The sequence below is a fragment of the Medicago sativa genome, chromosome 2 (assembly GCF_051527215.1).
Source record: "Medicago sativa cultivar Bolivia chromosome 2, Bolivia_mono, whole genome shotgun sequence".
Classification (NCBI taxonomy): domain Eukaryota; kingdom Viridiplantae; phylum Streptophyta; class Magnoliopsida; order Fabales; family Fabaceae; genus Medicago; species Medicago sativa.
This window is the reverse complement of record NC_140750.1, coordinates 12,765,252-12,834,779: the sequence shown is the minus strand read 5'-3', so window position 1 is coordinate 12,834,779 and position 69,528 is coordinate 12,765,252. Positions and strand designations below refer to the sequence as shown.

At 32.1% G+C, this 69,528-nt stretch overlaps 5 protein-coding genes across 5 annotated transcripts; 2 read left to right on the top strand and 3 right to left on the bottom strand.

The window, feature by feature from the left end:
* The first annotated feature begins 11,119 nt into the window (after positions 1–11,119).
* Positions 11,120–18,900, top strand: LOC146944661 (P-loop containing nucleoside triphosphate hydrolases superfamily protein). Its single transcript, XM_085743016.1, has 13 exons — positions 11,120–11,417; positions 11,507–11,784; positions 13,197–13,327; positions 13,422–13,566; positions 13,687–13,955; positions 14,747–14,871; positions 15,425–15,468; positions 16,407–16,538; positions 16,640–16,717; positions 17,717–17,799; positions 17,898–18,020; positions 18,309–18,369; positions 18,462–18,900. The coding sequence occupies exons 1-13, from the start codon at positions 11,297–11,299 to the stop codon at positions 18,618–18,620; spliced, it is 1,749 nt and encodes a 582-aa protein (XP_085599142.1). The 5' UTR covers positions 11,120–11,296; the 3' UTR covers positions 18,621–18,900.
* A 1,040-nt stretch (positions 18,901–19,940) lies between these two features.
* LOC146944660 (auxin response factor 17-like) lies at positions 19,941–22,586 on the bottom strand. Its single transcript, XM_085743017.1, has 2 exons — positions 21,509–22,586; positions 19,941–20,722 (listed from the first exon to the last, which is right to left on the bottom strand). Exons 1-2 carry the CDS (start codon positions 22,463–22,465, stop codon positions 20,141–20,143), a joined length of 1,539 nt encoding a protein of 512 aa, XP_085599143.1. The 5' UTR covers positions 22,466–22,586; the 3' UTR covers positions 19,941–20,140.
* Positions 22,587–24,769: 2,183 nt separating this feature from the next.
* PUX4 (plant UBX domain containing protein 4) lies at positions 24,770–29,154 on the bottom strand. Its single transcript, XM_085743015.1, has 4 exons — positions 28,958–29,154; positions 26,223–26,514; positions 25,778–25,873; positions 24,770–25,394 (listed from the first exon to the last, which is right to left on the bottom strand). Exons 1-4 carry the CDS (start codon positions 29,095–29,097, stop codon positions 25,011–25,013), a joined length of 912 nt encoding a protein of 303 aa, XP_085599141.1. The 5' UTR covers positions 29,098–29,154; the 3' UTR covers positions 24,770–25,010.
* Positions 29,155–53,178: 24,024 nt separating this feature from the next.
* STM (KNOX/ELK homeobox transcription factor) lies at positions 53,179–59,569 on the top strand. The gene is made up of 4 exons (XM_085743014.1): positions 53,179–53,966; positions 54,242–54,497; positions 58,054–58,301; positions 59,094–59,569. The coding sequence occupies exons 1-4, from the start codon at positions 53,538–53,540 to the stop codon at positions 59,295–59,297; spliced, it is 1,137 nt and encodes a 378-aa protein (XP_085599140.1). The 5' UTR covers positions 53,179–53,537; the 3' UTR covers positions 59,298–59,569.
* Positions 59,570–65,781: 6,212 nt separating this feature from the next.
* Positions 65,782–68,042, bottom strand: LOC146944657 (uncharacterized). Its single transcript, XM_085743009.1, has 4 exons — positions 67,464–68,042; positions 67,078–67,235; positions 66,834–66,950; positions 65,782–66,557 (listed from the first exon to the last, which is right to left on the bottom strand). The coding sequence occupies exons 1-4, from the start codon at positions 68,040–68,042 to the stop codon at positions 65,957–65,959; spliced, it is 1,455 nt and encodes a 484-aa protein (XP_085599135.1). The 3' UTR covers positions 65,782–65,956.
* Between the last annotated feature and the right edge of the window lie 1,486 nt (positions 68,043–69,528).

Here is a 69,528-nt window from a genome sequence, read left to right as displayed (position 1 = left end):
ACGAAATCTTATGATAGAAGACACCTTTTGTGAAGGTGTCTTTTATCAAGTTACTCTATGAGCATTTGCGAAAAGACACCAACTTACTTTTATGAAGGTGTCTTTTAGCAAAGTTATAACTAAAAAGTTAAAATCACACCTTAAGGTGTGACTTGATAAAAGACACCACCAAAGGGTGGCTTGTAACATAACCCTATATATATATATATATATATATATATATATATATATATATATATATATATATATATATATATATATATATATATATGAGTTATGATAGAAGACACCTTTTATGAAGGTGTCTTTTATCAAGTTACTCTATGAGCATTTGCGAAAAGACACCAACTTACTTTTAGGAAGGTGTCTTTTATCAAAGTTATAACTAAAAAGTGAAAATCACACCTTAAGGTGTGACTTGATAAAAGACATCACCAAAGGGTGGCTTGTAACATAACCCTATATATATACACACACATATACATATATATATATATATATATATATATATATATATATAGGGGTTTGCTAGGATACACCCACTAGTTTTTATTAAGGTGTGTTTTAGCAAAGATATAACTAAAAAGTTGTTAAATACACCTTAAGGTGAATGTTGCTAAAACACACCTTCTAAAAAATAAGTGGGTGTATGTTAGCAACTCCCATAGGCATTTGCTAGGATACACCCACTTATTTTTTAGAAGGTGTGTTTTAGCAAGTTATAACTAAAAAGTAGTTAAATACACCTTAAGGTGTAGCTTGCTAAAACACTCCCACATAAAAACTAGTGGGTGTGTTCTAGCAAATCCCATATATATATATATATATAGGACGATTTTTTTATACCACATGTTTCTTTCATATATATTCATAATAACTTTTGTTTCAGTTGAGATTCGATTAAAGGAATAATAAATAATGGTTAAAGGAAGACACTCATGACCTGCATAACATAACATATATTACCTATCAAATCACAACGAACATTTGCATTTGACATTGCACTCATATACGAATATATTGCCAGTTGCGAGGTGTTATACATGCATCTATATTTATGGCTTGGATTTTTAAAAAATATTAATATCTCACTCGAACAAAAATGTAATATCTAATTATTGATAAGGGAGTAGTTGATTTTGATTGTGACTATAAAAATAAGTGAAACATTATTTGGTATAAGGAGAAAAAACTGAATGGACACATAATTCATAATTATTAAACACAACTATTCATTCTACTCTTTCTCAAAACAAAAACTTACTCATTCTTCTTATCAACGTTCATCTACGGACGAAGCTACCATCCCATATCTTCTATCTTCTCCTTTGTGATTTCTTCTTTTTCTTCTAACATGTATATCTTTATTTTGGCCTGGTGGTATTCGCATGGGACCTGGGAGTACGCTCCTCCTCAAGATCTCATATTCGATTCTCATCAGCGCCAATTTAGATGGGTTAATTTAGCCTCTTCAAAAAAAAAGTATATCTTTATGTTTCTAATTTCATTATTACTTCTCATTGTCGTTCGTCTAAACTTTCTTGAACGATATCATACTTTGTCATGCACATAAACTCATAGGTGAGGATATTCTCTTAAACTAGGTACCCTTCTCTACATTCAACAACAATTCACAACGGTGCAACAATGCACTTTTTATGTGGGAACATTAGAGGGGTTTGTTTTGATGGGAAAACCTTTCAATTGAAAGAACTTTATCGTAAAACTCAACCTTGTATCATTGGCTTGGTAGAAACCAAACACACCGACTTCTCAGAGACATTGCTCTCTTAATGGTGGAAAGAAAAAGACATGTTATTTATGACATACAAAGAAATTCCAGCGAAAGCATAGAGTGGTGGGATGGTTTTCAGTTGGGATAACCGTTACTTTACGCACGAAAACACTGAAAAGGATACTGATGGCAATAGATGGATGATGATTCAAGATAAATTACACAAATAAGGTAATTATGTTGGCGTCTCATTTATTCTTGTTTATGCTTCTCTTAAACCCGATGAAAGAAAGAAATTATATGAAAATATTTTGAAACTTGGGTCAAAAAATTTATATCCTTTGAAGGTATTTGGAGTACTTAATCAAATTCTAGAACTCAACCACAGAAGAAAAAAAAAGTGTCTACTCGTGGTGATAGTGGGATGGCAGATATAAAAGAATGGAGGGATAATTTGAATCTTAACGAACTTCATTTCTTAAACACGAAATATACTGTTTATTCCAATGCAAATGCAAGTTGGTTAGATAGGGTATTTCATCAACAAGGATGGAACAAATATTTAGATAAAATACATATGGAGGCAATACCGACTGGTCGCTCGGATCATCGCCCTCTACTAATTGGGTGTGATTCCAAGTATGGGGACTCCAATAATGACGATGATGATGAGGCTTCTACTCTGCAATTCCAAATTAGCGCGATAAATGAAAATCGTGTGCATATAGTTATAGTTTATTGGAGAAATATTATTCTAATATATTTTAGTTATAGTATTAGTCGTATAAATGCAACCAGATGTTGATGAAAAACTCATAACCATCAGATGCCATGATGGAAGGGAAAATTCAAATGTTGTAGTATGTATTTTTCCAAATAGTTTTTATCCACTCTAATAAATATATCCATGTTAATATTGTTGCAAATGTGAGATGAGTTATAAGTTCCACATTTGATGAAAAAATAAGTCTTTATAAATATTTAAGCGAGAGAACTCATAAACTTAGGGCTTGTTTGATTTAGTTTTTAAAAACTGCTTTGTAGTTTTTAAAAATTAAAAACTTTAAAACTTGTTTGGATGTATGATATTGTAAAACTGTTTTTGAAAACTATTCTCCATTTTCCTGTTTTTAAAAGTAAAAAAATCAAAATAGCAAATATGAGTTTTGCTTTTCACTTTTCAGTTTCCAAAAACAGAAAACAATGGAGAATTTGACATTTTCTCATTAATGGCAAAAATGTAATATAAATCAACTTTGACTTTTCTAAAAGATGCACATGATGGACAAACAAGTTTTTAAGTTTTTCATCCCTAAAACGGTTTTTAAATCTAAGAGTGCCAAACAGATTTTTTTTTATTTTTTTTCTTAAAAATTGTTTTTAAAAATTGATTTGTAAAGGAGTATTTAAAAACTAAAAAGCAAAACTAAATCAAACAGACCCTTAATGTTTTAAGGTCTTGGGGGTTAAAATTTAGTGTCCAACTCACTTGTGTGGATGCATTGATTACTAATATGTGTGTTTGTGTGGGTGTGTGATGAAGAGACTACGTGTTGTTTGTTTTTCGACAAACCTTTATTATGGTGGATTATTTTAACAAATTAACATTTTTTTTAAACATCATAATATTTTAAGACGTTTATTGTTGTTCATGTCTAAATTTGATTAAAACTTTCAAGGTGAAATTTGTAAATTGTTGAAATCTCATACGGGTGCTATAGTTACAATATTTTTAATCAAAATATATGATATATGTTACTACTCTTACTCATTTAAATTGTTTTTTTACCTTAATTTATTTATCATCTAGTTGTTTAAGATTAATCATGCATGTTACTTATTATTAGTTTGTTATTACATTTACACGTTAAGAACCAATACACTTAACATCCATTTTGCAACAAAAAAAAATTAATCCACAAGCTTTTAGGAAATAAAAACCTTACTATATGTGTGTGTACTTTTGATTGATTGGTTTCAAAAATAAAAAATTATACATAGTGTACAATACAACAACATAATCATTAAATTCTCTCTCCGACTGAATTTGAAGTGGTCTAAAATATATTCTCAATAAATATAAAAGTGACACGTGATATAAAATACTTTACTGGCTAAATAACTAATAATCACACACACTCACTATTGATTGACATAATAAATTGAAAATAATACATAGTCTACAATACAACAACATAATCATTGTGTTCTCTCTCCGAGTGAATATGAACTGAACTAAAAACTATTATGAACAAATATTAAAGCAATACAAGACAAAAAAATCTTAATATATACAGACACACGCACACACACATGATGGACGTTCGGTAAGTGTATCAGATGTGTTGTCAAATAATAATATTTATAAAGATCCGTCTCCACAAAATTGTTGTTTCTGGTCAACAATTTAACCAAACTTAACGGTTAATTGAGAGGTTTTTAAGAGTTGGTTGCAATTGAAAATAAAAAACTTTGAATCATAATGATGACGAATGATTACGATTTCTTAAATCCTCTTTACATCCTTGTTTGTAATACCAACACCTTATTCAATAACAATTTTAGATTTATGTTCACGACGTTTAACAAAGTAGTTATATCCTAGTAACGACGCAAGATATTGTTTATCTAACATGTCGTTAACAACTCAATAAATATCTTTTCTTTAAATGATTTGAAGCAACCTGTACGATGATGATTCTTATTCTGCGAACATATTTTGAAATCATTGGTAACATTTACTTTAAATCATTTTAATTGATCATAGACTATTTTAGTTTTTATTTTAAATTTAAATTTTTTTACAATTAATTATACATGGTAAAGATATTGTTGTTGTCTTACTTCAATACAATCATTTATTTTGTCACATAATCAATTCACAAATGTCTCTTACAATTTAATTTGATTCATATAAGAAACACAATCTTGAAATTAACTTGCAAGTCTAATGTTTTTCTCAATTGTATATGACTTAATATGTTTCAAGTGATTGCTTATAAATTTACTTTTTTTTTTTTTAATTTCATTATCAAATAATAATACACTACAAATAGTTATAGTTCATTGGAGAAATATTTTTCTAATATATTTTAGTTATGGTTTTAGCCGTACCAATGCAAACAGATGTTGATGAAAAAACTCATAACCATCAGATATCATGATGAAGGTGAAAATTCAAATGTTGTAGTATATGTTTTTCTAAATAGTTTTTTTATCAAGTCTAGAATAAATATATTCATGTTAATATTGTTGCAAGTGTGAGATGAGTTATAAGTCCAACTTTCGATGGGAAAAAAGAGTCTTTAGCAATATTTAAACGAGAGAACTCATATACTTAATGTTTTAAGGTTTTGGGGGTTAAAATTCAACAATACAATCATTGAGATATCTTTTTTATCGAATTTGAACTGAATTAAACTAAAATATTATGAAAGCGACATATGACATAAAAAAATCCGTATATATATATATATATAGAATGTATGGATTTTTTTTATGTCATATGTATATTACTTCAAATGATCATTGTGTTCTCTCTCATACTTAATTTGAATTGAATTGATATGCCGCCTTACTTCAATACAATCTTTTATTTTGTCACATATTCAATTTACAAATGTCTCCTAGGTACTCTTTTCTACATTCAACAATAATTCATAATGTTGCACTTTTTATGTTGAAACATTAGAGGGATTTGTTCTGATGGAAAAACAATTCAGCTGAAAGAACTTTATTGTAAAACTCAACCCTGAATTATTGTCTTGGAAGAAACTAAACACACCAACTTCTCAAAGACATTGCTCTCTAAATGGTGGAAAGAAAAATATATGTCATTTGTGACATACGAAGAAATTCCAGCAAAAGCAAAGAGTGGTGGAATGGTTTTTGGTTGGGATAACCATTGCTTTACGGACAAAAACACTGAAAATGATACTGATGGCAATAGATGGATGATGATACAAGGTAAATTACACATAAAGTAATGTAGAATTTCAGAGAATAAATTTCTGTATTCTCATTGATTGATTGAGAAAATATATTACAATGGTATAAATAGAGGAAGTAGCATCTCAGCCATCCTAATCTTATGAACCAAAAAAGGAAACTAATTAATCCTAATGATGACAAAAATAAAACCTAATGATGACAGAAATAAAACAGGTCAATGATGAGAGATGGTAACATAACTACCAAATCCCTCTTAGTCAAACCAAATATGCCAAATAAGTATACTTTATTCTGCTAGATTTCTACAGGTAATTTTGTCGGCGTCTCATTTATTCTTGTTTATGTTTCTCTTAAACCCGATGAAAGAAAGAAATTATATGAATTTTTTTGAAACTTGGATCAAAATTTATATCCATTGATGGTATTTGGGGATTTTAATCAAATTTTAGAACTCAACCTTTAGAAGAAAAAAAAAGTTGTTACTTGTGGTGATAGGGGGATGGCGGATATAAAAGAATGGAGGGATAATTTGAATCTTAATGAACTTCCTTTTTTGAACACGAAATATACATTTTATTCCAATGCAAATGCAAGTTGTTTAATTAGAGTATTACATCAAATATGATGGAACAAATATTTTTATAAAATACGCATGGAGGCATTATCGACTGGCGCTCGGATCATCGCCCTCTACTAATTGGGTGTGATTCCAAGTATGTGGACTCCAAAAACGATGATGATGTGACTTCTCTTTAATTCCAAATTAGCGCGATAAATGAAAATCGCGTGCAAATAGTTATAGTTTATTGAAGAAATATTTTTGTAATATATTTTAGTTATAGTTTTAGTCATATAAATGCAAATAGATGTTGATGAAAAACTTATAACCATCAGATATCATGATGGAGGAGAAAATTCAAATGTTGTAGTATGTGTTTTTCTAAATAGTTTTTATCTACTCTATATAAATATATTCATGTTAATATTGTTGCAAGTGTGAGATGAGTTATAAGTCCCCCATTTGATGGAAAAATGAGATTTTAGAAATATTTAAGCAAGAGAACTCATAAACTTAATGTTTTACGGTCTTGGCGGTTAAAATTTAGTGTCCACCTCACTTATGTGGATGCATTGATTACTAATATGTGTGTTTATGTGTGTGTGTGTGTAATGAAGAGACTACGTGTTGTTTGTTTTTCAACATTCCTTTATTATGGTGGATTATTTTAACAAATTAACATTTTTTTAAACATCTTACTTTTTTAAGACGTCTATTAAACTTGCTCATGTTTAAATTTGATTAAAACTTTCAAGGTGGAATTTGTAAGTTGTTGAAATCTTAATATATATAGACATACACACATGATGGACGTTCGGTAAGTGTATCATATGTGTCGTCAAATAATAATATTTATAAAGACTCGTCTCCACAAAAATTGTTGTTTTTACTCAACAATTTAACCAAACTTAACAGTAAATTGGGAGGTTTTTAAGAGTTGGTTGTAATTGAAAATAAATTTTTTTGAATCATAATGATGACGAATGATTGCAATTTCTTAAAGCTCCATTACATCTTCGTTTGTAATACCAACTCCTTATTCAATAACAATTTTAGATTTATGTTCACGACATTTAACAAAGTAACGACGCAAGATCTTGTTTATCTAACATGTCGGTAACAACTCACTAAATATCTTTTCTTTAAATGATTTGGAGCTACTTGTTCGATGATGATTCTTATTCTGCGAACATATTTAAAATCATTGGTAACATTTACTTTAAATCATTTTAATTGATCATAGATTATTTTGGTTTTTATTTTAAATTTAAATTTTTTTACAATTAATTATACATGGTACATATATTGTTGCTTCCTTAATTTAATACAATCATTTATTTTGTCACATAATCAATTCACAAATGTCTCTTACAATTTAATTTGATTCTTGTAAGAAACACAATCTTGAAATTAACTTGCAATTCTAATGCTTTTTTCAATTGTATACGACTTAATATGTTTCAAGTGATTGCTTATAAATTTACTTTTTTTAATTTCTTCATCAAATGATAATACACTACAAATAGTTATAGTTTATTTGAGAAATGTTTTTCTAATATATTTTAGTTATGGTTTTAGTCATACCAATGCAAACAGATGGTGATGAAAAACATAACCATCAGATACCATGATGGAGGGGAAAAATCAAATGTTATAGTATATGTTTTATTAAATAGTTTTTATCCACCCTAGAATAAATATATTCATGTTAATATTGTTGCAAGTGTGAGATGAGTTATAAGTCCAACGTTTTGATGGGAAAAATGAGCCTTTATCAATATTTAAGCGAGAGAACTCATATACTTAATGTTTTAAGGTCTTGGGGGTTAAAATTTAGTGTCCAACTCACTTGTTTGGATTCATTGGTTACTAATATGTGTGTGTGTGTGTGATGAAAAGATTATGTTTTGTTTGTTTTTCGACAAACTTTTATTATGGTGGATTATTTTAACAAATTAATGATTTTTTTTAAACATCTTACTTTTTTAAGACGTCTATCACTTAAACTTGTTGATGTCTAAATTTGATTAAAACTTTTAAGGTGGAATTTGTAAGAAGTTGAAATCTCATGCGGATGCTATACTTACAATATTTTTAATCAAAATACATGATATATGTTGCACTATCTTAATCATTTAAATTGCTTTTTTTTAGCCCTAATTTATTTATCATCTAGTTGTTTAAGATTAATCATGAATGTTACTTATTATTAGATTGTTATCACATTTAGACTTTAAGAACCGATGTAACACCCTTGAATCCCACAAGCAATAATTAATGCAAATAAATCATTTAATCAAAAGAGTTCAAGATGTTACGCCATCATTTTCTCAAAACCTTCATAATTTGGTTTTCACAAAACTCGCAGCGGAATAACAACATCATAATTATCTCAGCAACGTGTAACCAATCTCATAATACATGGATCTCAGTAAATTGGGAGGTTTTTAAGAGTTGGTTACAATTGAAAATAAAATACTTGAATCATTAATGATGACGAATGATTATGATTTCCTAAATCCCCCTTTACATCCTTGTTTGTAATACCAGCTCCTTATTCAATAACAATTTTAGATTTATGTTCACGACTACTTTAACAAAGTAGTTATATTCTTTTTTTTTTGGGTACAAAGTAGTTATATTCTAATAACGACTTAAGATCTTAGTTTAGTTGGTAAGGACAATGCATAATATGTGCAAGATCCGGGGTTCAAACCTCGGCCACCACAAAAAAAACTCATAATATCAAAAGAATTAAAGAAAGTTAAACTAAGCCACACTAGCTGATTTTCTTTTTCTAGCCCAATTACTTGAGTTAATAATATACCTAGATCAAGTTAAAAAACTTAGTGTTAACAGAGAGTCAGTGGCGGATCTCTTTGGTGGCCGGCGGGTGCCATGGTATCCCCCAGGATTTCCTTATATAGTATAATAGATGTATGATATCAATTAGTTTTTGCTGCTGCAGTGGAAAGGGGGTGCCATAAATTGCCTAAGGTCGTGGGTTCAACACTTCCCACTCTTCCCACTTCCCACTCCTGCCATAAATTGCAGGAGAACACATTTTTTTTATGTTCTCTTACTACTGCTTTCAAACAATTAATACCACTAGGCCAGTTATAAATTATTGTTAATTTTTGAAACCATTTAATATATATTCCATAGAAGTTTGGCACCCCCAACAATTTAACTCAAGATCCGCCACTGCAGAGAGCCATAATCTAGACTCAATTTAAAGTTGATCAGAAATTGAAAAGTATTAAGAACAAGATATTTTGAATAAACATAGATCAAGGTTAAAAAACTTAGTGTTAATAGAAATCCATAACCTAGAATCGATTCAAAGTTGATGATAAATTGAAAAGCATCAAGAAAAAGATATTTTGAATAAAAATAAGGCTAAAATATGGTTTTGGTCCTTGCAAATATGACTCGTTTTGGTTTTAGTCCCTGTAATTTTTTTGTTGTTGTAGTTTTTGGTCCCTGCAAATATGCCTCGTTTTGGTTTTGGTCCTTGGCCCCACTTTGGTGATGATTTGCACACGTGACACATGATGACTGAACCTATTTTGCAGAAAAATAGTCTCTGCAAAATATTTTGATTTTTAAAAAGGTCCCTGCAAAATATATTGTTTTTGAAATTAGTCCCTCCCTGAAATTAGTCCCTCCCTACAGCAGGGAATAATTTCAAAAACAATATATTTTGCAGTGACCAAAAACTATAATTTTTTTTACAGGGACTAAAAGCAAAACGAGACATATTTGTAAAGACTAAAACCATATTTTAGCCTAAAAATAATTCAATTTGCGTTAAAAGAGGACATCATATACTATGCGGTTTAAACAATTTTATAAAGGTTCATCATTCAATCATAATCTAAGGAATTTAATTACTCATGGTAAATAAATACATCATCAAAGAAAATAAAGATTAAACTTACACAACTTGTTGAGATTGAGCTTCAATCTTGTTTCTAAGGTTGAAAAATGCCACATCTGGTTGCTTTGGTTGCACCTTCATGCCTTTGTGCTGCCGGGAATCATAATTCTTCTTTCTGGGGGAAAAGCCAAATATAGAGGCAAAATCTCGCATTCGAACGCGCGCCATGTTGGCATACGCGCACCACACGTGTTCTGGATACGTGTGCAAATCATCACCAAAGTGTGGACCTAAGACCAAAATCACTTGTTTTCTCCACTCTTCATAGATTTTCATCTTTGACATGTTTATGGGACTGGTGACATAATTTTCCTATGGACAAAATCTTCATTGTGTTTAGTTATCATGCTTCTGTAACTTCTAAGAGGTGTCTTTTGATCTAATCAACTTGATGGCCTATACAAAATAAAACCCTATCATGTCGTCTGGTTGGAAAATTATTAAACACACAACGATTCAATTTAAAACATTACAAACTCTTTTCCAAAACGATGAGTAACTCACACTAAATCATATTTTTTTTTTCAAACCATATATATATTTTTTCTCACATACATAAAGAGATATTTTTAATAGCGTTGAAAATAATAAAAAATCTACCATACTTTTTAAATATAAAAACATTTAAATAGCAAGTTTAATTTATACTCCCTCCGTCTTAATTTATCTGAGCCCTTGACTCATTTCACACAGATTAAGAAAAATGTATAAATAAAAGGGAAAGTGGAATATATTGTATTGGGAATGATAAAAGTGGTATTATTTAGTGTTATATTGTATTGGGAATGATGAAAGTTGTATTGAAAATTGAAATAACTCAGTTATTTTGGGACACTTCTTTTAGAAAATGGGTCAGATATTCCGGGACGGAGGGAATAGAAGTTAAGGAGTCTTTGATTTGGTGATAAACCCAGTAGTATCTGTAAATTAACTTAAACCTGTAATGTACCCTGGCGTTCAACACTTGTTGCCTTGTTGAGCAGGAAAGCTAGAGCAATAAACTATCTCTCCGTTTCAGTTGACTGCACCGCGCGTTCTTCTTCTTATATTCTCAATAACATAACACCGACGGACGTGTCACAATATCAGCCCTTCATCTCTTCACTCTCCAATGGAGCATCTTCTTAGATCACTTCGATCATCGCGTTTTCGTTTTCGTTCTCGTTCACTTCCTTCTTCTCAAACCCTAACTTCTCACTTCTCTCGCCGTCTTCATTCTTCTATCTCTCCCAGTAACTACTTTCTCTCTCTAACACTTCAATTTTCTCAATGATTCATTTTCATTATTATTATTGTAATTGATTGTTGAATTTCTGTTTAGGAGTAGAATCTGCAACTGCTCGATCATCATCTTCATCGGTTTCCCATGTTTCGAGGGTTTTACGAGGGGATTTGGGACAGTATTCAATGCTACCTGCTGTTTTGGCTGGTTTATTTGGAATTGGATTAGTGGAAACTGCTTATGCGGAAGAACAAGCTAATGAGGATGTGCAAGAAATTGCTGTGAAAGAGCGTCAGAGAATTCATGACTTGCTTACAACTAAAGGAATTCGTCCAAGTTCTGTTCCTCGTTTCAATGTCGCTGTTAAAGGCCAAAAGGTTATATTGTTATTGCATGTTGTTATTATGTGATTTGCATAATTATCTTTGAAGGAATTGTTAATGAGTAAGTCACCAATTCGCAAATGAGGATTATGTAGAGCAAAAAAGACTGCAATTTTGCAATTTTGAATTATGTCGAGGAACTTGGTCCTTTTGCAAACTTTTTTCTTATTTATTATGGAATTAGTCCATGAATTATATCACATACTAGCAAATTAGTGTCCGTTTGGATTGACTTATTTTTTAGCTTATCAAAAATAGCTTATTCATAAGTTTTCACTAACGAAAATTGTATCTTTCTAAGCTGTTTTTTCATAAACTATCTTGAAAAGCTTCTGAATAATACATAAAAGCTTATTTATTTGTTTAAGCTGTTTTTCATAGCTAAAAAATAAGCCAGTCCAAACGGGTCCAGTATCTGAATTATGTCACTTATTGTTAAACTAGTCATTACAAGTTAACAGAATGACCAAGTTGTTTGGTGTCATTTAAAATCGGGGTCTTTTTTGCCTATTCAATAATCTTAGGGGTGAATGTCAGACCCCTACAATTTCAGAGGGAAAATTGACAGTATACTCAATAATGAATATTTCGTACATGGTAGGTTCTTGTTCTGTTTTGTCCTACCATTGGCTAACTTCCTTCAAGTATCTCAAAAAGAATTTCACATATGATGAGTTGAGATATAATATTATGAAAAAGAGTTTTTATTTTTGATGAAAAAGAGTTTAATTTTGATATAATTAAACAAACGATGGCCGGTCATATGTGTGACTTTAGAAGTAATTATGATTAACTCAGACGGTTTTTATGATATGACGATTATGGTTGACTGGTAGTGTAAACTGTAAAAAGTCTTTGTACTGACTGTGTATATGAATTAAATCCCTATGTAATTAAAGTGACATAATTTGACACAAGCTAGTATTCCAAGAGTGACAGATAAATTTAAACGGATTTACGATTTCTGTTTTGTAAAGTTATTCATGTAAACCAGAAAGTGAGGCTTAGCTGAAATAGAACAAGATTTCCACACTTCCACTCCCTTTCGTTTTTTAACGTGTAATAAAATAAGCAAACAGATTTTACCTTTTCTTAACATTTCAGTACTGCTTCGACCTTCTTCACTGGTAACTAATCTTTCAATGTCCTTTTTCTATATGATATCCAATACTGTTTTAAATTCAACCTAGATCATCCTCTTCGTATATTTGTTTTTAACTTCATGGGTGACATGATTTGATTCCAACCTCTCCTTTTCTTTAATGCCGTTGACTTGACCACATTCTACTACTTATTTTTCCTTAAATCGAAAGACATGATTTTCAATTACTGTGCTAGTTTGATGATGTGATGGTATTACTGCAATGGAAGTCACACTATATCTGATGGAGGAATTACAATTATAGGTGAGTATAAAGTTTCAAGTTCCTCCTGGCTGTGAAGTTTCACAAGTTATTGCAAATCTTACTGCACATCTTGGACTGAAATCTGAAGGCCATGGCGGTGGTTCAGATATGATTCTGCGTGCATGGGACAGGTACTTCATTTTTCGACTTCTGTGTTCTAAGGAATGTCAGTGCACTTGTTTATTCCTTACTCAAAATTCTGAATGTTTCTTGTCATCTATCCAGCACGGTTGCTTGGCAACTAACCCTGACTCATCCATCAAAGCAAAAACATATTCAACAGAATGATCCGTCTTTAACAGATACAATTGCACATGATAGAGATCTATGCATACTTATATTTCATTCTCTCATTGGCACAGATAAAGTTGTAAGCCTTTAATTTTTCATTTTTCTTGATTTGATGTTCACAATTTTGTGCTTTGGTGGGTGCACTGAAAATAGTGGCAATCAGTCATTAAGAAATTATCTTCTTCGGCCATCATTGCAGGAAATTGAATTTATGAAGCAAGGGAACTTGAGCCCTGAAGAGCTCGATGCTTTCATATCTGTTTTACAATTAGCTGGTAACAAGTTGGTAGAAAGAAATCCTCTGGAAAGAAAGCGAAGGGAAGAGACTGAACAGCCGCAATCTGTAGATAAATCTATTTCTAGTCTTGAGGCGATGGGAGTAAAAGTATATGGGCTCAATGAACCCATAGGTATATCAAACAGTGAGATATCATGGGACATCATCGCTGGGTACGAGGATCAAAAACGGTATGTGAATATATGTAAATTTGGAAATTCAGTCTCTACTTTGCAGTTAGCTCAGTGTTCTATTGCATGCAGAAAGAAAATGTTGTTCACAAAGATTTTAAATTTTTGTTATTTGATACCTGGGATGCAAGTGGACCTGGTAGGAATTGGTTCTATATACAAAACAAAATAATGTTTATTGATAAAAAACTATTAAATTTCAGGTATTTGTGAGACCTAGTTCACTCTCACTCTTGGTTCCTTTCCAAAAGCAACTAAGGGCGTTACCTGTCAATACTCCTCCTCCCCCCTCTCAATATTCACACTGTCCTCAAGTTGAATATATTGTAGTTGTTGAAATTAAAAGTTCCACTGGGGTCTCACTGTCTGTAGCCTCGGACTTTACTCGTGTTGACTTGACAATCAACCATCGGTATCATGTAAACTCCACTAGGATAAAAAAAATTCCTTAGACATAGACTCCCTGGCCGTCTCCCTGCAAAAAAATTCTTCCTATTGTGAACGCTATCAGCTTCTAGTCTGTACACAGAATCCTTTCACAGCCAACGACCCACCTCGTACACTATACCCATTGCCAACAAGGCAACAGCTAATCTAACTTGTGAAACAGTTCACGGGCTCTAAGATGGCTACTTTCCCTCGGTACTCAATCTCCTTAGCGAATTGGGCTTGGACCATTAATTTCAGAAACTTATTTTGATCTCCCACATCCTAATCTTTATTTCTGTTGACATGTGCTCTCAGCTATGTAATTCAATTTGTTTACATAATCTTTAATTAAACATTTGCAGGGTAATAGAAGATACAGTACTATTGGCTTTGCGCAGTCCTGAAGTATATGATGATATTGCTCGAGGGACTCGGCATAAGTTTGAGTCTAACAGACCTCGAGCCGTGCTGTTTGAAGGTCCACCAGGTTTGTTGTCACTATAGCTACTTTTATATGTTTGCTGTATAATTGAATAATTTGAAACATTTAGGGTAGGAGTAGATATTATATGTTATGTTTTTATTCAACTTCATGGTAAATGTTTGTTCGTACATCCTTCTCTTTCAATTATTAGTTTTAAAATTGACAGACTTCTTTAATCGTGGAAAATTGGGGTACAATTTGGTAACTATAATTTTTTTATGAAATTTTTTATCTTACTATTTAATGTTTATAGAGCTCTTCTTAAATGGTTTGGACATAAATACAACAGGAAATTATTATTTTTATTTAGTTTTTGGCACATCAATTGTACCTATGATCTTCAAACTGCTATTATTTCTATTGGATTATGAGTATTGAGTACATACATTGTGACGTTGTTTTGATAAGAAATTATATTGGTTGAAATGTTCTTCTATAAAGTTGGAATCTCAATTAGTGAAACAAAGTAACTTTGATGATCGAACAATATTTGATTTTCTTTCTTCTAACTTCGAATGCATAAATAATGTTTGAGTGGCATATTTTATGGTTTCAGGTACAGGGAAAACCTCTTGTGCCCGTGTTATTGCCAATCAAGCGGTAAGCTGCTTTTAACTCTTTTACTGCTGTACCCGTAAGCTTTATTGTTTCACTGGTTCCTGAATACCTTCCCTTGCCCTTAATTTAGGAGAAAAAAATAAAACAATAAATTAAAGCTGTCCTGGAAATGTTTTTTGCAAGGGGCTCGTGTAAGATATGAAGTTATTAGGTATACACGGGACATGTTGAAGTTGCATGTTACTACTTTTGTTGTTCATATATCACTTATGAGGAAGTAGGATCTTCTATTTTTCACGAGGAAACTGGATCATGTACTAATTGGTGATTGCTTTGTATTTTACTTTTGCCCCACATAAATGTTTGACTTTATATCTTCTAAAGCTACCCTCTAGGAATGTTATCTTGGTCACCATACACATGTAAAGAAGTTTAGGTGCTTCAAGAACTGACTCCTGGTTTGTCTTTGAAAGACTAACAATGGAGGGGAAGTTTATAATTTCAATTGTCTTTTGCAAGGGGAAGGAAATGGTGGGAAGGTGTTTCCAAACTGGTGATATCATCCTATCATAATCACATTTTGCAATAGGTTTAAAGTACAATTTCCTTTTTTTGGGGGGCCATAATAGGGGGAGATGGCTTGCCAGCTTGTTTTCTTGGGCAGGGAAAGGAGGTTGCAATCAAATCTCATACTTCCTCCTTTAGTGGGATGGGGAATACATGATCTAGAACACAAAATCTGTTCAATAGTGATGCTTATGGTTTTGACTTTGGTTCAATATAGTGTTTTAGTAATGCCTTCTATATACTAAATTATGCAGAATTTTGTATTTTACCATTGATCTTGGTTCCACAGTGTTCCTTGTAGTTGTATGCCTCTTCTATATAATAGGAAATATGTGGAGTGAATTATGTAGAATTTTGTATTTTGAGTTTGAGTACGTAGTGAACTCAAATTCGTGTTCAACTTGATTTGGCAGGGCGTCCCTTTGCTTTATGTGCCACTTGAGGTAGTGATGTCTGAATTCTACGGTAAAAGTGAACGCCTCCTCGGGAAAGTGTTTTCACTAGCAAACAATCTTCCCAATGGTGCTATTATATTTTTGGACGAGGTAATCAAGTGATAAATGCTATTGAGGAATTGATATTTGCCTCTTATTGATTTTCCAATTTGATCTCCCTATGTGTTGTTTGCTTTTTTCTTGACATACAGATTGATTCTCTTGCTGCTTCTCGTGATAATGATATGCATGAAGCTACACGTAGAATGTTGTCAGTATTATTGCGACAGGTTAATATTATTACTTACTGCTTTATGCGGCATAATGACATTTTATATCTCTTTATGGACCTGCTTGTTTTAGATTTAGAAAAAAATATTTTCATGTTTTAGTTATGTTTGTGTGTAAGTTTTCTTTCAAAGATCATTTTGTTAAAAAATGATTCATGCTGAAAATGAAATAAGCTATTTTGACACGCATAGTTTTTCCACTTGAATGCTTTTTTAACCATAGTTTATGATTTTCTTAAAAATCTGAAAAGAATTCTCCAAATTAATTATATGGAAATCACTTTTATTTTGATATATAACGAACAGGTCTATATCTTTACATTGGAAGTTGTTGGACTTGATTTCAACTTGTAAATTTTAGCATCAAAAGTAGCCATCGACATCAGGATTATTTTGTATTGGAATTTGAAATAATTTAGTTTTTGATAGAGCTCAGTTCAGCAGTGTTGATTAATTTAGTAACCACCTTCATCCAGTAAGAAGTCTTGATATTTGTTATTTGAATTAATGTACAATGATATTCATATATTTGTTTTACTGGGACTTATTTTCTTAATACTGTAATCATCTTGAGAACTAAGAAGTACATAATAAATTCGTTGGGCCCATTGTCCAAAAAAAAAAGTTGGGCGCAGATCTCATATTTATTCTAGAAAAGAGAGAGAGAGAGAGAGAGAGAGAGAGAGAGAGAGAGAGAGAGAGAGAGAGAGAGAGAGAGAGAGAGAGAGAGAGAGAGAGAGAGAGAGAGAGAGTCGGGTGATAGATAGATAATGAGCCGAAAGATGAACAGAATAAGGTGTATGCAGGATCAGAAAAGAAAAGAAAATAGGGAATCCTAACAGAATAGAAGCCGAGTGATAAAGAGAATCATAGGTCTTATCTAAATCCTTGTTGTTTAAACTCATATATCAAACTATCAACAGATCAACCGAAGTATATCAACGCGCTGAAAGATTTGATTTTGTGGAATTTGACTTAAGAATGAAACAAACTTTGCAGATAGATGGCTTTGAGCAGGATAAGAAAGTGGTTGTCATTGCTGCCACAAATAGAAAGGAGGACCTTGATCCTGCATTAATTAGGTGAGCTTAAGAAAAATTGCTATATAGCTTACAAATTTACATAATTGTTCATGCAGGAGCCAAGAATATTAACCTGCTGTCTTTTTTTCTTCTTGTAGTCGGTTTGATACTATGATCGCTTTTGGTTTACCTGATCAACAAACTCGTCAGGAAATAGCATCTAAATATGCAAAGCACCTGTCTAAAGCCGAACTTGATGAACTTGCAAGAGTTGCAGAAGAGTAAGTTTGACTAACTATTGAGTTTCCCACCAGAGTTATTCGTGAGTAGAATATGCAGAATGTATATAAATAGACGTGTTCATATTATTTACCTCTACCAACCAATGCACATTCTTAATCTTGATATTGAATATTAGTAACAAGACCTTAGCCATTTTTTTTAACTTTACTGCGCCAATCCCTTTTAAGAAGAAAAAAAACACTGCGCTCAAGTTACAGTTATCTAAATTGTTATGCACGCTTCTTTTTTTGTGTTCTTTTCATGTTCATTGGTTGTTATTGTTTCAGTATGGCTGGAAGAGATATTAGAGATGTTTGTCTGCAAGCGGAACGATCCTGGGCATCAAAGGTAAGAAGAGAAAAAATTCAATTTCCAGTTTGTTACAGTATTCTGAGGTACTTCTATTATTTAAATAAAAGCATTTCTTCATGGTTGAACAGATTATCCGGGGACAAGTGTCTAAAGACGGTGAACAAGCGAACCTTCCACCTTTGCAAGAATATATAGCATGTGCTACAAATCGACGGGAAGCGCTGCTTAGTGCTGCTGCAAATAGGAAGATTCGAAGTTCTTCCCACCAAAGGATGCTAAATGAATAGGTGTATGGTTAGAAAATACCAAATCATAGGATCAAATAATATTGGACCAGAGCTACACATTGGAGTTTCTAAAAGTCGCGGTGAGAGCTCTGAACTCACAAGCTGTGGTTGACAACCACTCAACTAAACACACTCTAAGACTTGACCTCATTTGACAGGGCTCAAAGGCTTGGTTATTTTCTTTATTTTAATATATTAGTTTATTTATATAAGAATACTCTAATTTGACTTTTTTGTAATGGTTAATTTCGTTAAATATTGGCCTGTAAGATTTACCAAATACTCCCTCTGTCCCAAATTATAAGCAAAAAAAAAAAATCACACTTATTAAGAAAACTAAAACATAAGAATTTGGAGCATAGTTTTTTGTGTTTTCTTTGAAAAAAGTTTCATAGGAAGATGTAAAATCAATTTTCATTGGCTATTGGTTATGGAAAAAATAAAAGAGGGAGAAAATTGAATGTAATTTGCATTTAATTTTATGAGAATAAACAAAAGTTTTTCTTGAAAAAGGGATTTTTTAGAAAAACAAGATTAAATAGAATAAAAGTGTGTTTTTTTTGCTTATATTTTGGGACAAAGAAAGTGAGTTTTTTTTGCTTATATCATGGGACGGAGGGGGTAACATAAATGAACTGGAATTAACATTTTTTGCGTTGTTCCAGTCAACAAAAGAAAAGCATTTTTGGTGTTACAAGGCCCTAGAAAACCAAATATCAAAAGTTTGTTTTATAAGCAACACATTCCTGCCATGTCAAGATCCTCACCATTTACGATTTTAAGTCCAATCTCACTTGTTGAAGAGGATCGTAATAAAGCAACATTAAGAGTTTGGAGCAATAAAGATCATGAATAAGATAGAAATCCCTATCCACGATTTTCCCAACTTACATTGCAACAAGTGAATGGAATTATGATCTTGATTGGATGCATCCAATTCTTTTATTTTGTTGGTAGATGAAGTGACAAACACCATTATAAATTCACACTCACACACAAACAATATCGATGTTAGTGATTGTAAAGACAAACCCAATTCTAACAAATTTATTATCAATTATGGACAGTATAATTTTCAGAGCCACACGTTAACTGTCAATCTCATGCATAATGAGAAAAACGGGTTTATGCTATCAATAAATTGACATGTGTTTTGTAATCAATTATAGAAAGTGTAATTTTCAGAGCCACACATTAATTGTCAATCACATACATAATGAGAAAGACGGATTTATGCTATCAATAAATTGACTTGTGTTTTGTAATAGCTTGCCAAGGATCAAATTTTTCTAGTCTGTTAAGATTTGAGAGAGAGTTCAATAAAAGACTAAGATAAAATGATGTTTTTTCTGAATAAGAAAAGAAACCACAAACAATTGTATTATATCTGTACAATAAAACTTCTTTGTACATCTTTCCTTCAAAAAAAAAAAAAACTTATTTGTACATCTTGTCGTTTACATAACTATTTTCACATAGCCTGCTGAGTTTTTTATGTGCAGCAAATTCTATGAATGCCTTCAATTATTGCAGCCCATACAACCATCTTCTCCCTTGGTAGCAGAATCATGCAAATTACTTCCAACAGGATGTATCATCTTACCAAATAGCATAAATGAACCAGGATTAACTTCTTTGGTGCTGCACTTGTGGGGACCGTCAAACTTTGTCTCAAAGGGGTTCAAAATGCTATGGTTAAGAGGTGACAAGTCACCAAATATAGATGTGCTAATGTTTGGCTCAGTTGACACAATATCCAACCTTCCCATTGAATTTTTCTCAATGAAATCATTGGCCCTATCATTGAAAGAGTTGGAAGTAGTTCCTGTGGAAAAAAGACTGTCTTGGGCTCTCTGCATGCCCTCAATAAAAGTATCACAATCCAACAATGTTTGATTCAAGGATTTTGCTGTTGAATGCTGGAAATCTATCATTGGAATGGAAGATTTCTCTATATTATCTAATGAGGTATAACCCTGAGCAACTCTAAGCCTTTTTGCTGAGGGCAATTGTAGATTCAGTGCAGGTATATAAGAAATTAGTTCAACCTCCCAAGGGCTTTGCTTTGGATTATGTGAGACTTCAGGTCCATCCCAGTTAACCTATAATATATATTGAGATGAAAAATTGTGAGAATCCAACATTAATCATTTATATGATATGAAATATAGTATGTATCTATATAAGTCAATGGTTTTTTATGAATTGAATGCCTAGGACAACTTCTTGGACCCATTTCAACTTCTGAAATAATTCCATCAATAGTGTATAAAGTTTCTAAAATCAATTAATGAAGTTAATGTGGTATGACTCATAAAAAAGGAAAGCAACTCTAATTTAATTGTACTATTGAAGATGCTTAAAGGAGGATGTTTCTAAAAAAACAAGCAAATGGATAGAAGTATGGTAATATAAAATAAAAAACAACAACGATATATTGGGACAACGACTTAATTCCACAACATTCATTCAACTTCTCATTTTATCTCTCTATTCTTATCACATTACCAATTTATCACGTTTATCACATATAACTCTTTTTATTTCTTTCTCTCTCAAATTGTTTAATGAGTTTATGCGTGTCTAAAAAACATTTTCCTATAAATACCTAATACATCCATAGGAGAAGCATCTTCGTTGGTTATTAAATGCCCAAAATCACTTGAGCATAGATTTTCTATATACACTCCATATCCTTTGCATATAATTGTTCATAATTTCACAAAGAATCACATAGTAACTTATCCTATAGATTGCAAAGCTACTAATTTCATGAACCACGCATCATCAAATTATGGAAAATCACGTTTATATCAAATTCAATTGTAATAACATTAATGAAACAAAAATGTTGCATATAATACAAAAGATGATCAATATAAATATACCTCAAGCATGCGCCATGGACGATTAGGAGCAGAGAGAGCAGATATTGTACCCTTAAAAACTGACCATCTCTTTGAAGAATCATCATTCTTCAAAGAAAATTTAATTCTCATTCCACAATTCCAGTTAATCTTCATTGCATCCTCAACAACCTTGGCATCCACCACAAAATCACAAAACCCTTCAATCGTAGGATAATACTCAACTTCAAAAGCGATATTCTTATCTGCCAACTCCGCTGCCGCCGTAACCGATTCTTTAGTTATCTTAGCAGCACCAAACTTAGTATGCCGACGGATTCCAACAAACATATCTCCAGATGATTTCTTTTTCATAAAAATTACAGAATCGCCGCAGACGAGTTTCTTTTCGTCCACGAACTTACTCCAATTAGTGGTGATCAGGTGTCTCAAGGGAGTTCCACGGTAGACATGGCGAAACTCCCAGACTTTGCCATGAACGTCGGTAACAGACAGTTCTTGAGATGGCTGTTTAGTTTCGAGGTCAAGCGGTGGGAAGATTGATGTCGCGCAAGAACGAGGTACGGAGAATGCACCACCATTATTAGCATCAGATAGGGTTAGAGTTTTTCCAGAGGAAACAATTTCATCACCTGTAGGTTCCTCTTCACGAACCTCAGTAGGAGGTTCGTGAACACAACCATCAGTGATGGGAGTTAGGAGAAGTTTGACAAAGACTTCATCAGTATGAGGATCGGCGAGGTAATCAACGGCCGATACAATGCAAGGATTGAAAGGACCGTGACCATCAAGAAGGGATAGGGTTTCAGTGTTGGGGGGATTAGGGCAAGCATGTTCTAAGTGACCTTGCGGGAAATAGTAAACTTTTGAATGAAGTTTAGGAATTTTGACAGAGTGTCCGGCACAGCACCGCCAAATCTTTGGTTCTACACGGCTGGGTTGTGGTGGAGACATGGCGGAAATATTTGGTTCTACCATCGGAACGATTACAGTTTTGAAACTTGTGCTCACGGAAGTAAAGAGTTTGTTATGTAAGAGCGAATAGAGTATGATTAGGGTTTTCAAACTTGTATATAGGGTTTTTCAACATCGGTGGAAGTTTGTTATTATCTTTAGTTTTGTATTGTTTTTTAGACTGAAACTTGGCTTAAGTTCAGCAATTTTTGTTGTTGTATAAAACTGATTTCCCGATCGTTTTGTTAGGAGTCAACATCATTGCACACAATTATAATCTTGGCTCCCAACGTTAGCGATGTGTCATGTTCTTTAAATATGGTAAGCAAAATGATAATTTGGGAAAATCCAAGTGGAAATATATGTATCGACCTCAACAAACAATTAAACAATTATTTAAATAAATTACAAAATTAAAAAAATAAAAGCTGAAGTTAGAAATAACTATTGTGGTTGATCAAATCAGAGATAGATTGTCTTCTTGAAAGTGTCGTAATTTCTCAATGGATGGTCTTTCTATCATTTTGAAAGCCATTTTAACCTCTCCTACAAAGCTCCTTCATTTAACATTTTTATAATTGAGAATCTTTTTAAATCTTTTTTGTGAGGTAGGCGTGAAAAGGCTTGAAAAATTCATTGTGTTCATTGGGACAAAGTGTATTTACCTAAAGAGAGAATGGAGGTTTAGGAGTGAGAAATTTTAAAGATTTTAATTTAACCCTCTTAAGGAAGTGGTGTTGAAGGTTAAGGAGAGAGAAGAAATGGATTTGGCATAAAGTTCTGGTTGATAAGTATGGGCTATTTAAAATAAAATGATTGAGGGGGAGTAAAGATTCAATTTGGTGGAAGGATACTTAAAGTATTGTGACAGATGATGAGGGGAGTAGAGGGAGGTGGGAGGTGGAAAATAGGCGATTGAGCAATCAAGTGAGGAGGCCCCTCAACCAAGTGAAGGATATGCGATGTTTGAACAACCGTACGAGAAAGGTGGTTCTTTCTCAATGCCACTAACTAAGAGAGTGGGACTCGTCAAAGACATAGTGGAAATGGACAATGACGCATTACACATGATCCATGTTCTCAGCACTAGTAACCATTCCAAGGAATGAGGGAATAGATACGATTTGTAGTGGAGTTGCACACAAAAAACCTTGTCAATAAATCATGTCGAGGAGAGGAAACAAAAGCTGAATGTGGGGCGCCACAATCCCACTACCAAGGGAGTCAAAACACAACACCCGCGAAAATTATCTGAATAGGGGTTACGCACTGTAAGCCACGATGTTTTGTTGATAGGCAATAGTTACACTATAAATATTATATTCATTTACACATCCAATCAATCAAACAGGCTTATTTTTGCAAATTTATCCATTTATCTTTTTGGTTTTATTTATGTATTTCTTAGTGTAGCTCAAAACCGAAATATAACTATACCCAACACTCATAGGTAGGGAACCCACATGTGAGGGACAAAGCTCATTTCTCAGCGTTAATCGTTTAAAACAAACGGAGTCACAATTGAGAAAATTCAACCGACCTCAACTAATTTCAACATCCATCAACAGTTACTAAGAAGATTGGGAAGGTAGTGACACGTTGTTTTGACACAAACCATGAATGGGTGGGAGAGTTTGAAGAATCATTTTATTCGGTTGTTTAGTCTAACGAAGATAAAAATATCATGTGAAGGATATGGTTTCTAGTAGTGGTTTAGAGGGTGGAGATTAGAGTTGGAGAAGAAGTTTGTTTGTTTTGAATGTAGAGTTAGTAGATGAATGCAAGACTTTATTATCTAACATTTCTTTGCAGAAAAATATATAGGACATATGGATTTGGGGCCTTAATTGGGATGGTATGTTTTCAGTCAAAGAAGTGTATGTGACGATTTCAAATTTTGAAGCAATAGCAAATTCCCCTTTATATGATGTTACTTGGACGAACTTAATTTGTTCATTTCAGAGGAACTAAATATTGTACATATTACAAAGATGAATTTCAATATAAACATTATATCAGAGACGGGACCAAACACGAAAAATTAGTATACTTGCAAGAGCTATGAACAAAACATTTTTTCTGTAGAGACTAAAAGTAAATGATATATTTGTATGGAACAAAACATAGTTAAACATTTAAACTATTAATATAAGAACCAAATTATTTTGAATCTTTGATGTTTTCAGTATTGAAGAGTGCTTTGAAAATTTAATTGTTATAGGATCTTACGAAAATGAGTTAAGATTTATAATTTTATGTGCATAAATTACAAATGTAAGGATTATTCTACATTTAAAGATCAGTCAACCCAAATATCAAATCCAGTCATTACGAAGACACGGCACAATCATATAACACATTTGATCAAAAATAAATAAATATCATAACACAGAATTAAGTCCAAAGCTAAGCCACCCAACAGAATCTAATGCAAATAGAGTACATGATAAAGTTTGAGTAACAAAAATAAGATATTCCCTCAAAGCAGGGGGGGTTTCCTATTTGTTTTTGTTTATCATTTCTATGCAGCATATAGCAAGTAATGACAAGACTTTGAAGCAGAAGCATGCTAAAATTTCTGCATGACAACTGAATTTGCCAATCCTGCTTGCTCTATAGTCTGTGTCTCATCAGCCAGAACCTTTGGGGGGAACCCCATCATCTGAAGTTGATAGTTTTGCCGACCCCCAGGTCTAGACGCATCAATGAAGGCGCGGATGTCGCCAATTGTGTGGTGATGATTGAAATGTGATATCAAGCGGGTTCCATCAGCTAGCCTGAGTTGTATTGAGGTTGATGGCAATGACTGATCAACCACGAGACCAGTAGAAGGGGTTGGAGCTGAGGTGGGAGGCGTTGTCGAGGCAACATTTGTCTCAGGTTCCATCGAAGCCGAACTGCTTCCAAGTGTTCTTCCCACTCCCTGAAATGAAGCTTGGCTCCTTTCCGGTTCCTGTTGCTATGACAAAGCACTTGTTATTTATTGTACATTGGAAATGTGTGATAACAACAACAAAGGACTGGTTTTGTTTCATAGTAAAACCCTGTTTGGATAAACATCTTAATTAAGAGTTTATCATATTAGTACATACTAACGTATAAGCTATTTATATAACAAAAGATAAAATATAGTTGAATTGTTTTAACATAAGCTGTTTTCACGGAGCTTATGGAAATAAGCTGAAAACAGCTTGTGGACATGTCAGCAGCTGTTTCCATAAGCTCTCTTAAGCAGTCTCAAAAGTGCTTAAATCAGTAGATAAACTCAAATACGTCAATCCAAACAAACCCTAAATTGGACAAATACAAACCAAAGAACTCAAACAGAAAACTCACACGATAGTTCTCATTCCTTCTTATGAGGTTTACATTTACAGCTGACCTCCTATCTGCAGGTTCAAGCTCCTTGGGGCATTCAGACTTTTTAATGCTCTGCATTCAAAAATAGGATATATCTCTAAACACAATAAAACCATCGATATAACCATGAAGAAAGTATATTTTCCCAAACACATATCAGGGCATTCTTAGATAGCCTTGTCAAGATTATAAAAGCCACCTACAGTGAACTTACAAAATAAGCTGACCATTAGAGAAAATTTACTTACAAAAGTGAAGATATAAGTGATTTTTTTTTTTTTTTTAATATTCCATTGTTCCCTGAATATAGATTAAAAAAACTCGATCTTCTAGGAGGAGTCATTTTGGGTAAACAGCCTCGATACTCCAAATATTTTCTAACCTCCAAACTATTTACAGAATAAGAATCTTAATACAGTACCTCCAAAAATGAGGCATTTGCAGGATCATCCAATCTCCTCAAAGGTCCGTCATTTACGGTGAAACCATTACTCCAAAAAACAATGTTGTGAACAACAGACTCAGGTTGTTGAGAGTTAGAAGCAGTTGGTACAGTATCCCCCGAGAGTAACCTGCCAGTTCCAGTAAAGCTTGTTGACCTTGGAGGTTCCTGAAGCTGATCCAGAGGCCTTTCTACAGCTCCAAGTTGCCTAGCTTGGTTGAAAATTGCATCCACATCATTTCCTTTTGAAGGGTCCTGGACAAGCATTCCACTGGAGACAATGTACAATTGTCACATGATCAGCAGAAAAGTAACAAATCATAAAACAAACTAAACATCGACATATTTATCGGTAAATCTTGAAAAGTTTAGATAGCATGATTACAGATGTACTTATTTAATCGACAGGTAGATATACTTTCAAAAAACCAACTTTTAATGTACAAAATCAAACACTTTCAGTAAAGGTAGTCAAAGTGACTTCTCCATTCACAGGTGCTTGAAGTTCTAGAAAAGTGAAGCACGTCCATCAAGATGCTATGTTTGCACGTCAAGAAAGGAGTGAAATGGAATGGTTTGGAATCAGATAGAGCGGAAACGAATCATTATTGTTTAAAGTTTTAACTAGGGAATGGTCAAGATCCTGTTTCCATTGTTACAGAGTAACAATGGTAATTAAATGAATGGAGTACATCAGAAACATATCTTCCTGGTACTACCTTGCCAATCTCAAATAGAGAGGTGTAGCGGCCAACACGAAACTGGGATAGTGGGATGGATGCTAATCTACTTTTTTTTTTTTATAAATAATTAAAAGATTGTAGTGAAACCTCTTGGGCTTAAAAGGCCAAACTCCCTCTCACCCAAATGGCATAAAAATAGGGAAAACCTAGCCCCCTCTTTCTTCCATCAGCCACATTCAACACCAAGTAACACAAGGTTGCAGTAATGGCTGTGCAACTCCGCCGTTGCTGTCCTCCTTTTCTTGTTTTCTCTTTATTCTAGCCTCTTCTATGTTACTTCTCCACAGGTCAGAAAACATAAGATTGTGGCCAAAAACACCAGAACTAGAAAACCCCTGTAGACACCAGACTGTGGCCGTAAAATGTCTGTAGTGACTGCAGACCACATTCGACTTGATTTGTGGCCGCAATAAATGCTCCAGCAAAATGCAACACACCTGTGTTCAGAGTTGCAGTGGATCCCTCCAGGGCTCCGCAACCACGCGTTCTTGCACCGCTATTGGCAAAATAGTGTATTACCATTTAATTGCCTAATTGTCAATTGTCAAGCCAGGCTCCAGCTAATTGGAGTAATTACCCAGCAGTGTTATCAAATAGCAGTTATAGTGCTATATCGCTATAGCATAGCGGAATTTGAACAAACCTCTATAGTTCTAGGATACACTATTTAGTACAAACAAAGCTCTATAGTTCTAGGATACACTATTTAGTACAAACAAAGTTTTGTTAAATGACGGCAAAATAGCATATCAGAATTATAAAAAAAAAAAAAAACGCTATACTCCATGATTAACATTATTACCCAGTCCACTATATTACCTTAAAACTCTCCAACAATGGGTTGACTTGCTTTTGTCATAATATAAAACTTCGTATAACACATTAAAGACGTCGAAAGGCGCTCACAATCCAAAAGAGCATTGCCATTAGACCAAGGAAGAGCAGCGAGTGGGGGGCAATTTGAACAAATGAAATCAGAAAATGAGAAAAAACATGTCGCTTAGAGAAATTTGTCTCCTCCCACTCTTTAACAAGTTGAGCTAGTTTTGAATAGGTTTTAAATAGCCCACGCAAACTAGTTTTGAAGATGTTCATCAAAAGCAAAAATACTATCATTTTTAAATCCCCTAAGATAAGTTTCGAGTGCTTCCACCCAAAAATAATTTTGAGAAAAATCTGAAAGAACTTTGCAATTGTATTAGTTCAAAAGAACAACATGATTTGTAACCACTATTCTATATTCGAGGAAGATTTCCTACACTACTACGACAGTATGCTAAAAAATGTCCTAATAAGTTTCAATTGTAATCGCTAATAAGTTTTAAAAAGGGTCATCAAAAGAGTAACATGATTTCTATAGGAAGAAGATTTCCTATAGTTGCAATTATATTAGTTCAAAACTATGAAATTCAGACTCAGACACGGACACGAGACGTCAACACCGATAATAATTTAAGAACATGACATAATTCAATGTAATCATTTTTGTCGTGTCGAACAGATATCCAGGACACGCCTAATCTGAGGAGTACATGTGCTTCATAGGTTCAAAAGAATAACATGATTTGTAATCATTAGTACTATAAAATCAATTGAACCAAGATAAGAGTAAGGTAAAAGGGCCATCAAATTACACACACACATAAAAAATTCACCAATAGAAACCAATTTTGCAAAACAATGGTGCCCTAATAAGTTTCACACCTCACATCTCTCCCAATTTCACACCTCACTCACTTCACTGTTTCAATTCACACCAAAAAAATTATTAACTATTGATTCAAACAAAATAACCTCCTTCTCACGAAAAGTATAATACATAGTACAAACATCAACTTAAGCATGATTATGACATAATTAGAAGAAATAGAAACAACCCATAAGTCTAAAAATCAATAAAACACTGAAAGGAATCATAAAGTTGAGTTTTTTACAAGATGGTAGAAAAAGAGAGTGAGAAAAAAATTGAACCTTTTTTCACCGCCGGTGTAATACTCCTGAGGACCATCGGAGTCGCTATCGGAATCAGCAGATGGTCGGTTGAGATCGGAGAGTGTGCGAATTCTGCCAGCTCGACTGCTTGATGCCTTCTTGTTGTCCCGTGACGCCATTGATTTCAGTACTCTCGCAACACCTAGAGAGAGAGAGAGTAATATCTTGTGATTTATGTTCAATAATAATGAATAAAATCTTTTTTATACTCGCCAAAAAAATTTGTTTTAAAATAAATATCACTTTACATTTCCAATACAACTTTAATTTTTTTCTTCCAGCTTTACCCTCAATAAATACTCTAACTTTTCTCTCACACAATTTTCAATGCAACTTTAAGATTGTCTTTTTCTTATAAAGTAAGGGCAGTTTAGTAAAAGTGTTATGTCTAATGATTATTTCATTTCATTCCTTAATCTGTGTACAATTGGCTAAAGCGACACTCATTTTGAAATGGAGGGAGTATAATACTACTAATAAGATCAATAATAATTCCTTAAAAAAAATCAATAATCATTATTCAAAACAATCCTTCAAACAAAAAGTATTCAAAACAAATTTCTAATAAGTGTCTATTTGTTACGAATTAAAATAAAGTGATTTTAGAGATTCTATACAAAAGTTAGAATCTATCAAACGTTTGTTTTTTGTAATAAAAAAAATTTAATTTGTTTGAATACAACTATATAAAAAAATTGTTGCAAAATCACTTCACTTTCTTGATATTTATTTTCTCTCTCTTCTGAAAATAAACTTATTTTTCGATAAGTTATTCTTAACAACTTTTAATTTGAAGTTGGTTTTAATTTTTTTTTAAAATGGTAACAAACGCATGCAAAGCTCTTTAGAGTGATTATTATTTTAAAAATGATTTTTTTTCTTAAAAAAGTTATCTTTCAGTTTATTTAGAATTTTTTTTAGGTTTTATCTTTTTAGGTTAAATATGTTATTTTTTTTCTCTGCAAAATTATCAACTTTACAAAATCTTTACGCATCCTCTCAATAAAAAAATCTTTATGCTTGCAGTTTCATTTTTAATAAAAAGACATTTAGAATGAAAGAACGACCTGTAATATAATCATGGAAACCTTTGGGTTCAAACGAACTTTACAAAGATATTTACATAAATTTTTGTCAAAAAAAAATATTTACATTAATCTCTCTTCAATGCCAAATTTGATTTCATGCTAACGCCAAATATGTAAACTTTTAAAATTTTAAATTATTTTAAAAAAAGTTACATAAATTATTTTAAAAAAAGTTACATAAAATGAATTAAATATAAATTCTTACAAGTCAAAGGTTTTATAATGTTAAACTTTGCATTTCTTTTTTGCAAAAAATGTTTTATAATTTTGTTTTTCACAAAAACATGTTCAAAAAAAACTATTCAAAAATGCATGTTGACTTTACAATAGAGACTAAAACTGAATGCATAAAGGAGCAAGTATAATTGCTCATAGCATATCTAAGTTAGGAAAGACTCTTTGGATTATAACTGAAAAAAGCTCATAATTTTTTTTGCGAAGTTGCAAATTATATAGAATTTGGTAAGATGTATCTGATGAGTCAAGTAATATCATGAATGAGTTGGAGAAAATGGAGCTAACAAACACAAGAGTGTTTTGTTGTTGCTGACAAAATATTATTTGTGTCACATCATTTGTACATATTTTTGGTTTGTGTTAATGTTGTTGCCCATCTTATTTCCAAACGAGCTCCTCAACCTCTAACCTTTAGAATCATATTTCCCCTTATTAGGCTTTAGACATTCCTCTAAGAGCATCCACAATGGAGACATCCATTTTTGGGTTCTTAAATGGGTCCCACGTGTACACATCACTTATTTATAATTTTTTAATAGTAGTACCTAATAAGAACTCAATCTCTCCAACCCAGCATCTCACAAAAATTTCTTAAATGGGACCCACTAATCAACTATCAATAACTTTATATCATTACATTTCAATTTTTTAATATTAAAAGAGTGAGGGACCCGCTTAAAAGTGGGGGTCTTAAGTAAGACCCCGGGTCTTATAAGACCCTGGAAAAGATTCTCCCCAATGGGGGTACCTAATAGGTACCGGGTCTTAAATGGTTAAGACCCTCCCATTGGAGATGGTCTAAATACAGTTTCAAATTCCACTGATTTAGTATAGGGGCATCATGCTCATACTAGCCCCAAGATCACATGCAACATTTTTGTTATATCATGTAAAAGTTCAAAGAAAGTCACAAGACCTTCAATTACTTTTGTTATATCATCTGGATTGTTCTTCGCCTTTTCCTCACTTAATTCTTCAAACCCTTTTTGCTTTTTCACGGAAACAAACATTCATACTCTATAGGATTTGATTTGAATTTCTATTGGGGAGAAAAATTGTTTATCTTAAAATCTAGCTTCTTTATAATTTCATCAAGTGCAAACATTTGCTTTAAAAATTCCTAATTAATTAATTTTAATTTACGATTTAAGGAATTTTTCTAACAAAGTTTGCAATTTGGATCCTTCTAAAGAATCAGAAATATCTTGCTTTTGATAGTTTTCAAGATTATATTAGGAAATCTCAGAGGGAATTAGTTTTGTGGAGGGTTTTGAAGAAAAAAATTTGACAAAAATTGAAATTCCCCCCATTTGGCCATTCAAAAGCAAGATCATACCATATTTTTCACAAGGTGAAGTATTAGAAACATGCACAATTATACTTATTTCATAAAGCTTATGGAACAAAATCATCACTATTTAAATATCTAAAGTTAAAAGCATTATTGTCTTACATTTTTCTGGATGTGATTGCATCTTCTTGATCTTTGTACCACACAATCTTGTCACATTCCAACGTGATTGATGACAGTTTTTGGTCTTGAAGTCATGCATGAGGTGTTTTGCCTTGATTTCCTACTATTCTTGAATTGAAGAAGTCTTACACTACCACAAGTTCAATCTTGGTCAACAAGGCTTCAACAACCGTAAATTTTCACCAATATTCCATCATTTCTACACATTCTCTTAATTTATTCTATTTATTGAAAATAAAATAAAATGTAGTTTGTACCAAAAAAAAAACTAAAATGTAGTAAAATACTTATAAAAACGTAAATGAAAATACTAATTTATTTAATAAAACTTAACATAAAATAAGGTAAAATATATATCATATTATCAAACATTTACAAAATCCAACAAGAGATTTTGCGGTAGAAAAAACCCTAGTTTTGAGGATTTGAGGATTTTCCCACAAATTAACAAAAAAAAAATGAATTTTACAATATGAGAGGGTTTTTTTATCAATAATTTGTGATGACTTTTTTGTAATTTGTGAGGATTTTTTTCAACCATAATTTTTTTGAAGTTGGTCAAAATGCAATGTTTTTTTTTTTTTTTGTAGTGGTCCCTTCAAGAAAAGTCACATCTTAATAATTGGGAGATAAGCAAATATGTGTTATGTACTTATGTTTCATTCTCTTGATCAAAACTAACATACAGATACTTTAAATATTAGAGTCCCTGTAGGTATCCGACCAAAGCACTTAACCAAATCAGATCAAAGGATCAATTTGTTGTATCAAACAAGGAAGACCAAACATCAGATTCAAACCAACCAAATAGTTGAGATTGAGATAATAACATATTATAATAATCATATTCCAAAAATGTTTGTATCATCCTTCAAAAAAAAAATGTTTGTATCATAAAATATCATTATTTGAAGTTACTTTTATAAAAATAAAAAGTTACTAGAAACTGAGGTGCATAAGAAATATATTTTTAGATGTTTTTGAATTAGCCATTCAAAGTACTATTAATTAAGATTTCAAAGGGGCTTTGTATTGTTTTTATTTTCAAAATTGCAATTAATAGTTTAATTTTTTATAATCATATTATATTCCATGAGATGTTAGCTCAATTGTAAGAGTTTAGTCTTGTAACCCAACTGACAGAGTTCAAATCCCATCGAAAACTGTTGCAAAATGGTTATTAGTGTCACTTTAGTTAATAATAATTTTCCCTTCTCCATTTTGTAAAAGTCAAATTCTATGAGAAATATGGATATGAGAGCAAACTAAACAATAGTTAGAGATTCAATTCTGTAATTAATTCGATGAACTTGATCCATGGATCAAATGAGTCGACCTTGAGTTGAAAATCAAAGTTGTTAAATAAAGTTGAATTTGACCTATATATAATTCGACTTGTTCGGTTCATGAGTCATCTCGAACCCGAAATCACTGATTAAATTTTTAGAGATTATTTACAATCTCATCCAGAAAATGGCGTTGAACACATGCAATGTACGTATTAGCTCATACTTATAAATGACATTTTAAAAAGAAAGACACACATTTATACATTTGAACAAATTATAGTTTTTAATTTTATGTTTGAATATTTAGATAATATATGGATATTTTGTGTTTAATTTGTGTTATTTTATATTGTTTTCATTAAATTATTTTCTTATAATTTGATTGAAAGTGTGTTTAAATCAATCCGATTTGCCATTTTGTGAAAACATATGTATCAGCTAAAAATAGGTTGATTCTGTCTCAGTGCTGAGACACTTCGGATTACATAATCTGAACGGTTTGTTAATTGTTAGGATTATGTAATCCGAAATATGTGTATTTGTACGCTACAATTTGCATCTAACGTAGTCTTTTGGGATGTTGATACAATTCAGATTATATAATATAAAAACTTTTGAGAGGATTCATATTATATTTTCCGAAACGTAAGTTATCGAGACATGTCAAAAAATCAGCAGTGTTTTTTTTTTCTTCCTTCAGTTTTTATCCATTTCGGATTATAGAATATGAAACATAGTTTGGATTATATAATCGAACATATGGTATTTTCAGGGGGGGAAAATAGGGCGCGTGAGAAACTCGTTGGGTGAAAGAAAAAAAATAGTCAAATATTTTAGCCTCCTCACATAGCCACCTTTCAAGATGGGCTTCATTCTAAACTCTAACTCCCACCTCAAGCACATACTAACTCAAGTGTCAGAGTGTATGTGTGTATACCCCCGCTATCGGGGTTGAAGATGCAGATTAATGCCAAACACCACCGCACAAGGAGTCTTCTACCATTGGCCCTCTGTCATCATTGAGAATCCGAGTTCTAGATTGGAACACCAAGAAATAAAAGCGGCATCCAAGAGTAATGAGAAATTTTGCAATCTAAAATTTGGTAATTGTGCCCGGTTTGAATTATATGACTCTTAACTAAAAAATTTAATATTTGTATTTAAGTTGAAGACACACATGTGGTCCATATAGTTTTTTGTCTTTTGGTTCATTTCATTTAAGCTATCAAGTCAAACTTTGAATCGTGTCAAGTTCAAGCAAAAGAAAAGTTTGTGATGAATTTGAGGCGAGTTACAGAGGGGTGTAATTTTTAAAAACCATTGTTTGCCCCAGCAGCCCACTTCAGTCTTATCCCTTACTAATTTTTGGGCCCCAAAGATGACTTAGTGCTACTCAAAAGTCCAATTGAAAAGAAGCAATGAACAAACCTAAGCATGCTGCAGCCATACAAACATAAATGCTCCTCCAAGTGGAATTCATTATTAAAATTTAACAATAATCTCACTAACAATTGTAAGTCTAAGTCAGGCAATAAAATCCTCAACGTTTTCTTTCATTACAACTAGACATAGATTAGCAATTCAATTGGAACAAACAAAGCTTAATGTCTTGGAACAATATCTAATTGCCACATACAATCTTATCTTGGAACCTAAAAGATCTTAAGAGAAGAACCAAAAGTGCCACTCCACTTGACTAAAAAGCTAAATATGCTTATGGAAAAAAGCATGATTTGATTTATGTTGGAAAATTGTAAGCCAAACAACAGTAAAGAAAAATAGTTATGCATCGCACCAACTTTCCAGCTAGAGGTGCCATCTATGAATGTGTTTAAACTAACTACATGAAGATAGGCAACATAGGGGAAGAATTGAAGGGTACTAACATGTGGGCCTTCCACTCTTTTGTGGTGTACAGCATGATATATTCTCTGTACCTGAAGTGGATGCAACCCACTTTTTTTTTTTTAGATGAAGCGGTAAATCACTGAAATTAAACTCACACGTAACTATGAGAGTCTGAGTTTGAACTCGATCACGACGTCCGACTTTGCAATTTTGGCATTTGTCAGTTAAGCTAGGACTTCTAGACGATGCAACCCACTATTTAACTTACACTTTTGAATACACTAATTTTTGCTCATTAAAATTTGTAGGTTCCCGTTCCATAACTTTTTATTGAAACTTATGAATTTTAACTGATAAAACAATTGGAAAACTAATGTTAAAAAGTGTGTTGTTAGTATTATTCTCCCTAATTGTTATCATTTACGAGAAAAATTGCATATGTATTTTTTACATAAGGGGGAAATACATTTAGGCTCCGTTTGGATTGGCTTATTTTGAGCTTATGCGGGCTTATCTACTCCCATAAGCCTTTTCAAAGGTGTTTGGGTAAATAAATAAAAATAGCTTATCGTAGTTTCATAAGCTGCTTATGTCATATTTTAATAAGCCTAAATTTTCAGCTTACCCTCCGGCTTAACAAGGAGCTTATGAATTTATGTAACCTCCTTCGATTCTCTCTGGAACCACTTTTTCAAAACATATATTTTAATTATAATGTTATTATCTTTGGCGGTGCATGAGTAATAAAATTGCTATATACTTATCTTACTAAAGTAACACACGTAACTAAGTTTTTTTTTTTTTTAAGGAAGATTTTTATTATTTTTTTGTTACGTAATAAAATGAAACTGAATGAAAAAAACAAACTTAACTTATCTTTTTTGGTAACAAACTGTATTTTAATATCTATATATTTTTTTAAGGACGAATATTGATTATACTATATATATATATATATATATATATATATATATATATATATATATATAATTAATATATTATATTAATTATATTATTCCCTCAAAAAAAAATTAATATATTATAATATTTTTTTTTATAACTTGATTAATTTTATCAATTTTTTTTTATAATTGTGGTTCGATTCTTTGATTTTTTTCTTAAATTAAAAATATTTAAAATTTCAATAATTGCTTATGTAATGTCACATCCAAACACTTCAATTTATGTAAGTACTTTTTAGTGTACATATCCAAACGTAAATAGCTTATTGAGTATAAGAGCTTATGATGTAAGCTCTAGTGCCATAAGCTCTAATGCTATAAGCATCAATATAAGCTGTTTATCCAAACGGGGCCTTAATCAATAGTAAATGGGTTTGCTTGAACCCGCCATACCGATTTCTTATGTTTTAAATTAAAGTTTTGAATATCCATTTATCCAGAGTATGAAACAATATCCAAGATAAAGTACAAAGATTTATTAAAAACTTCTCAACTTCCCTAAAAAAAACTTCTCAACTATAACCATGTGCCGAAATATAACAAAATAAATATAGGAATTTGCAGTATAGTTTAAATTTAAAATATAGGTTTTATATATATAAACCTTCAAATGAAAATTAATACCAACATGGTCTCGTCTCCTAAAAATATCGACATGAGGTAACATGATTGGTAGAAATCAAAACTCTTAACCATGTAATGTTTATGAATTCAACCTCTAATAGGTGCGTATAAAAAAATATATTGAATAGAACTCAACTAGACATCGGAGACACATCCAAATAAAAAAGAAGTTATAGGTTTAACGTCTTGAGACTTGAAGATCAAATTGATTGCATTGTTCAAACATTTGGAAAATATTATATTCCTTGATAACTTTTCATCAAATATATATTTACACATTGTTTGTTGGATCAAAGATTTATATCATATGTATAAGTTATTTAAAGTTTTAAGTAAATCTAACATTATTTGATGCTAGTTTAGAAAATTCTTGAAAAAACGAATATGAATGTCTCAACTCAACACATATTTGTTTTATTAAACCGACATTAATTAAATCATTGTATCACTCATGACAACAAGAGTTGTTGGTCGCAGCATTCTACTATCAAGGAACCATATCATCAGTTGTCGATAGTAATTCAAATGATTTTTGATCTAGCTTAAACCATTTTAACAAATTAATAGTTACTAGAACGGGAAATACTTGGGTGTCATAGTTTTTTGGTGTCATTGATGACATATGTTCATTTTAGATGAGAGAGAATGATGAATGAATGATTAAAATAAATTATTTAGATGAAAGAGAATTAGTTGTTAAGAGAGAGATAGACACAAAGGTACCAATGACACCAGAAGCCAATAGCACCCAAGTGCTACCTCAATAGAACATGCCAAAGAAAAAACTAAACCAAAGGCTAGAATAGAATCATCTTTAAAAAAAGAAAGATGAATGGTGCCACCTTTTGGTTTTTTTTATTTGTGATGCCCTGATATAAATGGATAAAAATATAATATTATGATTTACACAAAAACCCTACTCTTTATATTATGATCACAAATATATATATTTTTAAAAATTGTGATTTTTATAGTTTTTTTTTTTTTGGAAGAATCGTGATTTTTATAGTTATATATAAATAGAAAGTAATCAATTATTTTTTTTTAGTATTTTACATGTATATGAGTTTTATCATAGAGACTTTGTTAACATTTTTTTTTAAGGAAGAGACTTTCATTAATTCTTAAATTTTCGCATATTCGTGAATTAGTATGTATAGTAGCTGTAATGCGTATCTCGACTTTGTATCACCCCGTAACTCTATTTGCCAGTATCAAAGGCTTAACAAGTTTCATTTTACCTTTGAAAAAAATGTACTAACAAGTTTATTACTTTATTTTAACCTGAATATAAGTTGACTCCACAGTCAAACCCAAAGCCTTTTACAAAGTGGGGAAGCCTACAATATCTACTTATATCGACTAGCATAAAAGGTAAATACTAATGATAACTTTCGGATATCAATCAAATAAAAAATATCAATCAAATTTAATATCACCAAAGTATACTTTGACGTTGATTATTCCTTTAAATGATTATTTCTTTAAATGATTGCTGGGAGTTAACACCGATAAAAAGTTTGTCTCCTTAAAGCCTCTTACAACAGTGTTAATAGCCATCTTTGGGCTGTTCACAAGTATATATAATATGAAATCATATTGCTTTTTTGACAATGAAACCTTCCTATTGACACAAGTAAAATACGTAAATGCCCCCAGAAACAATTAACAACCGCTCCATGATACGCCGGCAGTTAACAGCCGCTGGAACTTAGCGATAGTTAACTGCCGTTCTAATGTTTATGATATGAACGCAGAACCTCCTTTTTCTGGTTATAGTGTTACATGCAAAACATTTTCATTTTCAATCCAAAATCACCCAAACCTCATTTGCTCGAAAATCATCCTAATTTCTTCAAGTAAATCACAAGTAAGTCATCTTAATCCTATTTACATGCAATGTAGTTTGTTTAGGGTGCTAGTTTTCATATTTTTTATTCTAAATGTTAGTTTTAGATAGTTTTAGGTTAGGTTAGAAAATTGAAAATTAAGCATGATTTAGATGTTTTAAAGTATTGTTTATGCTGTAATTGTTGTTTAGAGACAATGTAGGTACAATGTAGCCCTTTAGATGTTCAAATAAAACTAATTATGCTCGTAATTTAAAATGCACATAAGGTGTTTGATAAAATGCATAAGTGAGGAAATCTTGCATTTTTTGTGTAATCTTTTTGCAAATATGTTCAATTTTATAATGTATATATGTTATAATGATGATAAGTTTGCATTTTTGTTTTTTTTTTGGCAAGTTTGATTAGTTTGGCCATAATGGTATAATAACCATATTTTGAGCATATTGATATAGTGCATATTGACCATATTTTGATTAGTTTGATTAGTTTGGATTTGTGTGTTATAATGTCTATATTTATCAAATATCAATCAAAATCATATATGCCTAGAATATGTATCCTTTATATTTGTATACATTTACGTTCCCAGACATCCGTCTTCTGTCGTTCATGTGCCTACGCAGTTGCTGACGACTGTGTTGATGGACACTCAGGCGTGGTTATTCAATGCTTAGGGAGATGGGTGTGAGAGAGCATGGCATCATGCTCCTGGCTACATGGCTTGGTATGCCAAAGTCTCTCACCCTCGTATTCTCCCACCTGATGAAGGATCTCCTCCCAGACCGGCGAACGTGGAGCAGATCATAAAGGAGGAGCATGCCAGGGAGATGCCTGACACACTGACGATCATCCGGGATGTGGTTCATATAGCTGATGATATTGTGGCCAGGCAAGCCGAGATGACTAAAGAGGAGATTGTCCAGGAGATGATGCGGATAGCCGGTACTGGTCGCCCTGCCCTTACGTATCAGATTGCCAGGCGGCGCAGGGGGCCGAGGCATGCTAGGCAGCAGGGTTGATTATGATTAGGCTGTTTTATGTATTTTTTTACTATAATGATGATGATGTATTATTATGACATGTTCCGTACATTTTCGTATTTCTATGACATTTACGTACGTACGTTTTAAATTATTTCTTGCGTTTTAATTTTATCATGTTCCTGTTAAATATTGGATGAATATGTTTAGGTATCAATTGGTTATTAGATGAAAATTTTAGATGAATTTTCAATTGGTTATTGGATGATAATCTTAGATGAATTTGTTTAGGTACCAAAGGATTTGGTCAGGAAAGACACTGGAAAATGAGTTTCTGGAAAATGATCCAGAGATGTAGCGGTTGTTAACAACCGCTGGATGTAGTGGCAGTTAACAACCGCTGGATGTAGCGGCAGTTAATAGCCGCCGGTTAGACCAACGGATGTTAACTGCCGCTGGGGGCATTTAGGTATTTTACTTGTGTCAATGTGAATTTATCAATGTCAGAAAAGCAATTTTCAATCATCATTGTTTGATTTGCCTGATGGATCATCTTTGTGAAAGCCTTTTGCCTAATATTAGTACATGCATGGATTCGGAGTTAATCTACATACTATTTATTCAAGATTTACTACAAGAACTCCCCAAAAAAACTAAAAGAAGTGTACAACTTTCCCTAAAAAGTTATGAAATTTGCTCAATAGATCATTCAATTGCTCTCACGCCCCTTAAAAACTCAGAAATACCCCTTTCTATTAGTAACTCCCAAACCTCAAGAGGTCTAACTCCCGCTCGCTTTTGTTCGGGAGATACGACCTGATGCGCCTTTGATAAATATTGAAACAGAAATAGAAGTTACCATTTGTGGTTCAAACCATTTACTTATAGTTTCCCTCCATACTCCAACAAATCAAGTTCGAACAATAAATAAGTGTTCAAAATCTCAAAACTCACACTTTCCTTCGCATTTTATATGTTAGGGTTTTGAAGTTGCTAAATATGATTGTGGATTTGAACATTTAGTCTTGAAGATTTCTTGTAATTAATGGTCGGTTCTTGAAGAGTGGCAAAAATTTTACTATAGTTAATGTTCATGCTCCTCGCGAGTTGTCGGATAAACAACAATTACGACATAAGTTATCGGTGTTTGTCGGTAACCATGTGACGATAAATGTTTGTCTTTGTTGTGATTTGAATGCCATTCATTCTAAGTAGGAAAGAAAGAGTTGTGGTTTGATTTCTTAACAAGTGTGTATTGACATTTTTAATGGGTTCATTGAGGATAACTTTCTGGTGGATCTTTCTTTTCATGATCGAAGGTTTACTAGGTATCTTAGTGATGGTCAATCAATGAGCAGTTTATATCAATTTTTGTTGTCAGATGAGTGGTACTTGGCTTGGGCTAATTGTGTTCAGGTTGCTCAATAGAGAGGGTAATTTGATCATTTCTCGGTGATATAGGGTAATTTGATCATTTCTCGGTGATATTGACAGTTGATGAGGGTAATTGGGGCCCGAAACCGTTACAGATGCTGAAAAGTTGGACGGATATCTTAGGTTACAATCAGTTTATCAGTGATCAGTGGAGCTCTTTTCAAGTGGATGGTTGGGGCGTTTTGTTTTAAAAGAAAAGTTAAAGAGAATAAAAGGTTGTTTGAAATAATGGCACCAGAATCATACTCAAAATTTGTAGGATGAATAAAAATTGTGAAGGATCGTATTTCGTCTCTAGATTGTAGAGGGATGACACTTCCTTTAATGATGTGGAGTTGGAAGAGCTTCATGGTCTTACGACTAATTTGCACCCGTTGGCTAAATTTAATTTTAGTGTGACTTCGCAGAAGTCGCATTTGCATTGGCTGAAAGGAAATGATGCAAATTCTAAATTTTTCATGGTATAATGGTAAGTAGGCGCAGGGAAACACTATGATTACCATTAATCTTAATGGTGTTCAAATATAGGGGGTGGATAATTTTAGAAAGTGATGCAAATTCTAAGTTTTTTGGGTTGTCATCATTTCGGCACTCTTTGGTTTATGATTCGAAATTTGATTGGTTTTTTCACTACTTATCCATTATGAATTTGAGATCATTTTTCACTTTTTGTTCGGTTTGGATTGGATTGGTCTTTTATGCAAGTAATATGGTACGTGTGTGCTTGGCCAATTCGGAAAGCCAGGAATGACAAAAAATTTAATAACAAGGCGGCCTAACTTCATCAGTAACTCGATAAAGTTAAGTTGCTTTCTTTATGATCGTTGTAATCAAATAATGTTATTTTTGCTTTTGACTACCACACTTGGTGGCTTAACCCCTTTATTTTGTATGACTTAATCTCTTGTTGTGTCTGTTATTGGCCTTGTAGCTTTATTTTTCAGCCTTTTTCCATTGGTTATCTTTGTTATTTTGTTAAACTGTTGTTGATGTTCTGTGACACACCTTGTATTGGTAGAATGTTGTTTTCATATTAATATATCAATTTTTGTCTTGGTAATTTTTCTTTAAAAACACTCGAATACAAAATATTTTTAGATAACACCACTAATATACAATGAAAATATAAAATATAGTAATATAATTGTTTAATTTGGGCTTCAAACGATAGACTTGCGTCAAATTAATAGTAAGGGTGTGGAAATACATGATTAACCGATATTAGTAAACTGAACTGCACCGCACAAAAAAGAAATTGTAACCAATTAAATAGTTCAAGAACTGAACCACATATTTAGAAAAGATCAATTAATCGAACTTAAAGAACATAACCAATTTAAACCATCTCTAAACTTTTTTAACAAAACACTATCTTTTCTTGTAAAAAAAACAAAAACTATATATGCAATAACACTAAAAAAATTAAAATCTTTATCAACCCCAAATTGAGATAGAGAGAGAGAGTGAAATCAGGAGTGAGAGAGGAACTGAGCAAAACCTGCAACATCCAAGATTGTCGTCTCTTCCCTCCACTGCTTGTCCCTGTCGTCGAATCTGGTGTTGGTTATCTCTGTTCACTCTTCTTGCCGTTGTCAAATTTGGTATCAGTTCTCTCATTTGTTGCTCTACACGCAGAAATTGAATGAACGATTGTTGAACGTACTCTTTCGTTTCCAACTTTAATTCATCAATGAATTTTTTTTTTGTTGCAAAGTTGCGTCTAAAATAAATTGAAAAGTTGATTTTCAATTTTGGTTTTATTTGTGCCGGGGACTAAATTGGGTAGTCAGAAAATTGTGAGGGATCAAAATGGATCTTTATTGTTTATAATAAAATTCACCAAAATCCAATTTTTTCAAAGAGCAATGATATTTGTACGACCATTTGGTGACAATATTTGTGACAACCTTCTTTTTCTATCTTTTTGTTTGGAGAAATGATATTTGTAAAATAATTTTGGTACAACTTTGTCTCTTATACTCACATCGTGTTTTTATTCTCTTTTTTTTCTCTCTATTATTTTTTACCAATAACAAGATAGAACGACAAGGTTGTCCCAAAAGTTGGCACAAAATAATTGTTCAAATATTATTACCTTTTTATTTGTCAAAAACAATATATATATATATATATATATAGAGAGAGAGAGAGAGCATAAATGTAATATGAGAGTGAAAGTTGTCCAAAAATTATCAAAAATAGTTGGTCATAAATCATTTATCTTTTTCAAAATTTACCAAAAACGGGGTTGAACAAAAAACCAATTAGATTGAATTAAACCGGTTTAAAATTGTAAATCGGTTTTGAACAGATTCTGAACGGAACTGAAACTGGATTGTGAAATTAAGGGAGTGGATCCTCTTCGGTGAAGATCCCTCATGTTTTCTGCAGTGTCCCACTATCCATCTCAATTACACTATCTTTCCTTTTTTGATATTGCAAACACATTATCTCATCTATTTAATGGAGGACCTAGATTACACATAAAAGAAAACCACGTGAGACAATCTCCTCCCACGATTAAAATTATGAACTACAAACACCCTTGATTAACGGCCATAATAAAATATATTGAGATTAGTCGTTGCTGTTCAATTTAAGACCCAAACTTGTACAAATACCGGAAATTTATCATTAGTTGTTTTTACACTCCTAAAAATACAGGGTTTCACAATAACTTGTTATATTCTTAATTAATACAGTATTTAATCAGATAAATTGCGTCTGTCTTTAGTGAAAGGAATTCATGATAAATAATGTACGAAAAAAATCTGCAAGGATATTTTGGACCCACTGATTGGATGGATCGTCAAGGGAGGTCATGTGTGTCAATCAAGGCAAACTATTGCTTGATTTGCCTTTCTTCTTTGAAACTTTCACCTTGACACAGATGGATTTCTTAACTCCCTCTTTTCTTTCCTCTTTCTCTTCCCCTTGTTTTTTTTACCACATACACTACCCATTAGTTGGTTTCGTTAGTGTGGGATTTGGCTCCACTAATATGCTTTCATTTGTGTAAATTAATAGTAATTTTTTTTAATCATGCTAAACACAGTAATCCCTAAAAAAAATTCATATGCTTAACGTTCCTTAACTTTCCACCTAAAAAATATTTCGTGATGGAAGATGGACACGCATACTCGTACCATAATATTTTATAAAGGATACTCGTATAACAGTTGTTATTTATATTATTAATTGAGAACAGTTGTTATTTATATTATTAATTGAGTCAGATTTTTTTCTTTGGTAACAGTTGAGTTAAATATTATTTTGGTCACTTTTTTTCGATAATTTGAATTTTATTGATATTATTCAGCTTTAACTTCATCCCTTTACCTAAAAAATATGCAATGTTCGGGGTTCAAATCCCGACCACCACCAAAAAACCTAAAAAAAAGCCATTCCATAGTCGCCCTTAGGGAAAAAAATACTTCATTCCTTAGTAAAATTTACTTTCTAAAGAAAATTGCACTTGTTTTGATATTTTTTTTTGGCTTGATAGCTAGTATTTTTCATCTTTTAAATATTGTGATTGTGCAATTTTCAATTTCTTTCGAGTTATTAATTTGTCGTGCGTTATCCCTGTGTGATTTCTTTCGATGATAAGACATCATTTATTAACTTGACACACAATTCTGATCAATGGTTTAACTTTTCTTTATAAAAAAAATAAAAACACTAAAAACCATTTTGAGATATGATAAAAATAGCAAAATCAAGTTTATATGTAACACATAAGTATATGAGAAATGAACATAAGTATACGAGAAATAATATTTGTAAAACTATTTTAAGATGATTTTTGCGACATCTCTCTCTATACACACACACACACACACATTGTTTTTGTGCCAAAAATTAGAAAAGAATAGGACAATTTCAAAGTTATTATAAAATAGTTGTACAAATGTCATTTTTCTGAGTATATTTAGTAGAATCAAAATAGAAGTGTTTGATGATTACTATTTGAAAAATGTTAACTCGTGCCCTTGGGGCATAAATTAATAAACCAATTGTAAAAGGTTTTTCTTGAAACTTGTGTATTCAATGCTTAAAAGTTGCAAAAGTTATACTTTCAATATAAAATTTATTTTTAATTTTTATTTTAAGCTCCTTAACTTGTACCATAAGGGCAAGTGCCATAATGGCACAAGTTAACATGACCCTTAATATTTTTATGAGTTTACTCGAGATTAGGGGTGTGCAAAGTTAAAAACCAAACCAAAACCAAAACCAAAACCAAATATTGGTTTTGGTTTGGTTCCTGAAACCACTTCTCTAAAAACCGGTTTTTAAGTACAACCAGTTCGGATATGGTTCAGAACCGGTTTGAAACCGGTTTGTAAAAAAAACCAATTTTTTGAACTAAACCAATTTTTCTTCTTGTTGATTCTCCTCCACCGTCGTCGTCAGTTGCAAAAGCAGCGTTGTGAACGACATATGACGATACGGTATCGTCGATACCTACTCGACACGCCGTAATCCATTGCCGCCGGTTGAGATAGGTCAAGACGACGGCTCGGTTGCTGCATCGGCAACGCCATACCGAAAATCCCTCCACCGCCGGACCAATAGTCGTCAAAGGATGAGCATGGCAAGAAACCGACGACATCGAGGAAGATGACATCGAAGGCCTTCAATAAGGGGAAGTGTGAATTTCTCTTGAAATACATGATTTTTTCCGCCGTATGGAATGAAAGAGTCAACAAATCAAATAAAACCAGTCATTGAATTGAAATTATCAGTGCATGTTCTTGTTCGAAACTTGGTGGAGGCGTATTCGATGCAAACATCTTGTCTTGAAATCCATTCAGTGTCTTTCAATTTCGAGCAAGAAACGACTACAGGGAAGGAACAATTCATCATCATAATCTCGAGAGGTGGTGGCGACGGTGGTTGTTACGGAGGTGAAAGGTTTGGTTTCTGATTGGGTTTGAGAGCAAGAAGAAGAAAATGGCCAAATCTGGTTAAAAAATCGGATCCTAATTTTAATTGGTTTGGATATCCAACCCGTTTAAAATGGGTTGGTTGGTAACCATTTACAAAAAATCCGGATATTTTAAAGTGGATCTGGATATGGTTATGAGTTTGGGCCTCAAACCGGTTATTATGCACACCCCTACTCGAGATGCATTGTCAATGGAAAACATATTTGCACTAACATCCAACAAAAGTTCATGATAATCAGATAATATCACGCAAGTTCACTTTGTAACTGAATTAAAAGTAATCGAAAAAATACTAAATTTTTATTGAACGTCTATGTAAAGGCAAGTTTTGACACCAAGTGCAGGACCAGCCCTGGCCAAGGGCAACAAAGTCTTTGGCACATGGCCTCAAACTAAGAGCAGTCTCAAAATTTGAAAGAAAAAAATCTTTTATCCACGGACAAAATCCGTCATTAAATATCATTTTTCCGTAGGTAAAAATCTAAAAGACAACAATTTTCCTATCAAATATAGATTGTCTATATATAAATGTTTATTTCTTTATAAGTAAAAGTCATATTTGAACTGCTTATATATACAACTTAGTTTTCTATTCCTATAAGTGGTGTTGGATTTTTTTCTTCAATTCTTTTTTAAATGAAACTTGTCAAGATTATAGCATGGCCTCTAAATTGTTAGGGACGGACCTGACTAAGCATACGTCTCAAAATTTCTCTGTTTTTATTAGCTTATAGTATTTTTATATTTACTAATATCTTATTACACGAAGTAGGTATTAAATTTATTTACGTATAACATTTTTTTTTTCCCTCCCCTCATTTTCCTTTTTCTTTTTCCCACTAAATTCTTTGTTTACAATATATCAAAATAAAATAATTAGAACAAAGAAAGTGTTGATAGAGTTGGTTATATAAATCTACAGGTGAAAAGAATTTGGATTTGATTTCTAGTATCACTCGTTTGAAAGGTCTCAGCTATGATAAAAAAATATATTTTTTTTGAAAAGAGTAAAAAAAAAATAGATGTTACGTTGTCTTTTTGAGAATTAATGTCATATCAATTCTTTTTTTTTCTTCTTTCAAATAATGTCATATCAATTCTAAATGGCCTAAATTGTGGAGATATTTTGAAGCACCTACTAGAAAACAAATATTCTAATTACAATGGGTTAAACATTTTTTTTTAAGGATACAATGGGTTATATTTGATCCTCCGATTTTTTTATAAAAGATAAACGAGTCAACATAAAAATATTATATTTGATCTAGAGAAAGTATCACATTATATTTATTGAATATCAACAAATATTAACGTGTACATCTTTTTGTTGTTTTTATTGTGTTTAATTATATGTTTATGTTATCATATTTTGTTATAAATTTTCAATGGCAGACTAGGGCAAATGTTATAAATTATTCTAAACTCAACTGTCAAAACCGAATTATTATTCTGTTTTAGTGGTGGTCAGGATTGGAACCCCGGATCTTGCATATACACTATCCGGTTATTAATATAAGCAAAAATTTAATTTTTAGATTCATTCATTAAATGACGTATGTAGCCTATAATAAAGACTACATACGTCATTTAATGAATGAATCTAAAAATCAAACTTTTGCTTATATTAGTGACCGGAGGATGTATTATGCATTGTTTCTACCAACTGAGTTAAGCAGGACATCGAATTATTATTCTAAAATCAACAGTGAGTCAAATTTTCAATTGTTGTACGAAAGAGAAAACAAAAAAAAATGAAGAGTATAAACCGGGTGGGGAGGGGGGACAATGGGATGCGACAATAAGTACGTAACCTGATGGAGCTGCTTTTATACGGTATTTTTACGGGAAGTGATGCTAAGTCTATGCCTTTATTGTGGACGATGAGGAAGGATATATAGATAGATATCTATGGTGCTAGTGCTACAAATAGATTAGCAAGTCATCAAAGAAAAAAAGAGGAAGAGACATTCGGACTGTCCCACATACTTTACAGCTTTATTAACTTAGCTACAGACTAGCTTTTTCTGCAGTAAATAAATAATTTCGAATTACTACTGATTAGTATATGCATGCTAGCTAACATAGCAACGTCATATTGGGTTCAATTTAGTGTGTGTTTGGTTCAGTTTTAAATATAATTGATTCTGACAGAATTGATTCTGACAGAATTGATTTATGTTTGGATACAATTATGTAGAATTGATTAAACAAACTGATTTATGTTTGGATACAATTATGTAGAATTGCTTTTGAATGTATAATTACTAAAATAGACATAGCTAAAGGAGAATTGATAAAGAAGGAGAATTGATAAAGGACAATAAAGGAAAATAATAGGTTGTAATAATAAAATATAATATTTACTGTTTATAATTGATTCTAGAAAAGCTAGAAGCTAGGATTTGTAGCTTCATGGAGAATTGCTTTTGGAGGATAAAAGCAATTCTGAAAAGCCAAACCAAACACGTTGTTTTTGGCTAGAATTGCTTTTGGCACTGTAGAGAATTGCTTTTGGCTGGGCAGAAGCTGAACCAAACATGCTATTAAAGTAGAAAGTTAATAATCTTTGGGAGCATTTGGCTTTTTATAATGCATTAGATGGGGATTTTTTGTGTTCAATCGGTTGATGTTTGTTTGTTTGCATGTTTTGCAATTTAGTGGTTTGTATTTGTTTAGGAATGATATACTCGTCATTGCTTATATGTGATTTTGTTGGAATTTTTATTGGTCATTTGGAATGAGCGTAACTCGTAGGTTTGTTGCAACAAAGAGCTGAATTTAGATTAGTTACAAGATTGTATCAAACTTTTCTCTTGGTGTATTTTTTATTCTACTTCTTGAGGGTCCATAATTGATTCTGGAGGTATAGAATTGATTCTAATATGTTTAGTTGCTGTCGAATATAAATGATCATGTCTTCATAATTGATTCTACTTGGAGATATGATTTGTAACTTTTGAATCTATAATTGAATTTAACGTACAAATTTATAGTTCAACTCACTTTTACATGAACGTATCCAAACACAATTTACATTTTAGGCAAAATTACTTTTAACCAAAATCAATTCTACAAATATTGTGTTTGGAATAGCGGTGGGGGGAGAAAAAACGTGCGTCTAGCCTAAAGCTGGAATTTTCAGCTTCATAAAAGTAACGGCAACACAACATTGGGACGCGAGAATCCTGCTCCAAACGCTAAGCCAAACATGCTAAAAATCGATTATATCAAAATCAATTATACCCACTGCACAACCAAATATACGTTTGGTGGTGGTTGAAGTCTCAAGAACCACATTCTTTTTTACATTTTCATTCGTGGTGGAATAACCCATTAGTCTGTATTGGTTATGCCACCATGTAATGTTGTGTCTTGATTTTTGTATCATGTGACATTGTGTTTGACTCCCTTTTAGACACATTTTACTTCATTGAGACTTTTTCCTTTAATATAGGACAACACGTTTTTATGGAAGGCAAAGTGATTTTTAAATTGTAAGACATGGTTCATTCCTTTTAAGTACTATGAGCCAATACTCATAAGGTGAGTGCATCATAATTGTGATCCTTTGCTTAACACCCTGAGAGGTAAGCTTGTGCTTATAAACTCCGTTTTAAACATTTCCCTATCTATTTTTAACCCCTCATTCATGAATATGTTTGTCAAGCTTAAAAATCTAATGGTGCAGATTCAAAAAATCTTTCTTCGAGGGCGACTAAGGGTGTGTTTGTTTCAGCTTTAAAAAAAATAGATTTTGTGTCAAAAGAATCTAGAGATTTTTCTTTAGAGATTTTCAAAAAAATCTGAAGTTATTTGTGTTTGTCTACTATCCATAAAAATCCATTTTTTTTTTTAAAAAGTGAGTTCTAACATGTACATGTGTTATCTCCTTGTTGTTAAACAAAATAGATTTTGAGAAAAGTTAATCCTACTAGCTTTTCATTTTAGGGTCAAAATAGATTTTTTTGATAAAATGATTTTTCTGAAAATCCTAAACAAACACTTAAAAATGAAAAAAGTGATTTTTTTAAGGAAAAAAATAGATTTTTTTTGAAAAAAAATCTGAAACAAACGCACCCTAAATGGTGGGAAAATGATTTATTTAGTTAAGTGGTCTAATATGTAGACTTGAAGAGGAAGGACGCTTGTGAGTGATGCATCTAAGGCTTTTTAACTTATGGGAGAAAATATGTTAGGGAGGTGCAATTGAGTGATGATTTGTTGACCCTCCTATATGATGTGTCTATGCCTTTGGTAACAAATTGTTGTTTTAGGGTACATGTTCCGTGTGGCCTCTATTTGGCGAGGTTGACATATATCTTGTGGAAAACTCTCATCATGTGTCATTTCTCTATTACGAAGAGATCCAAAACTTGGCTCGAATTTGTAAAAGTTCTAGCCAGTCTAGTTTATTGGTTTCTCTTGACAATCGTTGGATAATTGATATATCATAAAACACAAAGATATATAAAAAAACACCATTGTCTTTAAATTAGTTGATGCAAATATCAAATTGTCCTGATTTTATTTTTTCAGCGGCTTGTTGACATTGATGTTACATTACACAGAACTCTAAAGTCTAAACACAAGTTTCATATTGGATCCCTTTAAAAAAAAAAAGTTTCATATTGGTCAGACACTTCAATTTTTATGCGTGTTGGACTTTCACGGTTGAAACCCTAAAACCAATTAACATATATTGATGACGACTCATAAAAAAATTAGTTTCTAATTAACATAAAATTGTAGTTATGATATTATGTGTGGCGTGACATCAACTTGAACAAACCACCAAATCACTTAAATTAACACATCAACACCTCAAACTAATTAATGAAAAAACATTTTGATTGACATAAGACAATTTAAGGGAATAATTTTATGTTTCATAAATTTAGAGTTCAAAATTAACAATTACATTTTCAAGATCAAAATGTGATTTAATCATTAATTATTATTGTTCAAAAGAAACAAACTATATCTTATACTTTCTTGTATGCTAAAATGAGTTAATTTTTAATCTCGAGCAAGAAGAAAACAAAGAGAGTGAGTATAATGACGGCTAGTGTTGTATTGTCATAAAATTAAATGTAGGGGTCCTAAAGTAATTAACCTCTCTGCAATAAAAAATTGTCACAAAATAATTGATCTTTTCAATTTTCAACATATAGCATTAATATTTTTTCCAATTGTATCTCTAATATTATTTGCATCATTGTCAATTCAATATATTTTATAGTTAGACAAATGTTAACTTGTATCTTTTGTAAGCTAAACTAATCCATTTAAATTAACATTGGAGAGCAGGAGCATACTTCAAAAATCCTAAACCAACATCACTAGACTAGGGATGGCAAAGCGGACCAGCTCGCTTAAATCCGCAAGAGGCAGGACGAAACAGGCCGAGTCAATTTAGATGGTCGAGTTCAAAATTCCATCCACCCCGCTTTATGGCGGGTTGACGGTCGACCCATCAAAGACAAAAACATGATTTTTAATGCAATTTTTAACAATTTCATTGTTATAAAAAATATGTTGTTGTTATTTATAAAATAAAATTGGGAGCAAATCAATTTGTGCTTAAACACAAGCTTATGAGAAAAAATTGAATTATGATGAGTTATTTGGCCGCTTCATTTTAAATTATGTTTAACTTGTTGATAAAATAAAAAATAGAAAAATTGCAAGTTGACGAGTTGGTGAGTCGGCCCGCCCCGTCCCTGTCCCATCCCGTTTTTTAACGAATTAAGCGTGACGAGCCAACCAGAAGCAGCGATTTTAAAACTCCGGCTCAACCAGCCAAAAAATAGTAAGTTAAACGAGCCGGCCAGACGAGTTGGACTTGTTTTGCCACCTTTACACCAGACCAATCCAAATTGGTTTATTAACTTATGTCTTTAAGACGCATGTTAAAGAACTTATTATAAATATATGTTTTTTTTTTAAGAACAGAAACATACGTCTTAAAAGTTGTGTATTCATCTTTTTAAAAGCAAAAGAGATGTGAATGGCTTACCTAACTTAAATATATATCTTATTGTTAACAACTTTGATTGTAAAAAAAAAAAAGTAAAAATATTATATTTTTTAATGTAAATTAAAGTTACTCTCTTTGAGTTTTTAACTTGTGACTTGGTGCACAAGTTAACAAGACACTTTTAGTTATTAAAAAATGAAAAATGTTAACAAGGGTCCTACGTGCACTCTTTTAAATTTTAAAATAATATATATATGTAACAAAATCCTTAATTTTCTTTTCTCTTTAGGTGTGTTAAACTCGTACGCCATCCCCAACGAGGGATCTCTCCTTTTTAGAGAATAGATTTTGAAATGTAATGATACAAAGTTATTGATAAATAATTATTGCGTTTCGTTTAAGACATTTGTGTTAGGTGTTGAGCTAGAGGGATTGGCTGCTTATTATGTATTATTATTAAAAAATTATAAATAAATGATGCGTACATGTAAAATTCATTTAAGTATATAAAAATGATTGTTTCCACTGTGATATTATTATACAATGAGAAATGGTACGTAGTGCTAGGGACACCTAAATGAAAGAAACAAATATAGTATAATTAATTCTTCAAAATTTTAAAAATGTTATTTTAATTATTTTTAGCTTTATTTAAAGGACATTCGTTAGGTTAGGATAACCTTCATTTGGTCTCTGTAATTATAAAAGATTAGATAGATTGTACTTGTATATTAAAATACTGATAAAATAAGAAATGATCCAAGAAAAAAGAATAGAGTGAGGGAGATAGAAAGAAGGATTGATTCCGTGCCCTATGAACCTATCTTCCCCAATATATTCATCATCATCAGCATAGTAGTAGTAGGTAACTTGTTTTCTCCTCCTCGATTTGATCGTTCCTTGCTCACTATTTATTACCTCTCTCCAAAACAAAAGAAAGAAAAAAAAAAACTTGCTTGTTCTTCTCTTGTCTCTCACTCCACTGCTTTTGTATGGCAGGGGTATCAGTGGCAGTGCAGAAAAAGGAAGGTAGAGTTTTCATTGGGAAGGTAAAACCTTTTTTTGGCACCAATGCCTCACACTAACCCTTCTTCTGTAACTCAACCTTCATCTCTCTCTCTACATACCCCGCGTGCACTCTACTGCTTCTCACTCCTTCATAAAAAACCTTGTATTATCCACTAGCTAGAGAGACAAAGAGAGATTCATTTCATTACTATTACTCCCTCCGTCCCGGTTTAATTGACCTACTTTGGTTTTTCACACAGATTAAGAAAAGTGTATAAATAAAGGGGAAAGTGGAATATATTGTATTGGGAATGATAAAAGTAGTATTATTTAGTGTTATATTGTATTGGAAATGATGAAAGTTGTATTGAAAATTGAAATGAGTCAGTTATTTTAGGACACTTTTTTTTAGAAAATAGGTCAGTTATTCCGGGACGGAGGGAGTAGTATTCATTAAATGCTGAAAATGTGTGGAAAGAGAGATTAACACTCATTTTCCAAAGGAAATCTGTGCAGGCTTTTGCCAGTAGTAGAAGAAGCCAAAAAACCTCTTCACTACTTCTTCATGTAACTGACTGGTAACTATACAACATAGCCAGCCACCACAAAACACTATCACTATTTATGTTTTTCTGTAAAAAAGCCTGTTACTTTTTTACCATAAAACCCGGGCGGGTGACCCTTGTGTGAAACAAAAACAAAACATCTTCAATATTAATATCATTCTCAGTGAGAGAAAGAGAGAGAAAGAAAAAGAAAAATCTGACCTAGAAGGCAAAAAGGGTAATAAAAAGGAAGTGTTACTTGTGGCCAAGTGAGTGAGTATTAATTCAATGGAGGGTAGTTCTAATGGAAGTTCTTCTTATTCTTATGTGATGGGTGCTTTTGGAGAAAACAGTGGTGGGCTATGTCCTCCAATGATGATGATGCCTTTAGTCACTTCATCTCATCATAATGCTCATCATCCAATAAATTCCAATAACCACAACAATATTAATGCAAACAACATAAGCGGTCTTTTCCTTCCCATCCCTAATTCCACTAACAATAATAACAATCACTACACCAACTGTAATAACAACACCTCTTCTATCATGCTTCAAAATAACCATCAAAACACTCCTGGTTTAGGTTACTATTTCATGGACAACATCAACAACCATGGAAGCTCTTCTTCCTCTTCTTCTTCTTCTGTCAAATCCAAGATCATGGCTCATCCTCACTATCACCGTCTCTTGGAAGCCTACATCAACTGTCAAAAGGTCAGAAAAAAAAAAAGATAATTATTTTGAAAACGATGTGTGTAATTAATTTCTTTGTACTTTTTTTGTTTGACAAGTTTGGATCTGACGAGCTGTGTTGTATAATTGTACTTTGAAACTGTGGGCTTTTGTTTTCATTTCCATTTATTACTAATATTGACAAACTATCATGTATATTATTGTAAGTCAAAACCCTTTTAAGCATAGATGATAAAGACACTTCATTTCATGACTATTTTTTTCATAAATTTTTTACTTCATGGATATTATTTTAGGTTGGAGCACCAAGTGAAGTGGTGGCAAGGTTAGAAGAAGCATGTGCAACTGCAGTGAGAATGGGTGGAGATGCAGTTGGATCAGGTTGTTTAGGTGAAGATCCAGCTCTAGATCAGTTCATGGAAGCTTACTGTGAGATGCTTATCAAGTATGAGCAAGAACTTTCCAAACCCTTAAAGGAAGCTATGCTTTTTCTTCAAAGGATTGAAGTCCAGTTCAAAAATCTTACAGTTTCTTCTTCTTCAGATAATATTGGTGATAATAATCTCTCTCTCTCTCTCTCTCTCTCTCTCTCTCTCTCCAGAAAATACTATTCAGATTTTAAATCATAATCTTGATTGCTTGCTTGATATTTGTTGCTGTTTACATATGTATCCATGCATGTCTGTGTTTGGAAGAGTTTGTTAATTTTGTTAGTATGTAAAAGTGTTTGATTATTAATTAATTAAAGGGTCTTGTTAACAAGTGCCCTAAGGACATTGTTTAAGGAACCCAAAAAAAGAAACAATGTCTTGAAAATACAAGTCAAACATTTTTTAGAGTCATAACCGTACACTGCCTTTAGGGCACTTGTTAGCATCTTCCTTAATTAAATTAAATTGAAGTTAATGACAAGATCTACTTTTTCTTTGCAGCTTTTCATAAAAAAATTCTTAATTAGTCTTTCTCATTGATTTTTCATTTTATATTTCTAGCTTGTACTCTTTTTAATCTTCTTTGCCTAAATAAGTGAGTTCCAAATACTTGAAACCAAAGGTGCCCTTAACTCATGCATTTTTGTCTGAAAATAAAGGTAGATGGTGATGTTTAGTAGTACATATATATTTCATTGGTGTTGGTGCATTGAAGGAACTTAACTATATAGGTATCTTGTTAAATTCGTCGTTTCTTGTGTGTGTGTGTGTGCGCGCTTGATAGTATTGTTTTTATGGGAACTATAAGACTTACATCATCACATATATAGCTTTTTCTTAAAATTTCCCTTTTGATGAGGTCACAGAAACTCTCAGATTTCACTGGCTTTTGTAGTGTTCTTAATATATTAACATTATTAAAGAATCTACTTTGTAATGAATCCAAAATTTGGAGGACTTCGGAACAGGAAGATTGGTGGGTGAATTTAGGTTTTGTAAATAATAACCAATGAATTAGGGTTTCTTCTGCACTTGTTCCCAGAAGTGGTAATTGCGAGGTATATACTCACAAGTTTCTTTCTAAATTGGAATGCAAAATGCAGATAGTAGAGTAGCTCCAAAGAGGTAAAGTACTTTCCTGGGGACAAGTGCATAGTGGATTTTAGATTATGATATGGATCAATTAACATGAAAAAATCTTGCAAAGTTGATTGGATTTGATTAATGACCTAAAAAAGAGATTAAGCTATGATGTGTTAGTAGGTCCTTAAGAATAATGGTGAGTTTAATTGATTTGTTCTCTTGCTTCTTTTTCTCATTTGTCTCATCAAGGTTCCGTGTAAACACTACTCCCTATGGATGGAATATTTTATTAATTTGTATAATTTCATATAGATAGTGTGATTATATGTGTTGTCATCATTATGTATATTTTTGTGTCTGCAGGTATAGATGCATATTATAATGCTTGTAAAATTATGTTTGTGTGTTGATATTATTATATATATTTGATAAAAAACTTGTTTGCTTGTCTTTAACTAAAAATGGATATACATTGTCCTACATGCATTTTTCTATGATGTTCATTGTTGGTGCTTATCAAAAAACTGTGGCATCTATGTTGAATGAAGACTACAATTGAATTTGAGTCAAACTTTGCTGCTATAGAGTTAATGACTATGATGAAAATAAGCAGAACCTTATCACATAATGCATTGGATATAAACATGACCAAGCTTTTAGTGGATCATTGATTTCTAGCTTCCAACTATGTATGGGCCAAAAGAAGTATATAGTAGTAACTTTCCACATATTGATCCAAAGTTTTCAATTCAATGTTTCTTATCTTTATGTTCATGTTCCCCTCTATTTTTGTAGTATATCATCGTATGCTGGTTTTTCAATTATTGAAGTCTCCTTGTAGTAATGTACTGTCTTACCCTTCAAAACATAAAAAAACTTGAACTTCCACTTATCAATTATACATGTTTTTGTTTATGCTTTTGATGTGTTAATTTTGTTAAACTCTCCTATATAGAAAGATTATCTTAGGTTTTGGTTCTAACTAACTCCAAGTTTGTAAGGTTTTCGGGTGTCCATTTTATAAAGAAAATCGATCGATCTTCGACTTGAGTTTTTTCCATTTAGTTAAGCTATGCATTTTTCTTCGGCTTTGGCATGTGAAAACCTTCTCATTAAGATTACACTGTGTTAATTCTAATAATTAATAACAATGGCCTTTGATTATGTTTGAAGTAATATAATATATTGTACTCCCTCCGGTCCTTATTATAAGAAAAAGTTGACTTTTTAGGTTCATAGAATATTTAATGTATCTTATTGTAAATATAGACTAGATACATCACTTATACAATGAACCAAAAAAGTTAATTGTTTCTTATAATAAGGACCGGAGGGAGTACCATTTTTATCCCTATGATAATAGATTTCCACTGGTTTTGATTTCTGCATCTAGGCTTGACTAGGGTCTCTTGTGTGTATGGATTATGTTGCCCTTCATAAGTTAAGTATTTTGGTGAAGTATACATTCACGAGGAATAAACTTTATCATCTTTAACTTTGTCTTCTTTGAAGGAAAAGGAGTGTCCATTATTTCAGGGTTTAGATGCATGGAGCCTTGGAAATAATGGATGTGTAGATAATGTGCCTTCCCGGCTCTTTATCCTATGCACCTAGTTCAAATGTTAACCTTCAATGTGGTGAATCAATGATTTTCAATGATTGAAGATTGTACTTTTATCCTTTATTTAATTAAACATTCACCCTTGTGGTATCAAAATTTGTCCTAACCAATAATTTAGTAGCTTAGCTTGGCATTTAAATCCAACATATATGCTAGTTTCAGCTAGTTGAAATAGTATCATGGTTTAAAAAGTTAAGCTACTATGTTTGTTAACCTTATTGGTTTACTTTTATGTAAACAGCAAAGAAGAGTTCCAATTAAAAATAGGAGTACAAGGGGTACTCATCCATATACAACCAAGGGCAAGCTAATTACAAGGGGTACCCCCCACATATATTTGATTATAGGACCTAAGGATGCAATTCATATGACCTAAACACCACTCAAAGAAAAGGCTATTGCCTCCATGAAATACCTTCCAAGTAACTGAATGCCAAATTAGTGACAATCCCTCTCTTTTCCTTGCGCCCCCATATATACAAATATCCATGGTCCAAAAATCCTAACCATTTTGATTTCACTCCACATTGTTAATATTTTAACCTTTTTTTTAAATATATATATTTTCTTCCAATGTTAGATTTCTATATTTATTTTAATGTTCTGTTTACGAGGATTGGTTTTGCCAACTTGCCTTCTATTCATGTGTAAGTAATATTGATAGTAAATAAGAAGTCAAACAATAAAAAAAATTGTTACTGTTGTTTTAAAAAAAAAATGATGACTATAAATTGTTTTTACCGGTAGCAATTATTGTTGTTGGGTAAAAGCTCAAGTGTCACATTGCTTAGAAATGTCATAACATAGAACTTGGAATCAACTTTTTGCAAATCGGATTGAAGAGTAGGTCTTGGGATATACACAATACTATGTATTTTGAATACAACCTTTTATTTTCATATATTCAAAATATCCTTCTAATGTTATATTATTTGCAATCATCATAATTGATTTGATTCATATATATGATCAGCTTGTAGTGAAGGTGGAGATAGGAATGGATCATCTGAAGAAGATCATGTTGATATGTACAACAACATGATAGATCCTCAAGCAGAAGACAGGGAATTAAAGGGTCAGCTTTTGAGAAAATACAGTGGATACTTAGGCAGTCTGAAGCAAGAGTTTATGAAGAAAAGGAAAAAAGGAAAGCTTCCAAAAGAGGCAAGGCAACAATTGCTTGAATGGTGGAGCAGACATTACAAGTGGCCTTACCCATCTGTAAGCACCACTTTAAAAATTTGAATCCTTTTTCTTAATCTCTTGCCACAATATTTCTAATTAAATTTTGATTTCTTTCATTTCATAGGCAATCACCTAGTTACGGATTTTAATAAATTAATCAAAGATAATGACAACTCATGTTTCGACTTGGTGCATGTTTGGATTCACGAGTGATTTGCTAAAATTGTGTGGAGACCGTGATTTTTTTGTAGCTCCAATGTGTAGCTTTTGCAATAAGTCATGATCAACCAAGTCCACCATGATTTTTCAAATTTGCAAAGTCACGTTGAACCACCATGGTTTTTCAAGTCACGCTAAGCCGAACATGCATTTAGTATTTGAAGACTGATTTTTTAAGGTCAAAATGTGAGTTGTTTGCATTAATTTGAAGGTTTCGCATGACTATATTCTATATCAAATGTGTAAATTGGATTTGGGTTGTTGAGCAGTCACAATACCGTGCAGTCACACCACACCAAAGGTCATTGGATCAAAATCAGACGATTGGATTTAAAGTTTAGTGTGTTAGATTTTTTTTTTTAGTCAAAATCTGCATTGATATTTGGACCTTTCGATCTTGATCCAACGGTCAATAATGTGGTCAACTGTGTGACTTGACGATTTTGTGATTTCACACGCAATCCAAAACCCTAACCATATAAACATGTATTGTACAATTTACTTTTTTTGAAGGTAAGAATTTTACTTTATAATAACTAGCATGAAGACAAATTGATAATAAGTTGTCTCACACAATTCAAATGTACTACTATAATTTATGAATAACAGGAATCACAGAAGCTGGCTCTAGCAGAGTCAACAGGTCTTGATCAGAAGCAAATAAACAACTGGTTTATCAATCAAAGGAAACGGCACTGGAAGCCTTCAGAGGACATGCAGTTTGTGGTGATGGATCCAAGTCATCCACACTATTACATGGATAATGTTCTCAGCAATTCATATCCCATGGATCTATCTAACACCATGCTCTAGTTATTACCTCGGTGCTTGCTTGTGGTCTTAAAAGTCTTGGTGTTAATTAACCCTACGTTACGTTGTAAGGCATTGATATATGATATATATGTCGCTTCGATGTTAAAAAAACTGCTAATATTAATTATATTATTATATATATTAATGTGTGTAGAAATTAATTAAGCATTTTGAATCATTAAAATAGCCAGGAAATAAGCTGCTGGTTATTAGACGGTTCTTTATGAAGGTACTAATATATTGATTAAATAAATTTTAAGCTTGCTATGTGATCTTATGTGCTCTTTTCTGATCTTTTACATATAACGCATCATCAAATTCAACGTCAACTAAGCATTCCAGAACAAAGGACTATATAAAGGGAAAAAAAAAAAGAACTGGTTTGTTAATCATTGGATAGATTGCCAACAAAGAGTTGTGGACCGCATTCAAGGACCTCTATAAATAAGTGCTCTCTGGTTTTCAGTTTCAATACCAGCAAAACACATCAAAGAAAACCATGCAAATATTTGTCATTAAGCTGAAGATCTTTCTCACGCGGTTGCAAATAGATAGCTCTCTATTTGACTGCGTCCGCGTGATGAAGATCCTCCGCATGCTGGCAAAAATATATAGAGACAAAGAGGTTGCTCTATATTTGAATATCAAGAGGTTTCCATGAGTTATATTTTGCTGTCTGCCAGATAAATATGTCATTTGGCAAGACATCAGGATCTAACTCAGAGAAAACCTCTTGAAACACCTTTTCTTTTGTATGCATTTATCACTTATTTTCCATGAAATCTCTATAAAATACCCTCCAAAATAGGCTTTCTGGTTATGTTCGGATTATATAATCCAGAATGTTGTTGTCATTTCCGGAATATATAATCCGGATTCCCTCGGTTTCATTTGGACGGTGTGCTTCACCACAGGTTTGGCCAGTTAGTAGAGTTTTAATGCGTTTTTTGGACGGTGTTGAATAAAAAACACGTTTTCCTTGACTTCCAAATGACCTAGGACTTGTTTTAGGCTATAAATAGGGTTGCATGTTCAACAAATTCCTTCATTCTTCACTTCATCTCTTTTCTTTCAATTTCTTCAAATTTTTTAAGTTTTGTAGGAGTGTTTGTCGTGTCATGGTCATTGTTGACCGTTCATATGACCCCTGCAATTGCATTGCAGCTTATGCGGGGGTTATATAACGGTCAACAGAGACCCTTGACACAAAAAAAAAGACACTAAAATTTCATATCGACATTGTTCAGATTTTAATATCCGAAAAACACTAACAATCTGGTTCGGAAAATAAAATCCGGACCAGGGGAAATTTGGGCATTTTTGCAGGGCTTGTGAGAAGGCAGCATGGTGGAAAAAGTAACTCTCATAACTTAATTAAGATCTATTCTGGACATGGTGAAATTTATGACATCACATCCTCTAGTTTTGATGGTGAAATTTAATTATAGTTTTTTTTTTTTTGTGGTGGTCGGGGTTTGAACCCCAGACCTTGCATATATTATGTATTGTCCTACCAACTGAGCTAAACTCATTAGGACAATTTAATTTTAGGTTTTTTAAGGGGAAAAAGTATTTAGTTTTTATATTTGTGTTTTGAGACTTGTATCATTACCTCGTGCTTGCTTGTGGTCTTAAAAGTCTCGGTGTTAATTAACCCTATGTTACGTTGTATGGCATTGATATATGATATATATGTCACTCCGATGTTAAAAAAACTGCTAATATATTATTATTATTGTTATATATTAATGTGTGTAGAAATTAACTAAGCATTTTGAATCATTAAAATAACCAGCAAATAAGCTGCTGGTTATTAGACATGGTCCGTTATGAAGGTACATGATTAAATAAATTTTAAGCTTGCTATGTGATGTTATGTGCTCTTTTCTGATCTTACATATAATGCATCATCAAATACAACATCAACTAATCATTCCATAACAAAAGGCGATATAAAGGAAAAAAACAACTGGTTTGTTAGTCAAAGGATAGATTGCCAATATAGGTTAACTTGGTACGTATTGAAATTACATTACATGGACTATAATTTGCAAAGGATTGTCGTCATAATGAAACTATTTTCAACATCTCTTTTTCTGATTTGTTACATTAGTTGTGTGGTGTCCAATATTAGCGTGATTCGTGTATTTAAATTCCTTAGATTGGTTCCTCGTGGTAAAAGAATGAAGGAATGTATTCATTCATTCAATATATATATATATATATATATATATATATATATATATATATATATATGGCTAACATGCATATGGTATACAAATTTGGAAATAATACTTAAAAAAAAAATAAAATTTAGAAATAACTTAATTAGGATCTATTCTGGATATGGTGAAATTTATAACATCGCATGCTCTAGTTTTGATTGTGAAATTTAGTGTTTGGACACACTACACACCAGGGACGGAGCTAGGAATTTAAAGTTAGGAGGGCTGAGTATAAGAAACATATTTTTTTTAGTGAAACTTTAGTTAGCTATTGGCCAACCTCCGAATCACCATGATCGCTTTATCTTGATAATCGAAGAGTTAATACAAAAAAAGAATGACAATTGACTAAATAGAAGAACTTTTGTACGAGTTTGAAAGACATGAGATGTTTGTCACAGGAGAATAAAATCCATTAAGGACTAAATTATATTTTAATCCCCTATTTTTATTTTAGGTTTTAATTTGCTCATTTTTTGCTCTAAAATAGTCTTTTCTTTTCTAAAGTTATATTATTGTGTTTCATTTCATTTAAAATAGGGGTAATAGTCACTTTGGTCCCTGAAATTGTAATGAGCAGTCAAAATAGTCCTTCAATGTATCAAAACTTCAAAGTAGTCCCTGGTTTTGCATTTTGTTAGTCAAAATAGTCCTTAATGTTAAAATATTTCATTAATATTGTCAGATTAGTCCTCCAATATACTTACTTATTGTCATATTAGTCCTTATAAGTACATGTTTATTGTCATTTTAGTCCCTATATGAAAAGAGTTATTGTGAACATTGATAGATTATTTTAGTGTCAAGGACTATTTGGACTAACAGAATGCACAATCAAGGACTATTTTGAAATTTTGATACAATGAAGGACTAAAATGACTAATCATTACATATTCAGGGATTAAAGTGACTATTACCCCTTTAAAATATGTTGTGGAAAGGACCATATGATACAATTTAAAATAATATAACATAAAACTAATGATATTGGTTTTCTATTAATCTAATAGGCCCCCCGCACCCGCCGGCACTGCGGCACACACATATCAAAAGATTTTTTCTAATAATAAAAAGAAAATTGATAATATATAATGATTTAGTATTTTAAGTAAAAACATTTTTATATGTGATCAAACATTAATATTCATTCATGTTATTCTATCAAAACAACAATTTGTAAATAGTGGAGTGATTATTTGTAGTTCTTCCGGATCCTTCTTACTTCTTAGGTGGCTTTATCATAAGGACCTCAGAGTCATTCAACCATTTGGATCTAAGCCTCAATCTCTTGACCCTTGTGGAATGAATTTTGCACTTTTGGCCCCAAAAGACGTGTAGTTTGTAACTCGAACGACTTTTTTTTTTGTGTTAATTTAGAAGTCATTCAGTATGTATCTATCAAACGTTGTTTTTTTAGGAGTTTTAAGAAAGTAGAGGGACAAAAGAGCAATCATCTGTGGTAGATATCCATCAAATGTGTAGTTTATTTTTGTGGTCCATTCAAACTTTTTTTTTTTTGGATTCGCCACTGACACATTATCCTTTAAATTGCTAGATTTCATTGTGAAAACAAAAAAAATGGTATGTTTTTATTAGTTGTAGAAATATTCTTTTAACGTTTTCACATGGTAAAGGATTCAAGTTTTCTGAGACGCATACAATTTGTTTTTCCTTATCTGGAGTTCAAGAAAATAGGAAAGGAAATCATTTGTTTTTTTAGGAGGAGATGAAAACAAAAATGAGAGACGGGTTTTGGTATATATTTTTTACATAGATTTTATGTCATCGATCTTATTTATAAGCACAAAACATTTATATAATTTAACATGTACAATGTTTTACATGTTAGACAAAACCTTCCATAAAAATTGAGCAATCATCATATATGTTAAGTTCACCCCCTTAAACTTTAAAAAAAGCATATACTAGGTTAAATATTTATTTTATATATAACTTTTATTACTCAGATTGTAATATAATATTCTTACTATATTTTAAATTTTGTCTAGATCTTTGCAGAACATATAGTTGACATATAGTATTATTGGTCTAATAATAGATTCAAATATCTAAAGTTTGGTAAATAATTTTTGGAATCACTAAGATTAAATGTTCTAATTACTATGATTACATTTCGGAAAATGCTAGATATCAAGAAAGAATTTTCTTGATGAATTCAAGAATGACATGGCAGAATAATCACCTTTAGATTTCAATCTTATTTATTAAAGTTTCATAAAAAAAAAAATACATAACACCCACCATCCCATGATTTCCGGCAAGGCTGGAATTTTATTGGCTAACATTAATTTCGGGACAATTTCTTGATAAAATATTTCTTGATGCTCTTAAATTTCATGCACCAACTCGTAGATACTAGTATTCCATCGACTTTCATTGTTCCTTGTGTGATATCTGCAAAACTTTTATATTGAATGTTCATTGAAATCAAGCCGTTTTTTAATCGAAAAGAGATATTTAATAGATAAAGAGTATATGAGATAACTCAACTTAGATAAAAAAAGATACGTGAAAAATTCAAAATAAAAAATAGTAGCTTAAACAAAGACATTACATCTACTATCTACAAATACAATTCTAGTAGCTAAAAACACTATTGATTCGCCCACAAGTGTGCAAGCATATCCTCATAATATAAAGGGTATCAACAATGATATTTGAACATCTATTTAATAACAACTTTGGTGACAATCATGTTTTTCTCTTTTCTTATTGGTCAAAAGCAATGGAGAGAGAAAAAGGAAGAGAGGATAAGAACAACATGTAAGTATGAGAGAGAAAGTTATCAAAAAGTTGTCACAAAATGGTTGTACAAATATCGTTTCTCAAAGAGTATATATCCACCAGGACTTATGAATCACCATGAAGTTTTATTTCGTGAGTGTTTATTTAGAATTTTTGGTTTTGGAAGTTGATTTTTGTTTTGATTTTGAAAATATGCAATTTAAATAAAGTGTCTTAGAATCAAGGAGTTCATCGTTACAATGAACAATTCCTAGCGTCCTCGCGAGCTTAACTCAGTTGGTAGGGATAACGCATAATACATGCAAGGTTCAGGGTTCGAACCCCGGACACCACAAAAAAAAGAACAATTCCTAGTTCCTAACATTTTCTATTGTAATGAATTGTTATTGCCTAAGTATGAGGTAACTCTTAAAATTATCATTTATCCTCTTGCAATAACATGGTGTGCCGTACCAACATAGCTCCAAATTCTCATGGTTTCTTGGTTAGTAAGACCCATTTTTACCATATTACTCATTATATCCCAAAAAACCTTTCGAATGAGAATACTTCAAACACTCTCTCACACTCTCTCTCAAACACTCCCTCTCTATTATTGGTCCACATCATCAACTTTTTAAAATCAATTACTTGATAACCGGTTGTGCTGGTTTACATTCACTCACAAATTTTGTTTTTCAAACTAAAAATAAAAGGAAAAGAAAATCTATCGCACATAACCTTCTTTCTTTGTGCCCACATCTGATTTCTCAGAATAGCCAAAATCAACCCTCTTGACCAAACACAACTACACATCTCAACAAGCCAAATCCATTATACTACTTCCTTACAAATTAAATATGGGTTTTTGGCTATTAAAAAAAATTAGGTTCTTTGATTTTCTGTAAATGATTACTTGTTTCTTTCTTTCTTTCTTAATGTTTATATCATCTGCAAAAATCCAACACCTATCCAGAATAAATTTGATTGAATTTGACATCTTCATCCCAAACCAAGTGTCAACCAACTTTTTAATTTTGACATCTTTCTTTGTACCAATTTTTTAAGATCATATGCCTTCATCACATCTACAGTGCAAAGGATTGAATCACTTGTTCTTTGCTTGCCACCATTTTTATGAGCTTGACGAAGAAAGATTTTCTTGCCTCAAATCTTGTAGTTTCCGATTGCTATTGCGGCTTTGAAAAAATTAAACACGGAGCATAGTAATGAAAAGTCAACAAAATAGTCATTTTTTTTACCAACTCAGTCGGTTGCCAATTGCAAGGCATTTTAATATCAATGACTTGGACCAATAGTGGAGTGAGTGTCCAAGGGCATCTGTCAGAGCGACTGTGCTTAGCAGCCCTATATATATATATATATATATATATATATATATATATATATATATATCACTGGCTCCTAGCACATGACGGACAAAGAAAACCACAACATACCATAAAAACTCGCCGAAGCAACTGGACGACTTAAGACACAAACAACTGGTTACAACGTACCCAAGCCAAGAAAGATATACATAAAACAAGAGCACAACAGAAGCAACATTTGCTGGCAGTAACTTTAATATCCCAAATAATCAACGAAAAATCAAAATTTTCCCCTATATGATTGCAACCAATTGTAAAAAGTAACTCAAACTAAGCAAGCTCTTTGAGTTATACACAACTAAGGGAATATAGCACCACCATTGAGGCGGTTGAAGTCCATTAAATAATCTTCTGACCAAGCTGTTATGTTTGTTATCAAAATGTCATCATTATCATCAAAGCTTCCAATGAGTCCAGTTTCAGAATAAGGGAGGTTTGAGTCCCCGACAACACCTGTAACATTCCTACTTTGTGGTTCATCAAATTGCATAATCATTTTGTTATGTGAACCCAAGTTTCTAAAATTTGAGGATGATCCAACTTCTTCGACAACAGGTAATTGACTCTCTAATAGTTCCATTTCCGGATAAAGGATTTTTGATTGATCAGCGAGAACCTGGGTATTGCTGCTCTCCGGATGATCGATCTGCAACATCACCATACTAGGGGAACCTGGATTTGTGATGTTTGTAGATGATCCAGTTTCTTCCGCAGAGTGTAACCCAGTCTCCAGTGACTTGCGCTGGGATGTACCAACAACAACATTCTTATTAAATGTTGGCTTTGCATGATTGTGCTCTCCTTCATATGTTACAATATAAGTGTTCTCTTGAGTTTTGCATTTTTCAACCTTTCTTCTTGCTGGACAATCAGACCAAGTGCTACATTTGTAATAGCTCCTGCAACATCATTTATTGATTTCTTTCAACATCATTTATGGACTAAATATACACCAATTTTTGATGTTTTCAAAATTGAAACACAAACGCAACCATGATTAAGATAAGATGTGTTGAATTTAATTACAATTATATGCACTAACAAGGATCTTAATGCTTACAATCACCTTTTAAAACACGACGGTGCCAGTGTTTGTTTCATGTAACAAAATTATTGTTTTTTATGTGAAAGAAAAGAGAAATATGTTAACGATAGAGTTTTGAATATGTGTAAACCTTGGATGTGGAGACCCTTTAATAGCTTTTTGTCCATATTTCCTCCACGCCCACGAGTCTTTTGAAAGCTCATCCTCCCTCATATAACACATCAATGCCATTTGGTTATTATGTTTTCTATAAGAAAAGAAAGGTAAAATGATTTTAGTCCACTAGAATTAAGTTACGTCAAATATTTCAATTATTTTGACACTAAAATTGATTTATAATTAACATATATGAAATAATAAAATAAATACTTTACCTTTTTCTCGATCTGCATAGTGCAACTGATGGATGGTTGTATGCACGTTCAAAATGAGCGGTTGTGATATCAATGCATGCAACAGGTTTGGGAACAGACGCTTGATTGTTGATGTTTTGTTGAATCTGTTGTTGCCCAGCGAGTATTGGAAAATTATATTTGGTGAGATATTGATTGGTTTCATGAACACTAGTCTTTGTCATGGCAGTGCTCGTAGCAGATATGATTGGGGTAGTGGTGGTCGGGGTGATAGCTGATGGATGGTTGTATGCACATTCAAAATGAGTGGGTGTGATATCAATGCATGCAACAGGTTTGGGAACAGACACTTGATTGTTGATGTTTTGTTGAATCTGTTGTTGTCCAGCAAGTATTCGAAAATTATAATTGGTGGGATATTGATTGGTTTCATGAACACTAGTGTTTGTCATGGAAGTGCTCGCAACAGATGTGATAGGGGTAGTGGTGGTCGGGGTGATTATAGTGGTTGTGGTGGCAGTGATAATGGGGGTAATGGTAGAGGGAGTGGTGGGAGTAGTGATGGTGGGAGTGTGGATAACATGAACACTGGTGTTAATGTTGGTGGTGTGGGTGGGGATGGTGGTGGTCAAGGGGGATGAGATAGTGTTGGTGGTGCTGGTGGTGGTGGGGGAAGATGTGGTGGTGGTATTGAATTTTGGCATACTAGTGGTAGCTGGGGTGGGGATGGGATTGAAATTGATCATCAATTTATCTAGATCTATGAAGTCATTTGGTTTAAGTGGGGCAAAAGAGACTGGACTATTTTCTTGGTTAAAAGTAAGATTATCAGAGCAAAATGGTGTGACACTTTGAGGGAATGTGATGTTATTGGTAGTGGTTTCGATTTGAGGTGGCGGTGGATTTATAATGGTGGTAGGAGTAGTAAAAGTGGTAGCGTTGCAGCTACGAACAATAGAAAAGAGATCTCGATCATCATTATCCATTGAAGAAGAAACAAATTGGAATTTAGATATGTCTAAAAAATAAATCACTACAGAGTTGCAATCACACTGTGTGTGTTTTGGATCAGTTGAAGATAAGAGTGTTCAACAATTTTATTTGTTCTTAATTGGAGTAAATGGGTAGAGAGTGCAAAGATCGAGTGAGATGGTGAAACTAGATGAAAAAAAATGGTATTGGCTTTTTGGATGAACAAAAAAATACTAAAACATTAAGAGAGAAGAGCAAGCATCTTGATGATGGAGCGTGAACAAGTTGAAGACTTACTAGCAAATTATATGAAGAAAATGAACATATTTTTAATGAAAAAAAAGTCAAAATGGGGATTGATATTTCCAATGCAATTGTAACCGTTGAAGTTATTTGTCATCTTATTTATTTTTTCTCACTCATTTATTATTATTATTATTATTACTATTATTATTATTATTACTATTATTATTATTATTATTATTATTATTATTATTATTATTATTGTTATTATTATTATTATTATTATTATTATTATTATTATTATTATTATTATTATTATTATTATTATTATTATTATTAGCATATAAACGGGCACTTTGTGCCCGTCTGTCCCATCTTTTTGCGCTAATGAGTATAATTTACGAACAATAGTTTTTATGAAATTTTGATTAAAATTGTTTTGATTTTAATTAAAATTATAGGTACAAATAATATATATTTTGCACTTTTATATTGTAATAAACTATACTTATATTTTCAAATGATACTTTCAATATAACAAATATAATGTCTTTAATTTTTTTTTTTTGACAAATTCTTATCTTTTTGAATGATACCAATAAAATAATATTTTTATAGTCAAATTTGTTTAAGGGTATAACTAGAAGGAGAAAAACTATGAGTGAATCACACATGTAGTTAACTAGATTGTAGAAATAATTTTAAAATTAAAATTATATTTATAATGATCAATACAAAAATTAAGTCTTGAGTTTCACCCAAAATATATAGTTTTTAATATCTTAAAAAGTTAACGTGGTTTATATTGATTTAAATATTAAACCATACAAAGTTATATCCAAAAGTCGAAGTCTCTGTAAGTTTAACTCAGTTGATAGAAAAAATATATAATATATGTAGGGGTCAGTGTTCGAACTCCGGATACACCACTTATTCATCTTAAAAAAATGTGAAATTTTAGTAACTAGATTATTTAAAAAAAAAAAACCGGGGTTCACTCATGGCCAAAAAAGAGTCAAGGTTCACTTTTTTATATAAAATTAAATGATTTTTTTTTATTTTTTTAGTCTTTTCCATTTTCATTTTCTTTCCTCATGTTTTCAAGGATTTTTCACTAACGCTCAAACAAAATTACCTTGCCTTTTTAGTTGAACGTCAAAAGTAGACTCGACCAAAACATGATGAAAACGTAAAAAAGAATAATGATGATGCTTTGTTAAAATGGCAATAGCCACACACATTTTTTGTATTATACTT

Excerpts from the sequence above, each read along its gene's own strand:
- STM (XM_085743014.1), top strand. The coding sequence starts at position 53,538 with ATGGAGGGTAGTTCTAATGGAAGTTCTTCTTATTCTTATGTGATGGGT. Across the intron at positions 53,967-54,241 it reads CCTACATCAACTGTCAAAAG|GTTGGAGCACCAAGTGAAGT; the intron begins GTCAGAAAAAAA and ends ATATTATTTTAG. Across the intron at positions 58,302-59,093 it reads ACAAGTGGCCTTACCCATCT|GAATCACAGAAGCTGGCTCT; the intron begins GTAAGCACCACT and ends TATGAATAACAG.
- LOC146944657 (XM_085743009.1), bottom strand. The coding sequence starts at position 68,042 with ATGGATAATGATGATCGAGATCTCTTTTCTATTGTTCGTAGCTGCAAC. Across the intron at positions 67,236-67,463 it reads CCAATCAATATCCCACCAAT|TATAATTTTCCAATACTCGC; the intron begins TATAATTTTCGA and ends TATCTCACCAAA. Across the intron at positions 66,558-66,833 it reads AAAGGGTCTCCACATCCAAG|GAGCTATTACAAATGTAGCA; the intron begins GTTTACACATAT and ends ATGATGTTGCAG.
- LOC146944661 (XM_085743016.1), top strand. The coding sequence starts at position 11,297 with ATGGAGCATCTTCTTAGATCACTTCGATCATCGCGTTTTCGTTTTCGT. Across the intron at positions 15,469-16,406 it reads GTGTTATTGCCAATCAAGCG|GGCGTCCCTTTGCTTTATGT; the intron begins GTAAGCTGCTTT and ends TTGATTTGGCAG. Across the intron at positions 16,539-16,639 it reads CTATTATATTTTTGGACGAG|ATTGATTCTCTTGCTGCTTC; the intron begins GTAATCAAGTGA and ends CTTGACATACAG.
- PUX4 (XM_085743015.1), bottom strand. The coding sequence starts at position 29,097 with ATGGCGTCACGGGACAACAAGAAGGCATCAAGCAGTCGAGCTGGCAGA. Across the intron at positions 25,874-26,222 it reads CAAATGCCTCATTTTTGGAG|AGCATTAAAAAGTCTGAATG; the intron begins GTACTGTATTAA and ends TTTTGAATGCAG. Across the intron at positions 25,395-25,777 it reads GAAGGAATGAGAACTATCGT|GAACCGGAAAGGAGCCAAGC; the intron begins GTGAGTTTTCTG and ends TCATAGCAACAG.
- LOC146944660 (XM_085743017.1), bottom strand. The coding sequence starts at position 22,465 with ATGGTAGAACCAAATATTTCCGCCATGTCTCCACCACAACCCAGCCGT. Across the intron at positions 20,723-21,508 it reads GTCCATGGCGCATGCTTGAG|GTTAACTGGGATGGACCTGA; the intron begins GTATATTTATAT and ends TATATATTATAG.